Source organism: Xiphias gladius, chromosome 13 (assembly GCF_016859285.1).
Source record: "Xiphias gladius isolate SHS-SW01 ecotype Sanya breed wild chromosome 13, ASM1685928v1, whole genome shotgun sequence".
NCBI lineage: Eukaryota > Metazoa > Chordata > Actinopteri > Istiophoriformes > Xiphiidae > Xiphias > Xiphias gladius.
The window spans coordinates 14,367,828-14,439,916 of NC_053412.1; the positions used below are offsets into that span (position 1 = coordinate 14,367,828).

The 72,089-nt window shown below is 38.8% G+C and overlaps 2 protein-coding genes across 3 annotated transcripts; one reads left to right on the top strand and one right to left on the bottom strand.

Moving 5' to 3' along the window:
* Positions 1 to 4,715: 4,715 nt before the first annotated feature.
* On the top strand, positions 4,716 to 21,625 carry sts (steroid sulfatase (microsomal), isozyme S). Its single transcript, XM_040141733.1, has 11 exons — positions 4,716 to 4,761; positions 4,895 to 5,063; positions 7,043 to 7,215; positions 7,770 to 7,891; positions 8,239 to 8,361; positions 11,224 to 11,635; positions 12,068 to 12,204; positions 15,705 to 15,842; positions 17,383 to 17,530; positions 17,828 to 17,952; positions 20,310 to 21,625. Exons 3-11 carry the CDS (start codon positions 7,061 to 7,063, stop codon positions 20,651 to 20,653), a joined length of 1,704 nt encoding a protein of 567 aa, XP_039997667.1. The 5' UTR covers positions 4,716 to 4,761; positions 4,895 to 5,063; positions 7,043 to 7,060; the 3' UTR covers positions 20,654 to 21,625.
* Positions 21,626 to 26,104: 4,479 nt separating this feature from the next.
* On the bottom strand, positions 26,105 to 34,399 carry pnpla4 (patatin-like phospholipase domain containing 4). Of its 2 annotated transcripts, none has more exons than XM_040142277.1 (7): positions 34,242 to 34,399; positions 33,188 to 33,376; positions 32,118 to 32,212; positions 30,395 to 30,530; positions 29,922 to 29,987; positions 28,393 to 28,545; positions 26,105 to 26,453 (listed from the first exon to the last, which is right to left on the bottom strand). In XM_040142277.1, exons 2-7 carry the CDS (start codon positions 33,365 to 33,367, stop codon positions 26,322 to 26,324), a joined length of 762 nt encoding a protein of 253 aa, XP_039998211.1. In that variant the 5' UTR covers positions 33,368 to 33,376; positions 34,242 to 34,399; the 3' UTR covers positions 26,105 to 26,321. The 2 variants fall into 2 exon arrangements, with proteins under 2 accessions (XP_039998211.1, XP_039998210.1); XM_040142276.1 differs by having other exon boundaries at positions 34,003 to 34,399.
* Positions 34,400 to 72,089: the final 37,690 nt, after the last annotated feature.

The following is a 72,089-nucleotide window of genomic DNA, read 5'->3' on the forward strand; positions in this document are numbered from 1 at the left end:
CCCACTGAAATCCACCAGAAGACACAACCAATTAAGTAGTCAACAGAGATTTGATTTCTTAAATTAAATTAAATTAACTATGATCATTTGTGTAATGGTACATGAACTAAAAAACCCTCGTACAGTGTTATATAATAATAATAATATAGTTGAATAATTGTGTAATGGATAAATTGTAATTATACTGTGTCAGATCAGATTCTATGATGATTTTATAACCTGTTTTTTGACAGATATTTCTTTAAGTCACATTCAGTATGTTCTCCTTCCAGTGAAAGCTGGATTACATCTCTAGGAGCCAAAAGGCAAAGCTCACAATTTACCAGTTTAATTTCCATTCCGAGCCTCACCTGTGGCGGCGGGTTGGTCACGGTCACTGAGCAGAGATGAGGAGAATCAGTGGAGTTCAGTGATCCACAAGGACCTCATTGCTGAGCTGGTGCTCCTCTGCATTGACAGTATTTGCCGGGAATTGGGCACCTGTTAACAATGCCACCCCGCAGACTCCCTAGGGTGCGTCTGTTTGATGGAATACAAAGAGCAACACAGTGGGAGGAGCCCTCAGGGTGAAACTGAAACAGGGTTGTGTCTCTAACAGGAGGAGCTGAAGGATGTCTGAGCTGCTTGACCTCCTATTACAGCTGACTTTTTGTACACCTGTAAAGTACACCTGAACACAACTTTGACGTCTGAACACAGTGACCTCACTGATTTGCTTCTAGTCTCTTTGAATCCTGAAATTATGAACTCTTACAGGATGCTGAATTTTTGTAGGGGCCACATTTGTCTACAAGAAAGGAAACGGTATTTTTGTGTGTCTGAGTGCCCAGACCTCGCCTCTACACTCCTCTACACTCACGTTTCCTATCATTGCTATGCAGATGATATTCAAATATACACCTCATGGAATCCTCAAAATGTCAAACAACTGTTTACTTTGCATAACTACCATCACCATCCCGTAACAACTGGACAGCAGATAATTTCCTACATCTTGCTGAGTAAACACAAGTTCTTATTTCTGCCCCAGTCCGCTGTGTCTGTAAGATAATGGGAAGTCTTGGTCTTGGTTCTCTTCCCTTTTCCGTTAAATCTACCCTCTGAAATTTGGACTACATTAGAGAATTACAACACCCTTATACCACCAGTAGGTCTCTTAGGTCTGATCAGGATTTGCTGGTTCTTCCTCACTGCAGATGTCAAACTAAAAGAAGGCTATGCTTTTTCAAGCTGTGCCTCCTAAACTTCGGAATTTTCTCCATGAACTGTAAACACCTTTACGAAGTATGTCAAGAACCACCTGCTAAGATTTGGCTTTGTTTAATTTTCATTTACTTTGGTTATAATAATAATAATAATTATAATAGGACCTGAAAGCGTTAACTTAGGTCTTATTTTTGTACTTTCATCCATCATTTCTATCAGTTACAGTTACGGTGCACTCACCAAGTTAGTTGCTGACATCTGGGAATGACATCACTAAAGAGTCAACACAGGTATAGAGACTTGAGCAGTCAGACAGTGAGACAGGTTGGAAACGGACCTCCGGGTTAAACAAGACCTGAAAGGTGAAGAGTAAAATTATTACTGTCTGTTGTAATCATCCATCCTAGTTTACAGTTTCTGTTCCAGCTTTGACATTTCAGGTGCTTTCAGTTTGACCTCCAATTAAAATGGTTTATATAACGTGGATAAACTGTTGGTTTGTTCAAACCTGTCAGATAATCTGACTGCATGTTTTATGTTTCTTGACTAGTTGGACTTTGATGTAATGATCTCACCATGTTCCCTGAGTGCTTTTTACTGGTATCACTTTATATACTGTGTTTTCTGTCACTTTTGTTGCCTTTTGAGTCCACCAACATGCCTTGTTGCCTGTGGTGCTGTTTTAATTCAAAGTGCTTCACAACAAATGGCTTTTATTAGCATGCGTCTGATGCCTCAGTCTTCTCTCAGGCCCTTAGGTGTTCAAGCAACCCATGCTGCAGGAGGCCTATGTGCTGTGTTCTCCAGCCTTTGTGTTAGAGAAGGCTGACACTGAAGCAGTCTTTGAAGAGGCCTTGGGAGAAGAAAAAGGCATTAATGCATCAGATAGCACGGAAAAGAGAGGAGTGTTTCTAAGATCTGTGAGCAGTGGGAGCTGCAGACACCTGCAGGGATGTGACTTGATGATCATGCGGTGCCTAATGGTTGGGTTCGTAGCAGATGGATAGTGGTGTGGTCAAATGCGGACGGTCAATTATATTCGCTGCAAGCTATCAAGTGGTCAGCCTCGCTACCCTGAACTCATTTAAGGAACAGATGCATACACACATCGGCAGCAGTGCATAAGATTATCTGGATACACACACACATCATCCATGTTGTATTACAAAGACTTTTCCTTTCCCAGGAAGAACAATATGTTGAGCTTCAGCCATTGGGGCAGTGATCTCAGAGAAGCAGAGGTCAATGTCTGCAACGTAGCGACTTCAACATTGCATTAATATGTTTTTGTAGTTTCTTGTTGTTTTTGTTATATTATTAAAGGAAAACCGAAATTTCAGTTCCCCTTTTTTGTGTAACAATGATTAGCAAGGAGATGTGCATATTGCTTCTATCTCTCAGAAGAGGGTAAAACCACATCAGACATATTTTTGGAAGTAGTGTTTAAAGGCCGGGGTATGCTTAACATAAATCAGACAAACTGGTGTCAAATCATGTCACAGACGACAGTGTTTCTACCTGTTCTGAATGACCACACTCAAAGGCGAAAATCCTGTCACCATAGCACGGGGCGAGATGCAATAGTTAAAATTCCTTCCTTAATTCCTTCCTTCCTTCCATAATTTTGCGCTCAGTTGTGCACATGATTAATAACAGAAGATGTGTGAAGAATGTCAAAAAAAATTTGGTAGAAGAGTTCAAACCCCATCCTCTGTCTCATCTCCACACACCTGGCCAGTCACTGCATGTAAGATTGTAAGTTCTGGAAGATTACAAAGATTGTGAGACAGAGTCTCCAATTCCGGTGTTGGAAAGGTGTGTGTGTGTGTGTGTGGGGGGGGGGGGGGGGTTACGAGCTGTGCGACTTTGAGATTCTGCAATGTTGGAGCCAAACAACAGATGCCAGTATTTCTCCACACTTCCACTGCTTACTAAATTCACCAGAACACATCAGGTAGAGGAAAAAAGGCATCAAGGAGATTTAGACAGGGTTTTGAATAGCAAGGACACCTGGCATGTGTGTGGATTGAAAATGTATTGAGGCTGTGTATGACTTTGACAGTGAATTAGCATGTTAGTTTGAAAAGCTACAGCAGCTGAAAAGTTCTTGATGGCTCTGAAACATGATGTGCAGAAGAAAATATGTTTTAAAGAGGAAAAGATTATATGACACTTAAGGGAATACAATGAGGGAAATTAAAAAGCAAACCACAAACAGTAGGTTATATGAATACATGTAGATGATTATTTCAGGATATTCTACATGTTTAGTACATAGTATTTACTGAAGTGAAGTAATAGTGAAGAAAGGGAGGAGCAGCTATGAATACAGCATTATCAAGGTGTGCAAAACACAGCACTGACCACTCCGATCAGTTCAAATGTATATGAAAGTGGAATGTAAGATGACATAACATAGCCTTTTTCTTCATATGGATTAGGTGTGTTACTCATTTAGCAATATATTTATTTTACATATTCTTTTGCAACTACCTGAAAGTGCAACTACCTGTAACTGAAACAAGTTATACAGTGCATAAAAGACATACCACCACAAAATCTGTTGTAGTGTAATAAAATACAAGTACAATTAAAAAGCAAAGTGCAATTCAACCAATGACAAAAGAAAAAATGCAATACCATTTACAGTAAGTGAAGATAAAGAGCTAATTTGCCAGCTCTCCTTCAGCAGGTTGCGCCACTGTTGAGGGGCCCTGACTGGTCAAGTCTCCTTTGGTTTTTAGCCTGTACTTAGGCTCATATGAGGTTAGCAGGTCAGAAATATGGCGAGAAGCCAACCCCATCTGTGCCTGGTCATTAAAGTTCAGTTTTTACATAGCACTGTATGTCAAGGTATGGTCAAATTCATATTTTTGATTTCCTTGTATTATTTAAAACACATACATATAGAGGGTACAAAAACTAACAGGATCCATCTCTTTCTCTTTGCTTTGTCGCAGATTTAAAGGTCGGTAAACTTGCCATCGATTTTGTACAGCCTAAACACACTGCTCTGGTTGGTGCTTCTTGTCAGTGACCCTCAGCTGAACATAAAATGAAGAGAGTTGGTCAGTTCTCAAACTTTAGTAAAAATAACAATCTATAGATTTATAGGCTCTCTTTCATTTCCATGAGACATCGGGGTTCTTCCACTGTGGATCTGATAAGCGCTTCTCTTGAATACTTTTTTTTGAAGTTTAATTATTCCTTTTTACGATAAGGTATGTTCTATGTTTTCATCTGGTTTGATCATTCACTTCCAACTGAAATACGTTACAAAATGCATAAAAGACAGAAAACCAAGAAATGTATAGTGTAATAAAGTACAAATATGATTACTAAACTGTGTTCCTATGAAATACGAACCTCACACTCTGCCCAGGTACTGTGACTTAAGTCTGAGCACTTTCCTGCACTCACACATTTTCACTGAGCACACAGGTGACGCTTATCAAAGTCTGTGAGGGTTCAGCATTTACAGGGCAGCATGGACTTTATGGAACTGGGTCCAGCTAGTTGTGATGTTGCCAAGCGTTTACCAGGACATAGGCTAATGTATGTCACCTTTGTTTTATCTGATAACATATTTTGGTTGCTATTATGGTTCCTCTATTCAAAGAATATTCCTGATTATTTTTATTTATTAGTTATTTCTCTCTCTTTTTATCTCTGCAACTTGTTCGTCAAGTTTTGTTTTGAAACTCAAGACCGGAAGTGCTGCTGTATCGCTCAGGCTAACCGGCTAACCTAACACAGCAAGCGCGACTTCGCTTTATCGCGAGATTCGCGAGTCACGCAGGCTGTCAGCTCCGGAAAGTTTGGATGGTTTGTTGTCTGTATCATTAGATGAACTGCGGGTAAGTTTGTAACACCTGAGCGTCTTTTAGGGACTGGAATGTGAAGTTACAGAACCGTGGCATAGTCTGCTGGTCCTCATACTACCTGCTTTCATTTAATGTTACTGCAATGTTAATTACAGTAACATTAAGTCAGAGTTGTCTTTGTAGGCTACTATATGAGATCCTGCACATTACATTACATTACATTACATTAGCCTGTTCTTAGAGGAAAAATGCATTTTTTAGTGTACTTTTCCAAAGTAAAAGAATTTATAAAAACATTTATTATTATATTTATTATGCTGATGGATTACCATTATTAATACATTAAAATGTAAACAACATTTTAATTTGTAGTTGGTTGTGGTGGAGCTTATTTTAACTACCGTATATACTGTGTGGTAGTGTAATATCTAACAGTACATCATGCCTAGTGTGTTACTCATTTAGTGTTCCACATTTGCTGAGTGTGAATTTGGATTTTTTGACCAGCCAGGTTCCAGACCTCTGAATCGCTACCCATATATCTGATGGGTTTTTTTCCAGCAGTTTAAATAATAATAATTAAATGACAACAAAATGGCAATTCATTCATTTTATCAACCGTTTTATCGGTTGGCCAATTTTATTGGCCAATATTGGCCTATCAAGGATATATTATTATCGGAATATACGTTGTCAGATATGGGCCGATATGAAAACTTTTATTTACAGATTTTAATGCAGAAAGGCGCTTGGGATAATTTAGAAATGGAGTCATCACATATTTTGTCCAGTTGAGTGCGATCCGACTCCATTGTTCACAATACTCTCAGCACTGTCTGGAGCACATGTAACAGAGTACACGTCACAGCTTAGCAGACAGTGGTGCAGAATCAAGCGGTGTCTTCATGCTACATTGCTAATTAGGTTGTGAAATTGCTGGAAAGTTAATAAACAGCAACCGGATCATTTTCTCTTTTCAATATAACACGGGCAAGGGCAACAAATGAAAGGAAAAACCAACATGAAGTGTCTTAGTAAGGTGTTGCCCCACCTCGTGCTGCCAGAACAGCATTGGCATTGATTCTACAAGTCTCTGGAACTCTGATGGAGGGATGGAACCAATCAAGTCTTCCAAAAAAGTGTTTTGATGGTGGCGATGGAGAGTGCAGTCTAACACTTGGGTCCAAAATCTCATAGGTGTATCGGCATCGGCTCAAAAATCCAGTATCGGTGGAGCTCTAGTTTCTGTTAACACTGGACATGAATGTCATTGTGCACTAACTTTACATTAAAATATATTTAGAGTGAAGCACATGCAGGAAGTGATAAATAAAGGCAATACCGTAACGCATCAAAATGAACTCATTGCAGCAAATAAACAGAGCAGAACTGAAAATATTAAAATATTCAATGTGGATGGGTCATGTCTGCCAGATACCTGATCTGAATGATAAGGTCAGTATCCTGCGATTATATATGAAGCATTGTGGTGTTACGTAGATGACCTGACCTACAAATCATATTCTCTAGATGTATGGGACCCTGCTTGTTTGGTACAGACCCCAGCAAAAATCACATCATCATCATCATTTTTATATTTTTTTTCAGTGAAAATGAAATTCAAAAATTTACACTAAAATCATGACTCATATCACAATCACACTATCTGGCAAAATAATATATAATGATATATGCAATGTGATTTTTTTGCATATCATTCAGCCCTATGACTTAGTAATATAGTGTTTCCCAATCAGTTTTTGTCAAAAACTTACTCAACTGAATGCTTGAATGGCGTCTGTAACAAGTTTGTATTGTTGCTTCCCAAATAAATTTTTTGATCATCAACAACATAATCTACCAGCTCAACTGTGAACTGTGTTGACTTTAAAAACATTCACAAAGAGCTGGGAGGAAATTCCAGGATATGTAAATGCTATTGGCTTCTAAAAGAAAATCAGTGAGTGTATATATAAACTCCAAATGGATCAGTGGTGTGTTTCCTTTTCCAGTGGTTCTGCTCTGACAACATGAAGTCCACATGGCTGCCATGCTCTCTGCTGCCGCTGCTCTTAGAGGTGAGCTGTGTGTCTCCTCAGGAAAGCAGTAAGCCCAACTTTGTCCTGATGATGGTGGATGACCTGGGAATTGGAGAACTTGGCTGCTATGGCAATAAAACACTGAGGTAAAACTTTTTTGCTGTTTTCACTTGGCTATGTGGGGCTGGATGGCTTCAGTATAGTTTTACTACTGTGTGTTGATTCACATAGAAAAGTCATTCACATAATTGGAGCAAACCTGTAGTCACTGTTATGACCTATACTGCAACCCGCCACCAATAGGCAATCGAGATACTTTCGCTTCTTCTGGGGAACTTTCATATATATTCTACTTTTTGTAAAAAAATATAACCTTATAATTCCTACAAGTAAGGTATTGAAAGTAGTAATGTTTTGCTAACAATCCGGAAACCTGGGTATCCTATTGCCACTAGTATTGCAAAATTTCAAACGGACTACTCAGGGCTGACTACTGAATATTTTCTTTGTTTTTTTATAATTTGGATGAAGTAATCCATGGCCACAAGCTGTTTTCATTGGACCTTTTCCCTTGATTTTGGATGATTGTTGCTCTTTAATTTAATTCCAAACAACATTAAAAAATGACTTTTAAAAGTCCTACATTTGTCTCTCTGAATGTTGAACCTGCCTTGTGAATGTTGATTAATTGTGTTTGCAGGACTCCCAATATTGACCAGCTGGCACGGGAAGGGGTGAAGCTCACACACAACATCGCTGCAGCGAGCCTATGCACTCCCAGCAGGGCAGCATTCCTCACCGGACGATACCCGATACGATCAGGCCAGGCCAACCTGCACTGACTGACAGTGCTAAATTTTGCTCTGCAGGCGATATCCACAGACAATAAAACTATTACACACTGTCAAATTGAACAGCTCTTTACTCCACTTCCTGTGGAAAACCCATTTATTTAATGACTGAATTATTTAACACAAAGATTTTCTTGATATACACTGTGCACTGTATTCATAAGGTACAGACGGTCTGTCATTTTGAATTCAGACAGATTATTACAGATACGTTTTTTTTTTTCTCCCATTTACAGAAGACTTTTATTTTCATTTAAAATGTCAGCCTTAAAATGTTTACTGGTTTAAAAGATTTTCTTTCATTTTCCTGTTTAACAGGTATAGCTGGTTATAGCAGACCTGCTGTCTTCATTTTTAATGCAGCATCTGGAGGCCTTCCCAGCCAAGAGCTTACCTTTGCTAAGATTGCCAAACAAGAATGCTATGAGACAGCTCTTGTAGGTACGCTGCAATTGTCATTTCACAAGTTGTTAAGTGTGGTTCTTATTGCTGTTGGCAGCTTTATGGTGGTTGTTTCAGATTTTGCACATTTGTTATGTGCTAATTTTTTTTGACTGCATTTAAACATTCACTGTGGAAAAAGCTGAAACAGCAGTGTTTTTCCAGGAATTTGTTTTAAAAAATGAGTCCAGATAACAGCTGACATTATGTGCTCTATTTATTGATTTCTTTAGGTTATTACTCCATTCACAACACAGACAGTTTGAAAATCCTTCACTGATCTTAAGGAGTATGGGTGGGAAATATGAAGTTTTCTATCACAGCTACTGTATATTGTGATATAGTGAAATGCAAAACCAGTTGAGTGAGAGTATAGATAACAAGTCAGGAATGGCTGTTTTTGGCTAATCCAGACAAATATCTGACAAATTAAGGTAATTCACCACATTAATGGAACAATCAAGCCAACCACTAACAGGAGTGACAGTTGGGTTTGAGAGAAAGCTGCCTTCACACAGGCAAGCATGCATGTATGCAAAGCGTAGTCCTCTCAGTCGTCTGAACAGGGACATTCTGGGGTGCAGACGCTGAAGGCTGCAGCAAAAAATCTCAGGGTTGTTTGGCACATTCCAGGTAGAGTGCTTTGTAACATGAATGGCATACAGTAATTGTACTCTCTACCTCACGATCATCACAAGAAAACTTTGGTAACGTTCCAGAGCAGTAAAATCTTTCATCATAAAATGTTAACCTTTCTGCGTGCTTTGGTGTCTGACAAGCCTTCAGACTCACGGATCTGCTACTCAAACTGGACTTCCTGAATCATTTTTCATTGTCTCACCTGTTCCTGGAGCAATATACAACATAGCCCCTTGCATTTTTTTTAACACAGGGCAGTTTTTGGTGTGAACACCCACTAACAGTTTGCCCACGACTACTGGACAGATTGGCTTGAAAAACCTAGTCTTGAAACTGACATTCATGCTCGCCAGAGGATGAAACCTAATGATTCCCGGATCACATAAAATCATTAGGATTCATGGTTGCCACCATCAGCCCAAAAAGAAGAAATACTGTATGTGTTATAGGTGTTTTGCCATTACATTTACTGATTTGTATTAGAAATGCTAGTTGATATTTGATGGGTTTCATAAAAAATGTATTTATATCTTTGTTATAAGATCCTCAAAATGCACTTCCTTACTTATGATGATATAAACCAATTTAGCTTCAATTATGGATTCAATTATGATTTTAAGAAAAACAGATGAAAGAAAACACTGATATTTTGATATTCACCAAACTATTCACATTATTCTACCCATCCAACACTTACCCACCACTGACTAATACTGGATTGTTAGGAACCTTGGTTCAGATATGTTAGGTCTTTCCTTGACTTTTTCTTTAGCTCCACCAGCAGGTCAAAGTTTTCACTTATTCATTGAAATATCTTGTCACCTGTGAGATGGACTGACACTAAGGGCTGGTTAAAAAAAAAAAATTTTTCAACTTAATCATTAATTTTACTTGATATCGGCTATCAATTCGTAAAATCCTAAAATCGATCTTTGTATTTGTGTCTTTTCACAAAGACGCAAATAGTTATGTTATGTTACTTGTAAGTGGTTCAGTTAGGGCAGCATGATGTGTAAAATGTCTGCTTTGTTGAAATGGATCTATTACAATGTGCATTTTAAACTAAAAAGTAATGTGGATGCTAGCTGGCTATATGAGCCACCTTGAGTCACAGTAGTCCCTTAAAGGGTGACGTGAATGTTTCAGTTTATGGGACTGTTGTGACTGTCATAGTTAGTTGACTTTCGCTATCTCATAGCGAATCTAGAGATGGCATCTACGAGAGGGACAGACTGATAAATGACTCTGCACACTGATCTGGACTCGGTTTGTGTTTGTTGAAGACATTATTATCTCTGGCTTTGAGATGTGAGGCCGTGGAAGTCGAGTGAACAGTATACAGATTCTACTTTATGTAGTCTGTCCCTGCCGGGGAGCGAACACCAGCTAACAGCTGTCTGCAGGTATCAGGTTGATGTCCTGTCATCACAAACAGTTCAGATGAATTAGTGAGCAGACTTTCAGTTTCTGTCCTGTCTGTTCTCACAGTGATCATTAAAGGGGATGTGCTGCTCTTAGTTGAAGCATCTACTACTGATAGTCTATGTGGAGCTCTGTGGGACAGCATTTATTTTTTAATATGTACAAAAATGATGCTCTTGTAAGTGGTGCAGGTTTTTTATTTTTATTCTTCTTGCTCAACTGTTTTACACAGTCATTTTGCATTTGCCAAGCAAAATAAACCCTTGCTCCACAGTTTTATAACCAGGAAATATGTTAACTATTTAGCCAATAATGTGCACTTTGCACAATTTTATATTCAAGGAAACAACAGTGTTTTCCACTTGCTGAGTGTACAAGAAATCTTAAGTTTCCAGGATAGACTCTGTAAAGCGCTTTACAACATTGGTATTTATCTGATGTAACTGAATCGAATCGAATCGAAATGAATTGACTCTGGACTTTGTGAATTGAATTCGAATCGGTAGCTCAGTGCAAATATCCAGCGCTAATTTACACAAAATTTGGGAGAGACATTCACCAACAGCAAGGTTGAAGCGTTTGATTCAAATTTTAGTGCAAAATGACTGTAATATAGCCCTGGATGTAGCTAGCCTAGTAGTCATTCAGGACTTTGGCTCTTTATAGCAGATGTATACTTAAAAACCTGTTTCCACTGTTGCATGTAAAATGAAATTCTGGTACCATTCAGTTTTCATGGGTTTTTCGCCTTCAATACTTGAATTTCATATACTTTTGTTGTAAATTTGTTCTTGGTCCCAGGAAAATGGCAACTAGGACTTAACTGTGAACGCAGTGACGATCACTGCCACCACCCCAGCATTCACGGCTTCAACTATTTCTTCGGTATCCCCTTGCCCAACATGCGGGACTGCCAACCTGGACATGGCACTGTGTTCCAGATCCATAAGTACTTACCATACAGGACACTGGCTATCGTATTGGTCACTGCAGCCTTACTCCACTACAGCAGAATCACCACCCTCTCCATTGGGGTGATTGTGAGCTGGCTGTCTCTGTTGCTCGTGGTCACAGGTCTGATAGCAGGATTCATCATGATTATCCCATACTTCAACTGTGTTCTCATGAGGGACCACAGAGTTGTGGAGCAGCCGTTCACATCTGAAAACCTGACACAGAGGATGACTCATGAGGCAGTGGACTTCATAGAAAGGTAAATATCAGCTTTCCTGATCCACATGGATCAGGAAACTCTGTCAGTCTTGCTGCTCCGTATTTAAGTATCAGAATTGTACTTGTTTCTACATGTTTTATAATGCTATACTGCACATAGCACTTTAGGGAGCAGACATTATAAAGAAGGCACATTTAAAAAAAAAAGAAATAGACGTTTTTTCACATAATAGGATGTTTCAATGAATTTGTGTCACTTTAGAGAAAATTTAGTGTGAATTAAAGTGAGCTTATTGCACTATATGTACACTACCACCACAACCACAACATTAAAACTGGTAACTCATTTTAATCTTGTAGCTGATCGGTGTGTGTGTGTGTGTGTGTGTGTGTGTGTGTGTGTGTGTGTGTGTGTGTGTGTGTGTGTGTGTGTGTAATGGTGATAATTAAACTGTATTTTCTGTTTCTGTAGGAACTCAGCCAAGCCTTTCCTGCTGCATTTCTCTTTCCTCCAAGTGCACACAGCCATGTTTGCTTCTGTAGCGTTCAGAGGAACGAGCCGACACGGCATCTATGGAGATGCCGTCCATGAGGTGGACTGGAGTGTAGGTAGGTCAGCAGAGTCTACTTTATTTAAAGGATTGGTCTGGTGTTATTCTGTATTTTTGTGGTTTTCAATAAATGCCATGAAAAGACCAAAATTAACAATGTGTTATTTTGTCTCTGTCCTTGGCCCTATGGTTCCTACTGAAGATGTAAATATTAAAACAGACCTCACAAATATATCATTTCGTTTTTTGAAAAGGCTCAAAAACTTCCTAAAAAAGCTGCTAACTGTAGTTTCTTTATCAAACATACAGGAGGAAATAGTGCATTTTTTCAGGGACTATTTTTGGCGGAAGATTAACCATCATTAATTATCCACAGTTGGATGCTCTCCTATTTCTGTATGTGGGATTAAGTCAAATTAAACCACAAATAAACCACATTGTGTCTGTTCGTGGTAGTGAAGGAACCATGGCACCCAGTGCAACAGTGTTGTTATCACCAGACACCAGACACTATCCTTGAATCAGCATGATTTACTAATAGTTTCTCTATCAGTTTTCTCTTTTTTCAGTCAACAACACCTTTTAGTGTAGAAAGTGCATGTAGTGTCATTGGTTTGGTACAGGACTGGCTTGTGGTACAGGAAACTTTTTTTTTTTTCTATTTTACGTACATGCATGTATAAAGTAGCGCTTTGTTTCTGTTTGGGAGACGCATATAGCATAGTGGTATGTTTACTGTGCCGTATCATCTTTGTCAGGTAGTGGAGACAGAAAACCCTAACTCAGTCAGAATTCAGAGCCTGAGAGTGACAGCACCAAAGCTGAGTGTGATAGGCTGAGACACCTGTAAGTCCTGCAAACCTGCACTGAAACATCATTCCATTCAAGCTTCAACATCTCTTTAATTCAATAATTATACGTGAAAATTGCCACAGAGTCTCATTAGAAGAAGTTGAAAAAATAGCGAGAATTGCTGCTTCTAGGAAAAATTCATTTTGCTCAAAATACAATTTTGAAAATAGTTTTTTCTGAGATTTTGTGGAGATGAGGTCTACTTTGTTTTCGATGACATATTCTGTTTTGTTCATTGTTGACTTTGTTTTCTGGATTTACTTTTGTAAAGCTGTTGTGCCTTTAGGGATGAATTTGTGTCTACATCCAACAGTCCCATTCACGTGAACGCAATGTCTCAGGAACACCTGGAGGGAATTTCTTCAAATCTGACATAAATGTTCACTTGGACTCAAGGATGAACTGATTAGAATGTGGTGGTCAAAGGTCAGGGTGATAGGGACCTCACAAAACACTTTTTTGGCCATAACTCAAGAATTCATATGCTAGTTATGAATAAAAAATTCACACAAATGTATAATAGGATAAAATGATGAAATGATGTCATTCCATATCGGAAAGGTCAAAGGTCAAACTTCACTGTGACATCATAATGTTCTGCAAAAATACTTTTCTGGCAATTATTCAACATTATAACTCAGGAACAGAAGGGCAGATTGTGACCATATTACACATTTGGTCGGATACTGAATTGATGACACTAAACTTGGGTGCCCACCTGGAAACTGCTGATTGTGTAGATCTGTGCTGCCGGGTTGAAGATGTGTGTGAAGTATTCACGTTTTAGAATTTGTAGCTTCTTTGCAGCAACATCCGTATTTGAAGCATTGTCTACTGTCATGGCTACACCTTTGTGTTCTTTCAGAATCAGCTTTATTGGCCGAGCATGTGAACACATACAAGGAATTTGACTGTTTTTTGTTTCTCTCTAACTTACACACAAGTAGAGTAAACATATTGCAGAAAAAGAACAACAATGCTCAAAAAATTAGGTCAAATACCTTTAATTAATTTCATTCAAAGTCTTCACTACATGAGTCTGGATAAACATGGATGTAAACTTTAATTTGACTGGCTGGTGGAGGCATACAACCGTGAGGGATCAATTCTAGTTAATTGTCATGTCACAGTGAGTAGTAAGGATTTAAATATTAGCCACTCATTATACTCAACCAAGTAGTAGCAAAACCCCTAAGTGTGTGGAATAGAAAAATTCTTTACTTTTTTATTTGTATCAGATATAGGCTCGCTTCAAGTAAATCAGCTTATCCTCCATTATTATAAAGCTCTGTTGAAATAGGCCACTTTTTCTCTTCTCTAATTGCAGTTCAGTCTCAAGGACAGCCTCCACATGATAAAACACCCCACAATGGACTGAATGTGTGGGGCTGTTTTCTTAATGAACATATAATTACCCCAATTATTTTGGCTTGAGTAGTGCTGTGTCAGCACAAAGGAGGAGCGCAATAATTGCTTTGTGTTTTGCTTGCTGAATGGGAAAATAAGTGTTTCTCCCTTTTCTTCCTGGCTCTTTTTTTGCCAAGGAGTTTTCAATCTGGACCCATCATCTAGAGTGGCAAGAAAACCTAAAAGAAACATGTATGATAAAATTTCACTGAGCAGTTGCAATTGCAGTGGCGCGCTGCAATCTTGGTGCCAACAATGATTGTGTTTTGCGTGGTCCGCCACCCGCCTGCTCAGCACAAAATTGTTCCAGGGTATTTTGGTCACTTTATTCAGTAAAATCACACCCATGCAAACCTCCCTAAAATCGTGTAACCTCTTTGTTTATGTTTTGCTTATCTCTCCACTTTTATTTGATGTATTTAAACCAGCTGATGTGATCATGCAGACAAAAAAGTTATTCTTTTTGTCTGGCACACAGAAAGACGGATGAGTGATTCTTAGCAGCTCTATAATCCACAACAGTTAATAGATAGTCTGTACTGACGGCCTTAACCTTAACCGGGGTGAGTCTCTTTATTAGGAATGATTTTGCAAACTGTCAAGCCACAATTATGCATGACAGAGCCACTGGTTACATTTTGTGCAACCAGTACCAGACTGACGGCTGCACTCCATCTTTTTTTAACGAGTCTGGCCAAAGTTGGAGCTCTGCATTTTTAATTATATAATAGGGAGACATGTTGCTGTGATCACTAACATTGTGTGATAGAGACTATTAGGGTTACGTTTGTATAGTGGCATTTCCACAAACAAATCAGTGTGATTTTGAAATTCCTAATTTATTTGTGGTTCATACCAAGATCACATTTATGTTGCAATATGAGGATTAAGCAGGGAACTTTAACCAGACCCTTCAGCAGTCATATTTCCATGTTAAACATGCAAATCTAGACTGAATTTAACATTAAAATAATTTAAGAAATAAAGACATCAACATGAAAAAAACAGGCCTGTTTTTAATTCGATTTCAACCATACATATGGCAGTAAGGTGGTATTTAACTTTAGATGGGTATGAATCATTGTATTTAAAATAACACAAGGAAACATGATGATCGATGCCCAGAGTAATTCAAAAAACTAGGCTTCAGTGTAAATATGTGTGTCAGATTGAAAAAAGAAAAAAAAAAAGCATATATACATATTTTAAAAAAAGTGAATATCAGACATTTTTTAATTTCAGTTCCAGTTGCCGGAGTACATAAACAAAAACAGTGCCCAAAATTTTGTCTGTTCTTAGGTCAGATCATTCAGACTCTGGACAGACTCAAACTGAGAGAAAATACTCTAGTTTACCTGACTTCAGACCAGGGGGCTCACCTGGAGGAAATCTCTGCCAGAGGGGAGGTCCACAGAGGATGGAATGGAATATTTAAAGGTACATCATGAGAAACAAGATTTCCTTTGGACTTGTTCTGATACTTTTTTGTATATATATATATGTATATATATATGTATATATGTATATATATATGTATATATGTATATGTGTATATGTGTATATATGTATATCTATATATATGTATATATGTATATATGTTTGTATATATGTATATATGTGTGTATATATATATATATATATGTGTATGTATATCTATATATATGTATATCTATATATATGTATATGTATATATATATATATGTATATGTATATATATATCTATATGTATATGTATATATGTATATGTATATATATATGTATATATGTATATATATGTATATATGTATATGTATATATCTAAGTATATATGTGTATATATGTATGTATATGTATGTATGTATATATATGTATATATATGTATATGTATATGTATGTATGTATATATATGTATATGTATGTATATGTATGTATGTATATATATGTATATGTATGTGTATGTATATATATATATATATATATATATATATATACGTATATATGTATGTATGTATGTATGTATGTATATATGTATATGTGTGTATATATATATATGTATGTATATATGTATATATGTGTATATATATGTGTGTGTGTGTGTGTTTGTGTATATATATGTGTGTATGTATATATATATGTATATGTATATATATGTATATGTGTGTATATATGTGTATGTGTGTGTATATACATATATGATGAATGTGTATATTGTTGTTTAATTTTAATGCTTTATAAAGGTTCCTGAAAAGGATTATATAATTTGTTCCCAGTCTTAAGGAAAATGGAGACAGTGTTTAATTGGTACACTTCTAATAAATTCCAATTTAAACCCAGAGAGTCTGTTAGTTAAAGCACACCCAGTGATAAATAGGGAATACATTTTCCAATAATAAAATGAATAATGAATGAATGCTTACTTTTCTTTCAAGAACATTTCTCTGGAAATCAACAACTGCTTACACACTCAGCACAAATAACTAAACTCAAGTCACTTTCTCACAGCTTCATCATTTTCTCTGTAATTGCATAGTTCCCTGAAGGAAACTTTTCAGGAAATCATTAGGAGATGATGCACCTCTAAAACAAAAGGTTATTAAACTTTCTGTGTGATGATGCTAAAAAACCTAGATCATGTATTAAAAAATGTCATCAAAATAAGAACATTTGTTTTATTCATGTCACACTAGTGGTGAAATGGTGTGTCCTAAGAGAGTCAGTAGGAGACTATTGTCAGTGATATAAGACTGGCTGCCAGACAGATTTGATTTAATCTCTGTTTGGACCCAGAAGACCTGATTCAAAGAGTAGTGAAAGGTCTGTAAGGCAGCCACTTTCAGCGATGTTATTTTAAGTCCGCATTAAAAGTTGCCAGTCTTAATGAGCAATGTGTTCCTTTAGTTAACTACCCAGCACTATTTGTGGCCCAGACATGCCGAGTTGTGGTAGATCGATCAGAACAGCTTTCATGACTATGTGTTCTTTTCTTTCTTTTGAGCAGCAGGGAAGTCCACAAATTGGGAGGTCCCAGGAATTCTTAGCTGGCCAGGAAAAATCCCCAGTGGTGGACAGGTAGACAAGCCCACTAGCAACATGGACCTGTTTCCTACAGTGGTGCACCTGAGTGGAGCATCAGTCCCAGAGGACAGGTGAGGCAGCAGAGCATTGAGACAGCACTTCCTCCACATGTCAGTCCAAACAAGTGCAGCCTGAAATCTAGATCACATTGAAAAAAGACAGGAAGGGTAGTGCGTGATACACTGGGCTCATAGTGAATGAGATCCAGGAACTGAGCAGAGGAAACATGTTTACTAATGAAGAGGGGGTATTAAGGTAATCCAGAGGCTTTGATCAGACGCCCATTGTGATTCACAGTACTGAGCAGTTGAATGCGTGTGTCAGAGAGATGTTGTTGCCACTGTTGCTTTCCGTCCTCTGGTCTGCAGGGAGATAGATGGTCATGACCTCATGGATTTGCTTCAGAGGAGAGTTGAATGGGAGTTGAACCATGAGTTTCTGTTCCATTACTGCAATGCCTACTTGAATGCAGTCAGATGGCACCCCCAGAACAGTAAGTCCAAACAATCACCCAATCAGATGCACGGAGAGTTATCCACAACATCACGTGTCACTTCACTTGTCACTTCCCGTGCACAAACCTGCATTGTAAAGAGCTATATATATAGTTTAGTATTTTTTGGCCTAGTAACTACAAACACTATATACCATAATTCGCAAATACTGGCCTTTACATCAAGTGTAGGGAGATGCAGGTCTTTATTTGAAACAGGCTAATACAAGAGACGGGCCTTTATCACTAATATCACCTGTTTTATATTTGATCATATTTAGTAGGAAACCTCCATTTTAATGCTAACCCAGCATTTGTCCATATTTACCTGTTGTCTTGAGAAATTCATGATGTATGATGTCCATTTCCACAGCACTAATTCCACCAGCACAACAGTCATATACTCCCCACTTTGCTGAAAACATTTTCTCTTTTAACACAAATACTGTTTTCACTCAGTAGTTAAAGAGTGAATAAATACCAAATTCCCTTTTTGAGGTAGGAAATAATATGGACAGTCATTTTATTACACTATCAACTGATTCTGCTTCCAGTCTGTAGGATTTATTGCAACAGCAATTATTTGTTTCTTAAAACCAAAATTGATCAGACCCATGGATTACAAGGCAACGTCATGTTGATCTGGGCAACATCCCCCTGTGATGACGAACAGTTCTATGCAGTTTTAGGCACTTTAGATGTTTCACAATAACATTGGTCTTATATCTTTTGCATCAGTGTATCAATATGAAGTATCATATTTTAGATTTCAAAACATTTATTTTGCAAATATTTATACAGTGTTTAATATTGTATGTATAATATACAGTTAGACATTTGCATGTGGTTAAATATAGTAACAAAGTAACAGACAACTTTCCAGATTAGAAAATTTCAGGAATTTGTTGGCCTAAAGCCTAGTGCATGATTAAACAATTATACTAAACAGGTGCTAATGAACAACAAAATAATATGCAGGTTGAATCAAAAGCATTAACTTAAATAGAAAAAGCTTTGTGGGGGAATAAAACTGGGTGAGGGACAGCCAGACTAAAAAGGTGAAATTGCTGAAAACATTGCTGAAAAGTTTCATCTAAAAATCTTACACTATGGAAAGAGTGAGCATAGCAACAAGACATAAGCTGATCATCCTCCATCAGCAAGCTCTCTTGCAGGCAGAAATCTTGTGGTAAACAGGTGTTTCCAGATGTGCTGTCCAAGCTTTTCTACAGAAGCACAAAGAAACAGGCAAGGCTGAGGATTGGAAACACAGGGTCAAGACGCATCGAGCTGACTTCCCATCAAGCGCCATCAGCTCAGAACTGGCAAATAAACATCTGCAGTTTACAGCATGTTTTTCCATAAGTGCCTACAATTTTTTCCACAGCTCGTTATGAAAACATCAAAGTTATAATTTGAAAAGAGATTGAGAGTGTGTGAACGCAGTTGCACTGAGTGAAATGCGAGCCAATACTCTGCCAATGTAGACAACTGCATCAATTAAATGACTAAAGCAAAATGACTGAACATTTCCTGCAGATTTTTAATATTAAAAGATGAGAGAGTTGAGGCCATTTGAGCTGCTGGAAGGTTTTTTCTGTGAATCCTTTCTGCAGGAAGATTTTGACAAAAGCTTAAAAAAAAAGTGTTGGAAATGAACTTAATCAATCAATCAAATGAACATAATATCGTGTGAGCTTTTAGATATCAGGTAATTCCACCCCTTCGTTGTTTGTCAGTGTGCTGGACTTTATTATCGAATAGCCTAGTTTCTTCCTGCTGGCTATTATTAAAGGCTAGATCACTGTTTGAATACTTGTCTTTATTTGAGTGTGTAAAGTATTTTTCCATCAACCAAATCATGTCAAAGGTTATCATTTTTTATAGTAATAGGGCAGTATTCCAATCTTGCACCATCATTTGACAACATCTGACATCTGGTCTACTGCAAACATCGCATTGATGAGTTTTGTTGTAACAAAGCCAGAGGCACGCTTTGACATCATTGAATGGCTATTTTAAACTCGGTTGTTTTTTTTTTCCTACATCAGTGAGGTTTCTGTTCAGCAGCTCACCCTCAAATGTCAGAAGTCAGAACATCCTTAAATGCACCAGCAGTGATAGCTGTTCGATTATCTATCTACAGCAACTTTTAACTCCAAGTAAATTTTTTCAATTGTAGAAACAAAAACTGTTTCTACAATGCTTGGCATTATTCACTGTGTGCTTCTTCTAGCTGCCGCCGGAGTGACAGCTGAGATTCAGCAAAGCTCATCTACATGACAAACTGAGCAAAAATACACAGTCTGCCTCGAGGCGAGAAGTTTCATTGAGTGCTTTTATTTGAATTTCTTCAGGTAGCTCAGTGTGGAAAGCCTTTTACTTCACTCCAAACTTCTACCCAGAGAGCGAGACGGCCTGTTTCCACACACATGTCTGCTTTTGCACAGCGGACTATGTGACCTACCACAATCCTCCACTACTCTTTGATCTCTCGAGGGACCCATCAGAAACCACGCCACTGACTCCTGACACCGAGCTGGCCTTTCACTCCATCCTGGCTGTGATGAAAGAGGCTGTGGAGAGGCATCAGAGATCGGTGAAGCCTGTGGAGAGCCAGATATCTGCAGGGAATGTGATGTGGAAGCCCTGGCTGCAGCCCTGCTGCTCCACATTTGGGCAGCTCTGTCAGTGCCAGTAGGACCAATAGGACGTCATTGGGGCTACGACAGTTGATCATTTCGGTGACAGCAATGACATCAAACTAATCTCATGTGTGACCCCAGCACTATTTTAGTGACTCCATGAGACTTTCATACAGCAACCTCAACACAAATCTTAGGGGAAAAAAATTCAAAACAGTATTTATTTTACCTGTTTCTCTGTAGCAGGTTGGATCTTCAGAGGTATTTTTTCAGTCTTTTAAAGGCAGGGGAGATGATGGTCATAATAGTTAGGGACCAAACAAAAGCTTGCAAAAAAGCAAAAGTAGTTATTTGCACAAGAGACCAAGCAGAAAATGTGAAATTGGCAATTAAGCTGCTCTAAGTGGGTTCACAAATGCACGTGCCAATACACGTGGATAGAATGATACACAGTCCTGCTGTGATCTGTTCCACTGATCAACAGTTGGTGGTGGTGATGCACCAAGAAATGCAGCTTACAGGCTAGAAAACATGGCTGCAAACAAGGATGAGATCGAAGTATTCAAACATCAGCCTTGCAAATGTTTTAAGAAGGAAATACATTTGTTAAACCTCAAGGATACAAACTGCATTTTGATTCAAACCAATCAATTTAAACAACTTTAATTTACTTTTTACAGTGGTTTTACACTGTATTAGTTAGAAATGTTATGTCGATAATGTAAGGGAGTATTGTACGGTATATATAGAAATGACTAAACATAAACAGAGAAGATGATAAGCTCTCATAAATCCATGGGCTCTTTAAATATAGCTCAGCAAACACTGGTACTGTTAGAGTGTTGCAGAGTGTAAACCAGAGGCCTGCAGTTTGAACTGTATGTGTTGTCTGTGCCTCTCTGTGTGTAGTATTTTTAGTAAGTTGAACAGTTTGCTGTTAGCTGTTTACTATAGCTACTCTCTTGTTGAAAGTGTCTGACAGCTGTCAAACACTGTCACTTGTGTAAGTATGTCTATGTCTGAATGTAACTCTTTGATCTGCTCTAATTAAAAGTAGCAGGGCTACAGTGTAACCTGACTGCCCCATCATCAGGGCGATGTGTTGGTCTCTGGCTGCCACAGTTTCTACTTTCACTTTCGTGCTTGTGTGTGTTGTGTGCAGCAGGACGCTGCAGTGCAGAACACTCCTGATGTGATAAAGAGGCTGTTTCAAGTTGGAGCACTGATTCATTCTTAATGGGCAAAAACCAAATAGTGTCTGATGAGATCAGTTATTAACAAGTGCTACAGTGCAGTTCTTTTATTTATACAGCACTAGGCAGCTGCTCTCAGAGAAATAGCTGTAAAAAGCCACTGTCCACTACCTGCTCGGCAGCAAACAGAAGACAGACACAGTTAAAGACCAGCCAGCAAACATAGTGGAGCATTTAGCAGCTAAAGAGCCAAATATTTCCCTCAGGGTTTTTCTCAACTTTATACGTTAATAATATTTCAGTTTTTGTGTTTACAGCATGTTCTGCTGCCCCGAACTAGTGAAGGATGCTGTTGGTTGAATTATTGGAAATGTAGCTTTCAGAGTTTTAGAGTTTTGGAGTTTCTCTCCTACTAGAGACAAAAATCAGGATATCACGTCCTCTTCTGATTAGATTTTGAACGTCCATTTTTGAAATCTGTTTCTTGTGTGTCCCTCAAATTTATAGAAGTGCAATACTAAATCACTTTAGTAAAAATTTTGGAAATCTTTCAGTTCAAAGCAGTTTATGTCCCTGCCTGACCCCAATGTTCAGACTGTGGCTGACAGTGTACGCCACTGAGCCCCAATAATAAACCAGCTGAGGAAGAACAATAGCTGTTAGTCATAGCCCTGCCACAGTACATGTGCATTTCACAAGACAAGCTACACAGCAGTGTTTTCCTTTAATTGTGAAAATCCATTTGTCTCACACAGAAATGGGAGTAAATTCTCTTACACGTAAAATAATTTATAATACCTCCCAATTTGGTAGATGTCAAAATCTGGTAGGCTGTGGTACAGAGGTTTGTCTGCTTTTCTCTGTTTTGTATCATCGTAAAATGAATACCTTGGGGTTTTACACTGTTGGTTGCTGGTTCAAATCACAAGACATTTGGAGATAAAAGTGTGAGCATTAGGAAACTTGGATTGGCATTTTATACATTTACCTGTCAATTCTAAGTATGTGAAAATAAAGTTATCATTACTTTCAGCCCAAATGCAGTTTTAACCATACCGGCTGATAGTGTTTCAGATCTAGAGGTATTTAAAATGACTTTAAACCCCACAGAAATAATCATATTCCAATAACTGTAATGAATAACAGGCTGCTGAGCTAGTAACTTAATATGCAGTGCGTGCACAGGCTTTTCTTAGTCAGAGTTCCACAAAGTTCTGTGCTTGAGCCTTCACCCTATATATGCTTCCTTTAGGAAATATTATTAAGAAACACTCCATAAACTGCCATTTTTATGCAGATGATACCCAATTGTACTTGTCAATAAAGCCCGATGAAACCAATCAGTTAGCTTAACTTCAAGCTTGCCTTAAGGACATATGACCTTGATGATCAGCAACTTTCTGCTGTTAAACTCAGACGAAACACGTTATTGTACTTGACCCCCAACACCTCAGAAACATATTATCTAATGATATAGTTACTCTAGATGGCATTGCCCTGGCCTCCAGTACCACAGATAGGAATCTCAGAATTTTCTTTGATCAGAATATGTCCTTTAACTCCCCCACAAAAGAAACTGCAATGACTGCCTTTTTTCACCTACATAACATTACAACAATCAGGCACATCCTGTCTCAAAATTACGCTGAAAATCTAGTCCATGCTTTTGTTACTTCTAGGCTGGATTATTGTAACTCCTTATTATCAGGCTGCTCCAAAAAGTCTCTAAAGACGCAGAGTTTTTTTTTTTAATTAGACCTGCTCTGTATGAAAAGTGCCCTGAGATAACCTCTGTTATGATTTGGTGCTATATAAATAAAATTGACTTGACCTGACTTTTTTGAACTGAGCTGAACATGACAGCTTTGTGCTACCAACAGACTGAGTGTACTCCTGAACTGAAGACAGATTCAGCAGATTAGACTGGTTCTGATGAAAACTGCAGGTGGAGTCAGAACGTCTTCCTCATTGAACTTTCTCCAGGATTCATTTTCCTGGACTGTCACACAGTAGAGCTACGAGACTAATAAAGAACAAACATCTCTCCACACTGTGCATACATACTTTACATAATACTGTAGAAAATAATCATTAAGTAGCTATTATGTTACTGAGTTTTTTGCTTCAGAGTTTTTTCGCTTAATTTTGTCGCCAGGACTTCAGGAAACATAGGATTGTCTTTGCAGTATGGGAGCTTGTTGTTTATTAGCTGGCAGCTCTCCTACCTGCTGGATGGATCTCCCAGCAGCACTGTGGCTCTGCAGGAACGTCTTCTATAGTAATGGTTACAGGCCCCAATCACATTTCCCAAAATGAGTTTAGATGTGGGCAGAAGTACAACATATAAATATGTGTGACTCGCATACAGACCAGACCTGGGAGGATTTTTTTTTTTCATTCCATCTTCTGTGGACCACTGTGGAATCAGTTTATACAGCATTCATTTAAAAATTACTTAGTAAAAACTACTCAGTACAGTTTTTGACATAGTGACTGTCTCACTGCAGTGATTCTGCAGCTCAGACTTGACAATTCTCTGCTTTTCAATGGATTTGAACACATTTATCAGAGCAGTAACACATTGCAGGTGCATAGTTTTTCAGTGCTGTACAGTGAAGTCAGCAGCTGAATAATTACACTAACAAATGGGCTCCTTTAGCTGGCCTGTTTCCAGAAAGCAGGCCTCTTCAGTGTTTCATTACGTAGACTGAATTTTCCAAGTAGACAAGCCAAACATAACATAACGAATAAAAAACAAGCTGGGGAATCTTTGGCCCCGGGTGGAAACAGAAATTTAAAGGAAGCTTTAAATGATCCTCATTACGGAAACCAGCAGGTAGGCTTACATAATACCAGGGAGGAAACACTAGTGGGTACATCTGCGTGTGTGTCTATGTTCTTGATGTTGGTATTTCTTTTTATATGTTAATTATGTATTTATATGATGTTTCACAACATCAGCTGTTATGAGTCAAAGCACTGGGTATCATGTGAAATGTTCTGAGACTAGTGCTGATAATTAACCTAAGTTTCAATAACAAAACTATACGTAACCTTTTAAAAAAATACAAATATGTATTTTTTACTTTTCGTTTCAGTTTTAACTATTTAATATTTGATGTCCAAAAAGGCGACCGTACAAGAACTTGAGCTAAATATAAAACTAAAACACAAAAATCCGAACTCATGGTCCTCTTACTAGCTTGTCCAAGGTTTTCAACTGTATCAAGTGGTCTTCATCCGTGGATGGAGTTTGCTCAGATGTCATGGAGATTATCAGGAAGTAAACATGCAATCTCCATTCATAGCATGTTTAGGACTTCTCATCAGTGTTGGCTTCAAAGGTAAGCAACAAAGTTCGGAAATAGTAGTCTGACCAAAAAATTCCATCTAACCCTTAATTGAATTTAATATTCTCATATTCAAATTTAAATATTCATTTTACAACAAACATCAGTTAACTAGGCAGTTTTTGGCTCCTCCTGCAGGTTCCAGAACTTCTTAAAATGCTCTGAGCCTCCTACAGTGGGTAGCACTCACTTGTTAATCTGCAATAATTTCACTTGTCTTTAGTTAAAATGCTTTTGGGAAACACTTCTTTAGCTTAACATGGTTTGTAAGATGGATGCTACCATCATCTCAGCAATAAGAAGCTTTTGGGACACAAGGCTCTGGTCTGCATGCCATATGACCCCACAACTATCATAGGGTATTTCACAAACTGCAAAAAAGTACTGATGTCCAATGCCAGGCCCTAAAGTCATCCTGCTGTACTGATATGTTTTAGTAAATGAATCAAAGGTCTTATCTAATGTTCAAACTGGTGCCTTTTGAGCATGAATAAAGGGCTGTACAGAATATGTGACTGTGCTGAGGGAGGAGCTTCTCTCACACACCAGTACAACTGGCTGAAAAATGGAGAACCTGCTCACCTCTCCTAACGCTGGAGGAAATCGAAAAGTAACCCAGCAGCAGAGAAACCCACCAGAATCTGGCACTTCAAAGACGATGCTCCATCCTCGTGTCCTCAGGGAGCTCCGAACATCCATGACGGCAGCATGGACTTCCTGTGAAGTGCTACTTATCCAATTTTTTTTTTCTTCTCACTGCTTCAAGCTGGGGGAAATTAAATGCCTCCTTGGAAAATTGATGAAGAGTACATGTTCACATGACGACTTTTCATCATGTGAACATCTGTGATCACAGAGCAGAGGGAAAGACCCAGTATGTGTGTGTGATAACACTTATCTGATTTAACACTTATCTGATACACACACTTCCATGTTCTGCTTGATAAATATACACTTTATAAGTATGCACCGTAACCATCACAAGTGATGTTCCCAGATAGTCCACACAGAGCTTTTGGTTCAGTGTGTTTGTATTTTCTCTACAACATCACTCCATGGAAACACAAGAAAAACTAAACTCACACAGCAAATAAATACAGTAAAATCCATAAAATCCATTCTCACATTTGTTCTCATGCTTGTTCTTAAGAGTTAGTTCTTTCCCTGAGTGGATCTGACCGTCAGCTCATCCAGTCCTCTCTCTTCAAGAACCTCACGGCATCATCAAAACCTTCTTCACATAAAAACTGCATGCTGCTAGTCGATGGAGGGAACAGAGCCTGGTTCAGACGTTTGATGTTCTCCATGGAGAACTGAGGAAACCGAAGAAAACACATTTACATCAAATCTTCATGAAAGTAAGTGACAGAAAGTGACCTGAAACTGCAAGCCATTGTTTCCACTTAAAGTAACATTATAGTGTTTATTATCAAAGACAATTAATAGCAGACATGGAAATGCTACTGTGTGTAACATTGATATTCTCAAACATTTACATGAGCAATGAATCCTCATTTTATCAGGCTTTTCCTGTGTAGTTTTATGTTTTTGACTTGAAGAGCTGGTTCACCACATTGCAAAAAGACTTAATATTGACTTTCTTCCCCTTCTTCTTTCTTCTTGCCATGCATATGGTTTTGATCTTATCTGCTTATCGTTCGAGATATCTGTCTGCGATTTCTGTGTCGATCAAATACAACAGAGGTGACTAAGACTCTGGTTTGTGCTGTTCACAGCATTGAAAAATTACATTTAAACTTGTTTTCAACTTGTTTTTCCAGAAATAGTTTCTCAGTGTGTTCTGGCTTGACAGTATTTGTGGCAGCACAACAGTGGCAAAATAAATTACCGTGTGGTTCATGGTAATGAACAGTGTGGCTTATTGATGTGTTTGTAATAGTTTTTGGACAACAATAAGGCTCTGTGGAAAAGAAGGAAAAGATGTATCAGGCTTTGGAAAAACACACGGTACCTTTTAGTGGGATGCATTCATTGTTAGTTTGTCTCTGCAGATGGAATTTGTTGACAAGAGAAATACAGAATATCTCGAGATGAATCCTTCACACTATCATACACCATCTTGCTACTGGACAACTCAACTACAGTACCAAATGAGGATTAATTTACCGATGAAAAACATGCCGATGCATTGTTTTCACCAGTTTTAGCAATGTTTGATAAAAACTACAGCGACCAACAGTTTTAGAAAATTACTGAGCCTGTTTTAACAAAACTAAGTCAAAAAGTCTATATCTGAGCCCCCATGCAGTCAATTGAATGAATTGCAGGCAATCCTCAGCAGGCAATCCTCTCTATGCATCTCGCGCTCGCAGGGCAATACTGGCAACTCTCTTCTACTGAAAGTAGCTTAGCTTTGTCCAAAAAGTTGCTAAATTTGTTGAAAAAAAAGTTGCTAAAGGAGTCTGAAAAGTCTGTAAATCTAGTCAACACTGCCTGTAAACACCCCCAGTGATGTCATAGAAACTGTTCCCCAATGGGGAAACTCCAACACTCAGCTGGCCGACCCATGGTGTAACTGCATCACTCACTCAGTCATTGACATTTGTGTGTTTGCCGTGCTGTTGTGGTCCAGCCAAAAATGAAAGTATATATTTGTGAGTCACTTTTAAAGATTCATACCTTCAGTAGAAACCAAAGGGTTTGAAGCTGAGTGCCACAGACAGTGCTAAGAAGTCAGAAATTGTTGAGAGATGGACACATTGTTGGTATTGGTCTTGTGCTGTATCATAAAGTTGTGAAAATTCCATTGAGTTGTTTTGTGGGTGCTATCTGGTTTAGCTAGCTATCTGAAACTCATTGTAATGCCAAACTGGACTGGATGAGGTTTGGCATTATTGGTTTCACAATTTTAAATTCTTAGTTTACTACGATTTTGTGGCAAACACAGTGTCCGCCAGTGAGGGTTTTATTATGGACTATTAACACTTAATCAACTATTGTTCATGTGGCCAGCTATCAATGTGGCCGATTAACAGTTAGGGATTGCTTAAAATTTTTCTCCCTGATAGGATCTCCCAAAGGGAGACAAATAACACCACCATTATACATTAAAGCCTGCTTCAAAACACAGTATTCAGCCAGAGAAATGCCACTGAATGCCCCCCATGCTGTGTGGGGCTCACTTTGTCCTGTGCCGCTTCTTCAACTGGAGCCATTTTCAGGTCCACCCCTACACAATGACAATCAAAGTAGGAATCTAACTCTGATTTGATGAAATGATTCAGTACTCACCATTATGTTCATGTTGGCCAGTCTGAGCTGAGTGTTGAAGTGCCCTCTGTGGACAGGGCACACATCCTGCAGTCCAGCAAAGGGAGATACAGCGATGGTTCGTCCCACTGGTAGAATTGGCAGGCTGTCAGTGAACCCTCCATCAATCCATTTCTAGTAAAAAAAAAAAAAAAGAGAGTTTTTGAAGACTGTCAGTCAACCAGATAATATAATGTCTGGAGGTCAAGACTAAGGCAAAATGATTTGCTTCACACCAGACATTTTGACATGTCATAGTAAGAAAACACAGGTGTTACTAATAACACTAACAATGACTCTGTTCTATTCAAGTGTCCCACTGAGCCATGACAGTGTGACAGTGAGCCAGCATTCACATACCAGGACCATGAACCTGAAGCAGCTCAATGGTATTCAGCCATCTATCATATCTCCCGATATGAATGCCTCCTTGGTCAGACATACTCTACTCTGGAGCTGAAGAATCTGGATCTGCCACAACTTCTCAATACTCACATCTGGTCTCTCTCTCTCTTCTCTCTCCCCTGCCCTCCCCCTCTTTCTCCTCTCTCACCTATTTCTCTCCTCTCACCCTCTTGTTGAGGCAAATGGCTGTCCACCCTGATTCTGGTTTTGTTGGAGGTTTCTTCCTGTTAAAAGGGAGTTTTTCCTTCTCCACTAAAACCAAGTGCTTGGTCATGTTGGGAACTGTTGGGTTTCTCTCTCTATAGTATTGTAAGGTCTTGACCTTACGTATGATTTGGCAGCATATAAATTGAATTGAATTGAACTGAATTGATTTGAATTAAATTTTTTACACCTGTGCTTTTCATGCTGTCACATGTCCAAATGTCTTCGGTGAAAAAGGCTTATGAGCCTAAAACATTTAACTATCAAAAAATAATATACAATCTCAAATTTTAGAAATAAAGCATTTCAAATTTCCAAGTATGAGACTTTTACTTTGTGATTTTCTCTAGATTGATACATTGAAAATGCTTAATATTGTGTGTGTGTGTTGCCTGACTTTTCATTTTTTCCCAGTTAATCCCAGACGGCCCATTGTATTTTTAGTGCACATCAAATTTTAGAAACAAAGCAAACTCGAGTTACAAGTACTGGACTTTTACTTTGGAATCTATCCAGATGGATATAACAAATATGCTTCATTCACTATGTTCTTGCACTCTGACTACTCCCAAATACAAATTTATCACACATTGCCTGGAATAAAAGACTGTGTTTTTATAGCATGTCACGTTTCTAAAATAAAACAATTTCAATTGACAAACACAGAACATTGGAATATCTCCAAATTCATACTCAAAATGCTTAATTTTGAGTGTGCAAATAGTCTGAGGAGTAGTCACTGAAATGCAATAGTCATTGTAAGAAATAATGGACCCATGTGTTTTTGCAGAACCTCAAATTCTAGAATTGAAGCCATTTCTAAAACAAATATGAGAGTTTTCCTATGAACAGGCCACTAAGGAGTCAGTGAATCTTCTCAGCACCGTGAATGAGCCCATTACCTGTCCCCTGAACTCCACTGGTTTGAGTCCAGCATAGACTGGTACAAAGCTGCTGGCCAGTAGAGCCTGGAGAAGTTACACGGGGAGGACATTTAATCAGTAAATACTCTTCAACAACACTCACAAGAAGCAATGATTCTTCAGCAGAAGGTAGCTGGACATTGAATGTTTTGGCTTCGTCTAGATCTAACATGAGCAACAGAGCAATACTTTATGTAAATGTAACAAAAAGGAGAGACAATGCTTACATTTAAGCCCTCAAAAACTATTTGCACCATTGCTGATATATAGTATGTAGACATTCATTACATCGGTATTGACTTTGTTAGTGTCATTTTCTGGTCAGAGCAGTAAAAAGCATATACTAAGCTGCAGGATGTAGGAAAACAAGGGTGTAAAACAATTATAAACATTTATGACAGTGTTTTAAATTGAAAGGATCAGCGTTATGTCTCAAGAGTGTGGGTGCGTACCTTTATGAGCTCCTCCCTGGAGGTAAACCTGGACACAATATGGTTCTTGCCACTTTTGGAGTGTGTTATTGAGATGTGGAGGCGGTCAGTGGCCAGTCTGTGAGCCTCACTGGGCAGAATCTCCTCTATCCCCTCCCTGGAGAGTAACCACACACTGATGCTCATTTGGCAGGTTTTTACAAAATAATGTCTCCCAAGGGCATCGTAAATATGGCTTCATGTAATTAATACTCAATCTGTTGAACATATACAGAATCACCAAAGCGTATTAACACAGAATGTAACTACGAAGTCAGCTCATGATTTGATTTAATTAACAACACTGAGATTGCAGTTCAAGTCTAAGTTTGTTATTTATTTATTATGTTTCTATGTTTTTTTTTATAGATTTTGGTACAGAATTGTTCTTTCCATAAAACTAACCTGATGTATACACAGGCCTAGTTAAGATAAAGAACAAATACAGAATATGGACTTGGTTATACTAAAGGGCAACGGACACTGACTGAAACACTTACATCCATTGTTTCTATGTAAACGTGGATATTCATTGGTTACAGCTCACTTAGATGTGGTAACAGATGCTTTGTGGCTGTACCTTACTCTTGTTTTAATTACTGTCCTGCCACATGTCATCTTGCATATTAGCAGCAGGTAAACCATCTCTGTCTCCCTCCCCCTCTCTTTCTTCTTCTCTTTCTCCTTACCTCTGTCTCTCTTTTTCTCTCACTTATAACTTACAAACAAGAAAACAACTTTAGTTTTCCCTGTATACTGTATGTGTTAAGACAAAGTCAGTGGCAAATGAGACCCATGTCCGATGTCCGACGCAACGCTACTAGACACAGCCGGCGTGAGGTGCACTTTAAATTCTCTGAACACAGTAGGCTACAAACCCCAGTTTCAACAGCAACTTAATACTGCTGCTCAGTTCTTCATTTTACACTGAACGCTAAGCAATATTTAGAGACCACATGAATTCAAATAAACTCATTTGAGACTAACAAAAGCAGTTAGTTATATTGAGTGTATGGGGGAAGAGTTGTGTGGCATGTTTTCAATTTGATGGAGTCACAGTGACAATGCGGGTACGGTATGTTCACTATGTTCACCGTTTTCTTTTAGCATGTTAGCATGATAAAATATGCTGATTAACACCCAATAATATATATATATATATATATATATACTGAGCCTGAGGCTGATGGGAATTACATTAGTTTTGCAAGTATTTGTCAAAATTAAATTTCTGACCAGAGGGTTACCAAAGTTATTACAATTTATCCTGAGGCTTACATGAATGTGTGTACCCAATTTGACAGCAATACATCCAATAGCTGGTGAGACATTTCAGCTGGATTAAAGTGGTGCACAGACGGACATTACCATCCTTTGATCCCCCGCTGCTAGTGTGGCTTAAAAAAAATCCACTGCAAATTGTATCAAAATGCAGCCTGTTTCTTATGCTGGAGTAAGAAAGAACTGTGTCGGAGAGATGTTCCGCGCTGCTCCACTGATCACTAGCTGATATGCACTTCATACTGCGATGCATTTGTAAGCTTCACAGTGCATATCATCAAGTTTTTGCATTGTGCTATATCGTGCCATGATTTCGTCATGCCACCCATAATACAAATCTGATATTTAGATCCATTTATGATATGACACAGATGTTCACTCAGTTCCACATCGGTGTTTGGTTTGATATCTGCTGAGTAATTACCGTAGCGTGAGCATGAAGTTGTACCCTGGTGTGACGGCTCCAAACTGCTGTCCTCTCACACTGTCAGCAAACGTGTAGGTGAATTCTTTACAGTGCTGGAAGAGAAGCAAACAAACACTGAGATGACATCATACCTCATTCACTTACACATGGTTTATGAAGGTTTATTCAATCACTGAAGCCACATTCACATCTCACACACAGCTTCATCTCTCAGTTTTTTTGGATGACTCATAATCTGTTCCGTAAAAGTAAATGAATAACTACAGGCAGCTTATATCAGACAATATGAGAAAGAACTGTTGCCTTGAAAGTGTTGCACAAATGTTTTTGTCATGATACACAAATGAAAACAAGATTTACAAATGTAAAAAATGACAAACTAATATATAATGGTCATCACCATTCTACTTTCCTGTCCACTGAATAAAATACCACAATGGTGCATTTCACATCTTTATCCCTCAGCATGTCGTGTCTCAACGACATTGTTGTTGTTCATTCCATTTTTTGATTTTACATTTCAAGAATCTAAAGGCAGACCAGCTTGACTGAGAATCTTCACAGATACACAGATTAACTTTTCATTATATAGTTCTATGGGCATTTAAAATCCAAATTAAGTTATCCAAATATTCTCCGAAAATTATTATCTTTGGATGTTACTTTATACATTTTTGAGAGCCAGTGGGTGTTAAATATTAATAAAATAGACGGTTCTGCAGCTGGGATGTCAAATCTTTGATGCTGGGTATCTTAGAAAAGCACCTCACCCGGTCAAAGTCTTTCATTCCACACTGACAATTTGTAAAACTCTCAGCACTGCAGAGGAGGAAATAATAATGACAGCGACAGTGAAACCTATGACTACAACTGTTACTCTAAATCATTCCTAATTCAGTGTTTTTTTTCTAAATTGTGTTACAATTTCTACATCTATTTAGCTCAGGGACCTCTGGAAATCCCTACAAAACCCCTGAGGGTTCCCCCAACCCTACTCTGTTAACCACTGCTCTGCAGTACAATCTCTTCTTCTCTCCATGGAATGAATGTGGAGGTGATCACTCTACCTCCAACTTGTCGGGAGCCGTGATCATTACAGCAGCCACCAGGGCCCCAGCTGAGGCCCCTGCGCAGGCCCTGAGGGAGCCCAGGAGCTTGTCCCCATGGCGAAGAAAGGCCCCCACAGCACCCAAGTGGTAGATCCCCAAGAAACCACATGCAGCAAATGACAAATTCAGACCTGTCATCCTCAATACCTACAAAGACATGACATCAGGCAGAAATTATTCATTAAGAGTTTTTTTTTTTTTTTTTTTTTTTTACATTTTATCTTGAGCATCCAACAATGACAAGGTAAAAGTAAAGGTATCAGGTAAGCCTGAGTAATAATTCTATATTATCAATTTTACTCTCAGTGGAATCATATTATGTCGTATGGCTGAGAGATTTAACCTTGAATTTCACCATGTTTTACAGATGGGCACCCAAAACTCAAGTAATTTGTAGCTACATGTCAACAGTTGGAAATCCCGTTTATAAGCAATTCTCATAAAATTAAGAAAAGCCATGAAGACTCAAGCTGATAAAAACCATTAGGGCCCATGGTTTAACATTAGTGTTAAATCAAACCATGATTTCAAAGAGTTGAATTCATGTTGATGTCCAGTGTGTCTGTTGTCTGCATTGTGATATTAGATTATTCTGTTCCTGCCTGACTTACCGTATGTTTCCCCTTATGTTAACCTGGACCTAACAACAACCCAAAACCCAACCAGTCGTCAGTGCTTTGGTTTTGTGTTTGCAGATGAGTAGTGAACATAAAAAGACCTGGGCTTATCGGTTACACTTTTTACATGCCATGTGTAAAATCTATTCAGCATACCTCTGTACCCCAGTGCATATGTGTGCGGGCGGTACACGCTGACACATATTACATGTCCCTTAAAACCGGGAAACTTCGTTGCGTATGGCTGAGGCGGCTTCTGTGTCAACTCGGAGCCCGCGGGCTGTCGGAAAAACGCTGCCGGCTTCAGTGTGCTTTATTTCCACCTTTCGTCAGAGCAGCGTTTACAATGTCACAGCTTACAAAGCTTTGGTCAAGCTGAAGAGAAGAGGACATACCGTGTCTCAAGTCCCAATACAGGAAACCTTTGGCGTTTACTCATTTCGACGGGTTTTAGCTACAGCGGTAAAACTGTCCTTTCTGATTGAGCAAGTTAAATGGATAGTTTTCATTATTAAAAAAAAAAATCCCCGGCTACACTGGAGCAGCACTGACGGAGAACCGGAGGCAAGTAAATACTTGTTCCGCACGTGAATTTCAAAATAAAACCGTTATAAGGAATAACTGAGCTACTATGCTGTACTAAATGCACCTTAATTCAATTGACCTTATATAGTTAGCTTATTCAGCTTTACGCTGCTTTGAAACTTCATGGCGTTATTTCCGTTTCGAATTAAAAACAGATAAGAGATAAATAAGTAAAATAAAATAAAACCGATAGTGATGGAAGGGGGCTCAAGCCTCTGCCGTGATTACTTAAATGTCATACTCTTAAGTCATTGTGGTCTGGGTGGTCTAACAGCAAACGGAGCCATTGTTCAGCTGGTTTAGTTCAGTCTGGTCCACCTGGTTCGATCCGTTTTAATTAAATATTCTTTTTATTCCATGAAATACTATCCTAAGCTTTGCCTCTCCAAGCTACCCAAGAAAAGGCTAGGCATGCCAGTTTCTTGTTCCAGTTTTATGTTCTGGCCCCATGTTATGAGATAATTAAAATCTCCTTTAACTTCTGGTCTCAGCCCATCGCTTTGCACCTGTTTGCCTGCTGGTCTGCCCACCTGGTCTGTCAGTTGCCTACTCCTGCCTGCCCTATGGACTTCACCCCAGCCTGTCTCCTCTGTTGCTGCTTTGCCTTTGTGATCGTCATTTTAAAGTGAACTGCTACCTAACCTGAAAGTCTCTTAGACCTGTGTGTGAGTGAGTCCAGCCTGTTTCATGAGCTGTTACAGTTTACAACAGTTCAGTATTTTTATGGAAATTTAGTTGAACTTAAACAATTTTGAAGACAAAATGCGAGTAAATCTGGAGTAAAATATGTTTTAGTGTCTATGGTACTTTGATGCTGTTATTTATCTGCTGATTCTTCTGCTTTTGGGATGAGTGTGGTCAGATTTTACAGTCTCATTACCAACAGATCTGTGTTCGCTTGACGATACATTACAACTTGTTCAGTCCAGGAGCTCCGGCTTCCTGACAACCACACAGAAACACAGGAGCCCAATTAGGAGGAGCCCTGATGCTGTGGAAGCTTTTGTACAAGGTAAGACACAAGGTTTGTTTGAAACAAAAGACACACCTCACATTCACAGCCGCTTCTAAAACACGACAAAGGTCATCTCTGTGCGGAATTAGTTACACACTTGGCTTGTCTAATGCGGTAAAATACTCCAAAAACTTTCAGGATAAAGATCAACCTAAGTACTCGCTGCATTTGAACAAAGCAGCTATTTCTTTCAAGCCAAAAAAAAATGAAACTCCTCCCATAGGATGTCTGATAGTTGTGTCATATGATAACCCAAATAAGACAGAGTGCACATTTATTATTAGCCCTACTTTTTTTGTTTTCTCGCCTAAAGCAGTGTCCCTGGAGTGGAATTCTTCCTCTGCTACCACTTCAGTCAGCATATATTTCTCATGGACGCTCTGCCATTCTCTGCGTTTTCCTCTTGCCCTGCTTTCCTAGCACATCAGCACAAATTTCCCGCTCCTTCAGTGTTGCTTATGATTATGTATAGCCTGAAGTGGATTAGGTGAGTTACACACTGTTGAGAAAGAGCAGAGCTGAGCTCCATCAGAGGAGGAGTTAGCTGATGAAATAATGGAGGGAGGATAAAGCTTTTTGTGAGGTGAAGGACTAACAGAGATGGTTTTGATTTTTAGTTTTGAGGCAGCAGAAATGTTTTAGTGTTTGGACACATTGTGATTAGCTTCCTTAATGTTGACTTTGTATGATCATGAATCACAGATAAAGTTGGAATTCTAAATGCTTCCCAGAGTGACCTCATATCTCTTTCAAATCAGGTTAATTCACTGAGTAAGCAAAGAAGGTCTATCTTAAATGCATGTGTATATATATATATAGATAAGTATTTATTCCAAATTATATTCATTCAAATCCATTTCTCCCTATTGTTGTCCAGCTATGAAGACAGTGTGAGTTTTATATCCTTTTGTGTGGAAGTGCATTACATTCCTGCAGCTTACAGTTAATACATTCCACTCGTATGAGCTATAGATGTTATAATATACTGTTATAATGTTATAATAGATAAGTAAGTGCATCCCTTCCAATCAAGCGGTACTGGTGTGGATATATGGACTTTTGTCACCACAATACAATAGATGTGAATTAAGGTGAACAAAGCGTAAAATAATTTATATTTGAAAAGCTAAATGGCAATATGTCTTTCCAGAAGAGGCATTGAGATCTTACACAGTACTTCAGTAAGGGACCTGTAGTTATAATGTTACTTAAGTAGAAATACAGTAAAATACTTACAGTATCGACAGTAAACATACACACCAGAAAAGTGGAAGGGCCTCTGTTGTCTTGTTTGTTATATATCACTGGATAATCTTTAGTGACGCGTGAGACTGTCCTCCCATAAAAAAACGACCCCAGAGGTTGTTTGTGCAAGCAGCTTATCACGTCCCATAATTACGTTCAAGTGACAATGCCATATAGTGGTCGTAATAATTATAACAGGAGCAAAAGAGGACATTAGATGACAACGTTATATAGCCACAAAGTCCACATACGTATGGGTTCAAGGTGGAGACCGCTGTTTGAATCCAATTTCAAACAGACAGTCAATGTTGTTTCTTTTAACCATGAACACAATCGTTCTATAACCTTAACCAAATGTTTATTTTTATAAGCATGATGCCAAGCACTTATTTGAACCCAAACCATGATCTCTCCATAAGCCTAGCCAAGTTGTTTTTGTGCTGAAAACTGAAACCTTTTGCATAACATTGTCACATCACAAAGGAGTGATTTGTGACATGTGATCTTTGGCATAGCTCCTGTTGCTGTAGGGACGCTAATTCAGGACACACTCCTATGGGTCATATCAGAGGGTCGGGACAAACCACCTATGTGGTCATTTAGGTTGGTTATGATGCGTTACTGTGTAAGCACCATTTTAGCTGGTTGAGGTGAAGCTAATTTCAAATACATTTTTTATTTTTGCATAGTTTAATCTATAAAAAATATTCATATTAATAAAATGATATGTTTTGTACATTAAAATCTTCATCTGTAAAATAAAAAGGAACACTAGTTGTGGGGTAGTAAAACTACAAGTTCACATAAAAAATAAACATTCATCTAAAGTAATTTAAACTCCTAATTGAGTACAATATTTGAGTATTTAATATTTGTTACTTCCCAGCACTACTCTGGATCATCAACAGACCTCATTGTTTCAGTTCTTTTCAGTTTTCACTGAAAAGTCTCTGCAGTCATGCTAAAGTAGCTTGTTACCAACTAAGACCAACTGTGGAGTAACACGTACAATTGTTCTCTTCATTGATAATACATCAGATAATATTGAATCACTGTAGAGAGGAATGAGAAAGAACATGACTGAAATTCACTTGATGAAAAAGTTGTAATATTGTTTCTGTCTCATGTTGTTCACACTGTTGATAGAACCTCTGTTGTCTACATATAATGTTGTCTAGATTGGGGAACTTCTCTTCTGTCAGTTTGAAGGGTGTGGTCACAGAGTAAATCTTTTTGTGGAGCCTGTATTTTGCTGTGTTCTATTTCCTCCCTCCTACATAACATTGTGCAATCAACATTAACTTAAAAATGATAAAGCAAAACAACACTTCAAGTTAGAAGATATGCAAAAAGAAAGAACAATATGTAAATTTGTTATTTTATAGGCTATTTTTTTATGTAAAACTGACATTTAATTTTCGTAAATCAATTAATTTCAACATAATGTTGTTCAGTAATTTACTGTTACTGTAGTTTTATTGCTCAGCAGTAAAACATCCTGCCTCCGTACATATTGTTTAGACCTCTGTAATGCAAAAATTTGAGAGATTCTTGCCAAAACTGTTGTGTATTTGTATCATAAAATTAATTTAAAAAATAAATAACTAAAATTGTTTTTATTGTATTTTTTAAACTCTCTTTTATAAAACTCTATATCTATATCAGTATCAGCCTCAAAAATCTATTATCAGTGAGAAACGTCCCTGGTGTGATGGAGGTTCCTGACAGCACACAACTGGTCAGAGTGTTGATCATTTGAGCAGAGAAACCCTGCAGTATGGTGTGAGAGGAGATTATTTAACAGTTCATAAAACCTGCCTCACTCTGCCTCCAGGAGCTGCTGACTCACCTAAAATGGTTTCATTAGAGTTTGGGAGGAAACTTTTTTAGTGTTTCATGATGCCTTAATCATATTTCAAAGGCTTCTCCACCCTGACAAAAGAATTCTAAAAGAAACAGTGAACACTACATAATGTATACACATACACAATGTAAATCTATAAGCATAGAAATATCTACATATGTTGAGTAATCACACAAACACTAATTGGGCAGCTGCAAACGAAATTATTTGTACCCTATTGCATCATATTTCTTTAATCTGTGCATCATCTTCATCAAGAGACTTAAGCCAAATATTTAAAAAGGGGCATCATATTACATAATTAAGCATGATTTACAATATAAGTGTAACAGTGTGATTTCAGTCAGCTATTCATTCAGATTAAACAACAGAGTTTAATGCTGAACATTCAGGAAATAGTGCATTTCCTCCGAACTATTGTCAATGGGGGATTAATCCACATTTGGAGCTATAGTGAGTATTTGAGACAGCAGGATGGTGTGTGTGAGATTGAGTCACTATAAAGTATGTTCATGGTGATGAAGGAACATGTCACCCAGAGCAACAGTGTGGCTCACTGATGTGTTTTTAATAGTTTTTGGACAACAGCGGAGCTCTATGACACAGAGGAATAAGATATATTAGATACACACACAATATTTGTTAGTAGGATCATTGGCCATTGCTCTTTCAAAATAAATTGGTGCAAACAGCTTCTATTATGTCATCAGTTGGTGCGTTTACAGGCACTGTTAGCGCCTTTATGACTAGTTTTGCCAACTTTTCACACCCTTTGAGCTACTTTTCTTTTTAGGCACTTTTTTGGACAAACCTTAGCTACTTTCCATAGATGAGAGTCGTCAGTACTGACCCGCAAGCACGAAGTCAGGCTTTCCCTCTGCAGGCACACCTCTCTATGCGTCTCATTCAACTGACCACACGGCAGCTGACACAGACGTGAATTAGCTTGAAACTTTCTCTCTGTGTGATCATTTTACAGGTAAATATAGCTGAAATCACAGCACAGCCGTTGTCTTTGATTTTTGTCTGATGATTTTATCAGACCACATCACAGTTATAAAATAAGGGTTTTTAGCAGTGCAGAGCAGCAGCTTGGAAATGGCTTTGAAGTTGGCTGTAATAAATTACTGTATATGTGAGCACAGAGAGCAGGAGAGAAGCAAACAGATAAAGGGCGGTCCAGCCATATACTAGGTTTTAACCTGGTCTTGTTGAATTTAGAGTTGGAAGAAAGAATAATAGTGCCTATGGTGGAATTTCACAAATTATATGACTTGTACAGCTATTGATAACAAAATTTATTAAAATGCTATCTTCTGCTACCTTAAGCAAGTGATACCACAGAAGCACATAACATCCATCCTTCCATCCATCCATCCTGTTTTCCTTTGCAGGGTTGCAGGAGGCGAGAGGTGAGATGAAGGTTACACCTGGACAGGTCACTATAGGGCTGACACATACAGACAGACAACCATTTACACTCACAGTCACACATATGGCCAATCATTTAACCTAATCTGCATATCTTTGGACTATGGGAGGTAACCAGAGCACTGTGAAAAACCCAACACCGATACAGGGAGGACTTGCAAATTCAAAATCGACAGAACTCAGCAGGTCAGCAGGTTTGAGTCCACAATCTTACAGTATACTGTGGATCCAAAGGCAACAGTGCAAACCCCTGAACTACCATGTCACACTCTTCACATTCATTACAAAAAAAGATTTGTTTTCTCATTATTGTGATGCTACATCTCAGAATTAACAGAAAAATTTTGTTGTAGTATTGACAAAAAATAATGAGTATTACCATTACTAAGAATAATGACATCATCATTACTCAGATCTCCCAATATCTCAAAATAAGGAGAAAATGAAAAGAAATTAAAACATGATGGTCATGTCTTCTCAAATGGCAAAGACTAATGAAATCACTAACCACTAAATCGTTTCTTTACTCAATATGAGATTTCTGGTATGTACATTAGGGTGCCTTGGCCTATGAAGCCCCTGGAAAAATCTGAAAATGCATTCATAATAATAACAATATTGTTCACAAGAGCAGTTGCGGTGAGGTCAGATCAGTATGCCAAGTCATTGTTATTCTAATATCATCACAAGAAAGCCTTAATTTTTTTTTTCCTTTGGTGAATGTTCTTCTGCACTACCGTTCAGATCTCATTCCACCAAAATACCTGTACCGGCTGGCTTCTTTTAGGGAAGTTGTACCTGAACGATATATCTGCTGCGATGTGGCCTCACGTGTTGGGTCTCTTTTCAATCAGAAGTGCAAAGACAGTGACCGATGCACCAGAGCAACATTAACCCTGTTCACCTACCAGCAGAGGTCAAACTCGTGATGCCTTACCATTGAGTTGTGATTAAATTATTCCCCTCGATAAAGAAGATGATATTTATTCAGTGGAAAGCCTGTGGCGATGAAGCTTAGCTGTGAGAGAGGGCGCATGTGTGGGACATGCCCTCATCCCACAGTCCATGAAATTCATGGATAAAAGAAATGAAGAAGTCCAATTTCAGATATCAGACTCATTATCCAGAGCAAAGTTATAATCAAAAGGCGCTTTCAGAAAAATGATGGAGTGAACATTATCTGAATCAGACCCACTGTGAGGAGTGGGCTGAATGTTTCTGTGTTTGTGTGGAAAGGGGGGGGGGTAATTAAACTTTTCAGGGCTTGGGCTAGCTGATAAAGGCCTAAAGGCTTTTTTATGGGCAAATTGAGGAGAAAGCAAACCTGCTACCCCTCCTCCCTCCATAGCCCCACAGAAGTGCTGTTGGAAAGACATCGCAAGGTCACACAGATAAAGTAAATCTGTTAAAAGATCAAATAGTTCCTGTAGATCGAAAAAACGAAATGTGGAGCCAAGGCAAGAGAGGGGAGAAATCAAAGTGAAATTGAAAGTGGAGCAGAGGCTGAGGGTGCAATGGAAGGATAGCATGTGGGTGTGAGGACAGAAAAAAAAAAAAAAACCAGACTGGATGTGACAGATGAGAGGGGAGAGGTGACGGTTCGCACAAAAGCCATTAGAACAATCACATGAACACTGTGCAAACATGGACCTGTCACATCACGGAAGATCTGCATAGCAGAGTGTGAGGACAAGAGGATTACTCACCTCTCTGGAACATGATTCACCATAATGTGAGCTCAGTATAAGAGGCATTTCATTGCCCAGCCCAGATGACACTAGTTAAAGATTAGTTACTGACAGACAACAAAGAAAGTTGCTTTGCTACACTGATACACAACAAGTAGCCTTGATTGAATTACATCCAAAGCACAGATTGAGTTTAGGCTAAAGTGACAGCACAGTTTCAGCCCCATGTGAGGATGTTAACATTCTGAGGCAGCCGTCTTGCAAAAAAATCACAATTCCATCGATCACAGGAATAAGCAGTAGCCCGTCATCTCAGGCAATTTCTGAAATCTTACTGTGTCTCCTCAGGAAAATGGAGGACAAACTATTTAAGGAAGGGAAAATTGGATATCCCTCAGGAGGAGGAAGGAGTAAAAACAGTGATTGCGATTCCTGGAACGGATGTTCAGGTGGGGGAGGAAGAAAAAAAGAAAAAAAGTGTTCCATATCACATTTAGGCCCATTCGAAACTCAAGCGCTTTCTGCAATGGGACAAGTTTCCTTGAAAGAAAGGGGCTAAAAGTTTTGGGGTCTTGGTGTAATTGGACAACTTTACATCCAACTACAAGACTGTAACGGCATTCTAAATCTGAACCTCCATTTGGATGTGCCACAACAAATAACCAATACACATCTGTTTGTAAGCCTCAATGTGATCTACATTCCTTCTCATGATCACCGTATTCTCTTTCTCCTTGAAAGACTATTTGGAAATGCATAATTAGAAACCATGACCCCACCCCCACTTAGTATAACCTAGATACGTTATGTGGATAATGACATCTGATCACAAAACTTTAGATTCCACCCGCTAAAAATGGCCATTCTAATTATCTCCATTCAGCCCACAATATGATGGGATCTCAATATACAATTTAGGTAGGTGGAGGTGGCAGAGTAGTCCGCAAACATAGTTCATCTCAAGTCAAAGGAAGAGTTACAAGGTGTAAGGGTCATGTGACAAACAGAGACAGCAGAAGCATCTGTAGATAACCTTACCTTAACAAGGCTCATTTTAATAATGCTGTTAAACTCAAATTGTACTTTAAGAGTCTAGACTTGTAGCTCTCTTATAGCCAGGGACTTATATCCTGCATAACAGGCATAGAATGCACCTTCTTTTATTGATGGTCATGAATTGTGCTACTTGCCAAAGCGTAAAGCTATTTACAAGGCTGTGTCTGTGCTGTGTTTTCAGACTGATTAAATATTTATCCTTTGTTCCAAAAATAAAGCTGAAAATCCATCCCTGAATTGGGAGAAAAAGATGGCAGGGCTCTTGTATCATTATAAGCCCTGAAACACATTCTCATCTTGCTTTTGTTCCATGCCCATATGACATTACATTCCACCACAGCACAGGCTCCAGGCTCTCATTACAAATCTAATCAATAACTAAACTCAAGGTAGATACAGGCTTCAGATGAGCTGTTTTTCACTTCACACCTGGTCTTAAAGTACTACACCCACTATTCGGCATTTTGAAAAGCGTTGGTGTAACACTGGCCTAGAGAGTAAAAGGCTGAACTTGAATCCGTGTAAAATCCACTCTTGTGCCTGTATTGATCGAAAAAAAAAAAAACAATTCCAGATCTTAGTTTCTTAGAGAAAATCATTTTAAAATTTTTTTGATTAACTCAACAATATTCTATATTGCAACCTGTGCAGCTGGATCCCTGGTGTGCCCTCACCAGTTAGTAATGGGATTATCAATGTTAAAGGGATGCTCCAGCATTTTAGTTTGCCAAGTCAGTTGTATTTACATAGCCAAATATGACATATTTGCCTCAAAGGGCTTTACAATCTGTACACCCTCTGTCCTTAGACCCTCGAATCGGATAAGAAGTGTATGAAAGGCATTGTCCCTGGTAACTGCTAATTCACTGCAATTTTGGTCAATGGGCGTTTAATCTCAAAGAAGCCAAATTTTCCCACCAAGTTTGCATTTTTAAACTTCACACACTTCACTGATGAGCTCTAAACATCAGCAGTGTGTTGGGGAATTCGGCTGCGCTGTTGGGGACTATAATAAAAACCACATCAGATCAAGGACCCAACTTTGGTGCCAGTCATCTTGCTACACAGATACACAAAATACCAAACCTCCTTTAAAGAAACAGCCACACCGGTTCTAGTAGCCTGTCTCCAGATCCCCATATCACCATCCACATACCTTGGTCTAGTGTTAAACTAACTGAAGACTGCTTCCCTGGTTCAAAAAAAATGATTAGCCAATCAGAGTTTTGTAGGTGCACAGACAATCTGGTTTACTGCACTGGTTGTCTGCATGAGTACAAATGTGCACTATGAGAGAATATAATAGGAGCTTCAGTTGATTTACATAAGAAGTGAAACAAAATGCCAGTTCTATAAAGAATGCCAATATTTTTACTTTTAGGTGAACTGTTCCTTTAACCACAATCAATCTTTCAGGATCTTTTGAGACCATCATATGATCATGTTGACTATTGTTATTGTATTCAAATAATGTGTTTATATGATAGAGAAATTCCCTTACAATCCCTTCAGTGATTGAAACAAACATGTTAATCCCTGAAATCCAATAGTCATTTTAGGGAAGAGAGGTTTGTTTCACAGCCGTGTCATTTTGAAGATTGTCTCACTACATGTGAGATTTTTAACAATTGCACTGTGGCATCATTTGTTTTCTGTGAACATGTAGCTGCTGTCTTGAGCAGGCTGAATTTTATTTAAAATAAACCAGGGAAGTCAGACATGTTTTATCTCCAATCTGCTGCTGTCACATTTTTCTAGTGTCTATAATTTTCACTGGGGATCCTTTTCCCCTGCATTACACGTAATATACATAACATTTCATGCTAGTATGCTGCAGGGCAGGCAAGTCTCTAAGGAGACAGATGCCATGTCCTGTCTAATTTGAACAACATACAAACTGATTATAAACAGGAGGCCGTGAGGCATTGTTTTCAATTTCAATGCCCGATCACAGCATGAGAGCATGTAGCGAGAGCCCTCAGAGCACAGTGTGTAAAGAATGATCAATACCAAGAGAGACATCCACAGACTGACATTAGCCATTTCAGTGTTTTGTTTAAGCCCCTGGTCAAAGTGGGATGTTCTCCTGATAATTCCATTGATCACAGTCGGCTTGGAAATGCTGAGCAGGGAAGCCTGCATAATTAGCTACAAGAGTCATTAGATGTGGCCTTAAACACAAAGAGCATATTACAGACCTTAGAGCTTTGAGGGTTTATTGAAATGCATACGCTGAGCAGTTCACAGATCATTTCCTCAAAATTTCACTGCAATATTCAGACTGAGATTAGACATACTGTATGCCTGTTTTCTGTAATGTCTCTAATCTGCTCATTTGATTTATTCTATAGTATGGCTAAATGACACATTTTAGGATGAGCTTGAACACATCATCAGACATGTCTCCTGAGGTCGTTGGGTATTTCAGGTCTTTCAACATCATACACCCTTGCTCAGGAGACCCAGACAGGGCTGATCAGACCCCGACTCGTGTTGCAGCAGCATCGGCCCACGGATCACACCTCATGATCCAAAGCCATCTGGAGGCCGTGTCTTCACCTTCCGTGGTGGACTTGATGGCCTTCCTCTTTGCAGCTCCAGTGATGCTAAGTAGGATGAAGATCTTGCACAATGAGCGGCCAGCAAAGCCTCTACATCCTATTTCGATGGGCTCAGAGCGAGCCATCCAGCCTCTCAACCGGCACTACTCCACCCGCTCCTGGTACTTGCACCGCTTCCGCTTATTTGCCTCTTCTATGTGGTCCTCCCAAGGACCTGTCAGCTCAACCAGGAGCACCTGCCGTGTGGAGGCCTCAATGAAGTATTTTAATGTGGTCTGGAAACTTCAGCTGTCTCTCCAAGTCCACTCACAGCTCCCAGTCCGATGTAGAGGTGAGCAGACCGGCTGCTGAACTGGGCTGTGCCCTAGGCTGCTCTCCAGCCCTGACAAAGGCGATGTCCTCTGGCTGCATAAGTGCTTGATGTTAGCCACTGATTTGGAGATGGCCTCTGCAACCAGCCTCAGCACCTGGTCATGTTGCCAGGAGCAGCTTATGTCTTGTCCTGCCCTCCTAAAATTGGGCTTAAAAGTTGGGCTTGACAGTTAAGTGTGGACATCAAAACAGTAGTTGACAAAACAATCTCAACTCAATGTATACTTACTCACCTTTTTAGGAGCTCTTGACCACATCACACAGTCTTCATTGTCAGATACTTGAAAAAAAAACCCAAAAAACAAAATCAATCACATCAGTGGATAAACATATTTTCCTCTCATGCAACCTCAATAATAATCAGGCCAGCACTCCCTCCCTGTGCTTTTAATTATGAATATCTAACATCACACACAGCATGTGAGCAAATAAGAACTAAATGAGAGTCTCAAATTTACACCAAAATGGAGCATTTACGTAACGGACAACTATATCTGACAAAAAACATTACATAAACAGAAAGGTGAAGCCAGCAATGTTACAGATTCCATGTTCTAAAAGGGCTATTAAGGAATGAACCTGTTCTGCAGTTCTTTGTAACAGCACCCTTTACAATAAGAAATGATTAAATTCAGTGTGAACTCTCTCTTTTTAAACTACACTAATAAAGCAGCTGCAACTAAACTGATGCTGTAGCTGTGATACTGTATATGAAGGCTCCTGGCAGCCTCCCCAGGCACTGCTGGCTTTCAAACACTTCACCAGTCTGTCTGTTATAATTTAGTAACTTACAAAAGTTCATATTGAGTTACTCCGATTTACAACTTGTATTTATTTCATTTAAACTGCAGAATAAGCTTAAGCGTGAGCGGGGGCGGGGGATGGGATTCTCTCAGCAGTTTAAGAGGTGTCATTTTGAAAACCTTCATTAAAAAGCTGCCTAAAAGATTGTAAATATGCCTGTTTACAGTAAAGAGTCTAAATGAAACTCTGAATACTTGTGGTCTTGAAACATTTCTTGACATAAAAGTGGCAAGTCAAAAAATCTCAGTATTCAGCCAAACCTGTTACTAATGGAAATCCTCAGTGTACATGATGATGTTAAATTAAAACACTTGAAATATAAATGTCAGCCTTGTTCTGTCAGGCTCTCTATCAACCCACGTTATCAAAGGTGTTACTTTTGTTCTTTTAAACATTTGCTGGTAGCTGGTTAAATGTACTGCTACACAGGAAGTCTATGTGGTTCTGTTATATTTGTAATAAACAGGAGAACTGGGTCGTAAGCCAGGATCAATGTTAGCCACCATGGCTGAACAGACAATGAGCAGCAACTACAAAAAATTAATTAACTTCATTAACAGAAGATCCAAGGACATCATTGTTTCACACAGTTTCACTAATAGGTTGCTTCTAGGGAGTACATTGGAAAAAATCATACTGAAACAGTGAATAGATACCAAAAATGTCTAGATAAAAAAAACGGAGAAGATATAATGAAAGACCAGCTTAGCGTTCCCCAGAGGCTGTAATGTTCATCCATCCACCCATTTAGCTGTAACCTATCCCAGCTCACACTTGGCCAGAAGTAGGGTACACCTGGACAACTCACCAGTCTATCAGAAATCCATTCACGCTCGCATTCACAGGTAATTTAGAGTCTCTGGATCACCAAACCTGTATGTCTTTGAAACGTAGGGGGACAACCCCACAGACACAGGGAGAATAAGCAAACTCCCCATAGAATGAACCCAGCCGTCAGCAGTGCTCACCACTGCAGTGCTGTGTCATCTGTCATGTTCATTACACCCCAAAAAATGAATTTAGAGCCCAAAATATAAATTATTGGGCTGAAAAATGAAACTGATGATTTTGCTATTCACACAGCCTTCCCACATCCCACTGTGTGCATGACTACACTCAGTAAACTACCATTGGTACATTAGATTCTGAAATATCCCGGATGCAACACTGACATTTTGGCCTGAGGGTGACACTAAAGTGAAGCACGCTAAGTGTGTAGAGGAAAGGTCATGAGGCCACCAACACTCTTCACATTCATCCTCATCGGGCTATGAATGGAAGCAAGTTCTACAGAATTCTGCTCATTAGTTTTCAATACATTGTGCAAAAATGTGATATTTATGCATAAAGGTGGTGCTAGAGGAAAGCACACTGAATGTCCAAAATGGAAAAAAAGTTGGTCTTCAGGGGAGCATAAATGTCTTCAGTATTTTCTGTTGCAATCAGCCCATTAAGCCCCTTTCAGACATGGATTACATAACATTTCTGACTTCATTTATCTGTTAAAGTGATGCTTTTTACCATTCAGTCAGAGGTGTCTTTTGTATTAATGTTCCTCACAGTTTCATTCAGACAAGGCAGCACATTAACAGAAAGAACTGTGCGCACACACACTTTCTGGTCTCTGGTAGAGAAAGAGAGAACAGCAATGAGTTAAAATGTTATGATATGAGGGAAGAAGACTGTTTTCTGTTTACTCACAGGCGGAATCACTGATGGACTTTAAAAGTTGTTTTGCCATTGAAGCTTTAATTAATGAGCATCATGAGCACAAGGGACACTTGACCCCCTAAGTGAACCCACTAACGCCTTTTTACATCTACCACAACTACACTTGAATTTAAATTTGCACTCGTTGAAAATTGGGGCACCACCTTCAATTGAAGGAAAAAAGACAAACCAAATTATTCAGTTTTATAATCAGAAGCAGTGAACTCTCGATCCGGGTTTGAGAAGGGAGGTTCCATGTCTGGCCAGTGTTGATTCTGACGTGTCCAAGGCTGACATGACAAGTCCATTTGGTGATCCTGAGAGTTAAGGAAGAAGTCTATTCGAACCCATTGTGTTATCTCTTAGTGGAAGTCAACCGGAGGAGGGGTGCCCTCACTACACATCAATGTCATCATTTAACATTAATTAACATTAACATTGAATTCTGCTGCTTGCCTACCTGTCTCTCATTTAATTCTTATTTGCTCCCATGCTATTTATAACTTTTTGCTTATCCATCCGTGCAGTTGAAATAAAAATTGAAAATACTACTAGAGTTTTACGGTGTTTTTATTTTTTAATTTTTTTTTTTATCTCCTCTGTCTGGTCACACCATGAGGGGAAAATAGTTTTTTAGACTGATCTTATATAAGAATCTCCTCGACCACTTACAATTGGCTCTTTCACAGTGTTTATTGGTTTATTAAATGGGTTTTATTTTCTTTGTGTGTAACAGACAAATATTGAGACAATAAATGTATTATAGTGACCTTGTTTGTTTCATCTTGTGCTATTGCAGTCTTTATGTTAATCTGGCATTATTCAGTTCATATTTGTGTTCTGTGATACAGAAGTGATACAGAAAACAAGCTTGTAAGACTGCTGTGGTGAAATTTACGTAAAGCAGACTACTGTAAATGTAAGGCAGTAAATCTGACAATTATTCCCACTTCAATCCAATAAGTCCTCCAACTTAAACAAACGACCAAACAAAAAGGTTACTTGTCCATACCCTTGGATAAGACCCTTAGGAGACCGACCTTCATCGTCATGGTAACCATAATAAACACATGGGTAAATGGGAAATGGTAAATAGACTGCACTTATGCAGCTTTTTCTTTTCTTCGACCACTCAAAGCGCTTTACAATGTATGTCTCATTCACCCATTCACACACTGATGGCACAGCTTCAGGAGCAGTTAGGGGTTCAGTGTCTTGCTCAAGGACACTTCGACATGCTCTCTGGAGGAACCAGAGATTGAACTAGGAGGTAGAGTGGTAATTGGGGAACAGTCAGGCTTTGCTTAGGTTTAGGCACAAAACTGCTTGGGTAGGTTTATGGAATGATTGTGATTTGGGTTAAAATAAATACTTCCTTAAGGTTCGAGGACCTTTGTCATCACGGTTACAATAATAGATACGTGCTTATGGTTGAGGATAAAACAAACAACACTGACTGTCAATTTCAGCCAGTAAACAAACAGCGGCCTCCCTAGTTAAAATCCTGTGTTTTTTTGCTCCCATCATAATTACTACGGCCGCTAGAGGTCCCCTAACCTTAAAACGTGACTATTGGTCATAATAAGCTGCTCGCAGGCACCATATGGGCTGGTTTTCAAACATTTCTCTCAAACTAGTGTGCACCATTATCCCCATTTAAACGATTATTGTGTTGCACCCCTCTCTTTTTTTTTTTTTTGGTCACAGCTATAGACACTTTGCCTTTAGGCATGTTCAGACAACACTTTGTATGAGCCAGTTTGTTTCAAGCATATCCCAGCCATTAAGGTAAATTTAAACACTTTGGAAAGGTTAGGGATACAGTTAAACAAAGGAACATTAACTGTAGGAGATCTCCGGTCTCACACTCCCTTCCACCGATCTCCACGCTGTACTTTCCACTTCACTACATAAATGACTCGCTACTTCTTTGTAGTTAAGTAGCGCATTGTCACTAAATTTTGGCAGTGGACATGCTGAATCATCCATTATGAAAACAGTTACCGGGGTACTGGGCTGGAATTTTCATATCCAACTAGCAGTTACTCAGCTACAGTATGTTCTTGTGGTACAAAGTGCTGCACAGATTGACTGTTCCTGCTGTCCTTGTTCTGCGCGACAAGCCGGAAAAAAATGGAACACTGGAAATATGCCACTTACTATATATATAAATGTATGGCCTCAGACACACTGGTTAACCATTCCTTATGATTGTAATCTTCTTTTTTTTAACATACAACTTGCATGATGCTGAAGCACTCTCACTGTGCGACAATGTGACAAAATGCTTGTACCAGAAGTCAAATATTATTGTAGAGGTCTCTTGTTTTCATTCCCCAGCCAAAAGCTTATCTAATGAGAATATTTTCAGATGAAATTCAAGAGTCATCACTGAATTCTGACATTGCTGTGTAACAGCAGAACAGCCTCTCTCTGGCACACTGAGCAGTATGCAGATGCCCTTTCTCTCACTTACTGCTATTCCCCTGTGAATCCAACCTGAAAAGGTTAGGTCACCGTTCTGCAAAAGTCAAGCCTCCGCTCAGCATTGTCGTATTCTTTAAAAACTGACATTTGGCTTGACATGATTTTGTTTTACTCTGGCAGTTGATATATTACCATTTCTACACAGCAGATACAATGTGTGTGCGCGTTCGTGTCAGTGAGGTTGATGAGAATGTAAAGCTGAGTTTTTCCTCCACTCTGACCGGAAAACCTTGTTAACAGCGGAACAATTTAGGATGTGTTGCGTGTTTGCAGAGGGCAATTTGCTCTCTAATTAGCTGTCACATCATTGTGTTTAAACTTTGCAATAAAAATGTCAACACAGTCTTACTTAGTTTTTCAGCTCAGAAAAGCGTCAGTGTGGAAAACTCTGCGGTGTCATAACAATTGTATGGCTCGAGAGAGCTCAAAAGAGGTCAAAATTAGGGACAACTTATTTCACAATTCAGTTTACTAAGGATATTCCAACAAAAGCTACATTCTGCTGCATTCACACCACAGATAACTGGAGTACTTTATTTAGCGTTAACATTTTATTTTTATCAGGATCCTAGACAGGACTTTAGAGTCCACTGGGACAATGTCTTAGGTATAAAGTGCTTGAAAATGAAAACTGCTCACAACTGGTCTGTAGATCTGAGTAACATTTCATTAACATAACATTAAAAAAATCAGTTTTCGCCATGTTTTTAGGAATAAAATGTTATATCAATCAGGCTATGAAGGATATATGAACAATCCTCAGCAAAAAACCTTCAGAAGTAGATAGGAATAAAAATAGAAAGTTTGGTGTATGTACGTGTTACTAAAGTGGAGATTTCTGGCTCAGAGTATGAGAAGAAACTCATTTTGAGAAAATGGCTTTTAAAGATATGTATTGTGAAATTCCATATATTGTTACTGGAAACTGCTGTTTACAGACACAATATCTGATACAAAGGAAATGACCATGCTTGGATCTGATAACATTGTGCAGGAGAGAGGGAGTTTTACAACCATACCTGTGATGACATGGTGCAGACAATGATGGTGGTACAACATGTTGCAGTAGAAAGCTACCTTTTGATAAATTTAGGAGACATCTACAGACACAAATAGACAAAGTGTTGTAAAATAATCACCTAAATGTGTATTTTGGTCATTTTCTTTCCAATTTTCTGAAAGAAGACGTGTTATGCATGTGTTGCATTCACTGAACTCACTGTCATGTTCATGAAACCACTTGGAGACAACTTTGCTTTGTGACCAGGTGCATTATCCTGCTGGAAGTAGCCATTAGAAGATGGTAAACTGTGGCCATAAAGGGAAGCACATGGTCAGCAACGATACCCAGATAGGCTGTGGGATTCAAACCATAATTGATTGGTATTAAGGAGCCCAAAGTGTGGCAAGAAAACATTCCCCACAACATCATACAACCACCCACCAGCCTGGACTGGTGGCAGGTTGGGTCCATGGATTCATGCTATTGATACCAAATTCTGAGCCTACCACCTGCTGCCTCAGCAGAAATCCAGCTTCATTAGACCAGGCTATATTTTTCCAGTCTTTCAGCCGTCCAATTTTGGTCAGACTGTGCCCACTACAGCCTCAGATTTCTGTTCTTAGCTGACAGGAGTGGAACCTGAGGGGGTTTTCTGCTGCCTCAAGGTTTGACGTGTTGCACATTCTGCTCACCACAGTTGTACTGCCTCTCAATGGGTGTTTTTTTTCTAGAGACCTTTGTGTGTGAAAATCCCAGGAGATCCGCAGCTTCAGAAATACTCAAACCAGTCTTGCTTCTTTATAAACTTTTCTTACATTGTATCAACAATAACAGGCATTCAAAAATTGCTTTTTTTTTTTTTGCCATTTATGCTTTTTTTACAACTATTTGTAGATGTCAGAAAAAAAAATCACTCAACTATTTCTCAGTGTACCCTGTTATATTTCATGTTTATACTGTCTTGTCTTACACACAGCCTGATGTACCTTCTCATAGACTGGAACCTACCAAACACAAGTTAGTCAGCACAATAATCACTAATCACACTCACTTGCAACTGTAACACTGCAACAGATGGACAAATGTGGCCACTCCAGTGTTTTTGTTGGAGTTCCTAAGCTGAAGAGGTTCTGTTTCTGGAAAAACTAAAGATTTATAAAGCATCCATCAGCTTTTGGAAGTTGGTCCACCTCTTTCGTTTTCTCTTGCCACGGTCAAAGTTTTCCAGGAGAGTATGAGATGAGTTAACCCCATCAGTTCTAATGTCTATTGGGACCACTAATTGGACATATCTTGACTTTTGTCCCATTCAAAGCAAATATCAACCAAACTAACCCATTTCCATCCAGCATACTGTGAAAAAAAACATTCTACATCTTTTTTAGAGAAAAACATTAGACAAACAGTGATTTTTGACATTTAGACGCGCAAACAGTGTTAAAGACAAACAGTTCTTCAGAATATCAGGCAGTTGAGTGTGTTAGTGAATGAAATGAATGAATTAGACAGGTTTTAATACCAGTTTCCTAAAGACCTGAGTTATGAATTTAAGGGTTAAAAGAAAACCTACAGTTTATTACAATGTGGGTTTGACCTCTGACCATCAGTGTCATCAGTTATAATAATACTGTACTCAGCAAAGTCAGTGCTGAGATCTGGGATAGCCAAAGCTTTTAAAATACAGTGGCCAACATCTCCAGTGTACATTGGCTGTGTAGGAGAAAACAACACGGACTGCAAAACATGCTAGCAGTCGACTTCAAGCAAAGAATACAAGACCAAAATTTGCTTCAGTCTGAACTCTGATCAAGTCTTTCTGGCCCACATTCAGATCAGAGTAGGGCCTGCTGTGACCAAGTCTAATCCGATACTTTTATTTACCTGAATGTTGATTAATCACATATTTGACACATTGAAACCACAGCGGTAGATACTAAATGTGATACCACTTATTTTTCATGAATCGATGTAAATACTAAAGGTCTTGATCAAAACAATTAAGCTTAAATTATTGACAACATATGAATGGAAGTTTATCTGGAAGCATATGACTCCTGAAATTGATGTGATCAGAGTGGAGCTTCTTCCCTATGTAATGAGCTTTGGTCTAGTGCAGATACTGTGTTGGAGAGAGCATGTTTGTTTTGACCGGTTGTATTGACATCCAGCAAACAGGTAACTTTCGGGGAACATTCACTAAAGGGTCCCTGAAGGTGGTATTTTTTTGTAACCTTTAAAGAGCATCCTAGAAATGTTCTCTAAAGGTTATTTTTGTAAAACCTTTCGAGAACCTTCAGGGAACGTTCCCTGTAGGTTCTCTAAAGGTTATAATTCTAAAACTGTTGGAGGTAGAATTTGTGAAGGTAGAATTTATTTATATAACTTACCTCTTCAGCCCACTTTCTGTGGTGCACTGACAGGTAAATTTTCCCATTTAGCGATTATAGACTATGTGATTTGTTTTCGTCTCAGTTTTCATAGTTTCAGTTTGCAAACTTAATGCTCTTAATTTGGGGACTGAAATTTCACACAGTATGCAAGATGAAAATAACTGTATCAAATGAAAAATTGCATCTTGCATTTCCTTTATCACAGCAGCATTTTACCTTTAACATAATCATTACAATAGCTTAAAAATATTTATCATTTTACACTGATCAGCCACAGCATTAAAACCAGTAACTGGTTTTAATTTGTGGCTGATCGGTGTATACCTTAAAACAGAAAACAGCACTAATTTGTGACTCGAAAGTGAGCGCAGCAAGCTGTCAAAGCTGTCAATGGCTGTCAAATCGACACAGAACTCCTTCCGGTCCATAGAAAACCCACTATCTGGTATGGACATACGATAAGTTAAAGTAGCTTTTGGCATAACCGCATACGGTTAGTAGAGTCACAAAGGCAGTTACAGAGGTAACTAAACAGATATAACTAACTAAACAAGTTAGCTCTCCTGTAATATGTTAGCTGCACAGACCAAGACACTACATGTGCATGACCAGTCATATTATCAGCTATACAGTTGAGAGACTGTCTGTAAAATATTAAGAGGTAGATGTCTACTTTTCTGAAAAAACATTCACTGTATGTGATAACTGGGAAGTTTTCAGTGACTGGCAAAAACACGACACTGCACATTAACCCCAAAGAACACTACTGATACTTCTAAAATTCTTACCCTAATTAAATGTGGTGAAATACTTGCCACCTTTTATCACATAGCATCTCACGTTGGATTTACACGTTGTGTATATGTGTGAAGAATGAAAAAAATTATTCAAGATCTTAAAAATATTTTTGGCCTGATTAAGATTCAGTATGAAATAAAACTAATTCAAATAGAAGTGATGATTAGAGCTGGCATTAGAGAAATTTACAGTTGAAACTGTCTTTCATTGTGATGGATGTAATGCATACGTAAAAATTGTTCTTATTTTCATATCACTCACCCTGCAACAAATGACTTGCATGTGTAGTCATGATGTTGAAGTCCTAATACTGTCATTATATATACAGAGCTCTGTGACGATTCTCACTCTGTCTGCCTCTACGCGGAATGCAATAACTCTTGCCTTTGACAAAGGTCGTCGGGCAGATTACAAACTGTAAGCCCTGGCACAGAACAGCCTAAGGCCCTTGTCAAGAGTCCTGGTGACTGAAACAGCACACAGTGGCAGGAGTAAATATCAGAGGGTCAGTCAGACTAACTTTTGACAGCCATTCATTTTACTTGCGTCTTGGGAAAAGTTTAGAGGAATTAGAAAAAAAAAACGAAACATCTGATTCTTTGTTGCGTCACAGAGAATATGAAGAAGCCACATGAGAGCAAAGATGCAGGAGAGTGAGCTGGATCCCACTGCATGAAAGAAATTACCTGTGAGGGACAACACATCTTCTACAGGTAGACACCTACGCACACTGTAACATATACAGTAGCAGTAACACACACCGATCAGCCACAACATTAAAACTGGTAACTGGTTTTAATGCTTAGGCTGATCAGTGTTTATCAGTGTTTCTGCTTCTTTCGTTCATTCATTAGCCTCATTAATTTGATGTGCTTAATATTACATCATGTGCCATTATTTTTCATCAGTAATTCTGTCACTCAAATAGCATTGTGACGGCAGCACCACACTGGTACATAGCACATTTGCCTTAAAATGAAGGTGTTGTAACTTAAGGAAGGTTTGTAGGCCTTCACTGTGAAATGGGAACTGTTGAAATTCCAGTGGGGGGTTCCTAATGTTACTAAAACTTATACTGCTTGTTCTGTGGACACATGGGACAGCTGAGGAAAACAGAAGACTTCACTCTGTTTCATTTCATGTCTTTGCATCTCTACATCTAACCACTTCGCTTGTGCTCCTTTTGCTTCTCTTTCCTCACAAACCAACCTGATACACTACATTGGGCTGCATAGTTTTACAGCAGTTTATAAATGTTTGTCAGTGATGATATATTGACCTAACTATGGATACCTCAAAGGGCCACATTGGGAATTTTTTTTTCTGAAATAACTCTGCAATCACTGCCAATAAGTTTTGTATTACCTCAAATTAATTTTTTGTGTTCCCTCTGATACATAGTGGCTGAGCTATATTATGAAATAGCATTATGTAGTAGGCCGCCACTGGTTGCGGCCACAGCAACAGCTGTGAGTGCTCCAACTCAAAGCTGTGGCTGTTCTTGCATAATCTGTATCATTGAAAGTAGACATATAACTAAGGCTTATGGAGCTAGTTAACTGGCTCTCTACCCATATGACTATATGGGATGATGCTGTCACTGTGATTGCGGCTGGAGACATGGCCCTGCTCTGGCTGTTATGATTCCCATTATTCATTATTGTTATGATGCTGGCTGAACCGCGCGTTGAAGCTACTGTATTCCTAAACTCCTGTGGTGGATCTTTAATACATCTTGTCAGACCCGATATTAGCACTGCGGATTTAAATCCTGCGTGGCTTAACATGCACACCTAATGCTTCCTTGGCTGATGTCAATAGGAGCAGTGAAGAGTAATTACAGGACAGCTACTGCAGCCGTTTCCATAGCATTATACTGTGGATTCAACCACAAATTCAACCATCACAGCCAGGCAGAGCAGCTGCAGCTGTGCAATACTTTTTGGAAAGGAATGCAAAAGTTGTTCCAAAAAAATGTTCACACTGTGACCCTTTGGGGTTCTGTACTTAACTTCAACATGCTGTAATTAGTCTTTTACTTAGGTCTTTTAAGTTTGTAATTATAGATTAATGTACCTTGGGGAAACATCTAAAAAGAGAAGAGAATAGGGCCAAGCACAGATCCTTGTGGCACAACATAACTGATCTTAGCGTGGTCTGATGAACATTTATTGTTCGGAACAAAGCGAGATCTGTCAGGTAAAAATGATCTAAACCCGGAGAGAGCAATATCAGCGAGATCATAATGTGATGATCAGTTGTGTCAAATGCTTCACTGAAGTCTAGGAAAAGAGCTAGGATGTCTGCGCACTTGGACTGGCTTGACTTCCAGTCCACGTTTTCCTGAGTTTTCCTAACTTACCGGTTACCTAACGGAACCGGTAATAACTTTTTTCAGGCTTCTGATTGGCCAACAAGGCTTTGTGGTTATATTGTTGGCTGTTGGTTTGGCATGCCTTTTACGGCACTTGACAGCATGTTTTTACGTTTTCATGTGGACAGAGATTTTTTTTTTTAAAAACAGTGCTTGTGTGGACGGCATTTTTTTCAAGAATGAAGGTCGCACATCAAAATGTCTGGTGGTAGCAGATTTTTCAGAGACATGTAATGTCAAAACCTGACAAATAAAACCACAACTATCTGACTGGATAAATACCACTTGAGGGATGTAAGAGTGTTTCTTTGCGATTTTTGGGTGAATTGACTCTTTAAGGCTTGATTAAGGTCTTTTAAGGATTAAATTCATTTGTTTTACTACTTACAGTTTTTTGTTCCATGCACATTTTTTCCTTCAGAATTTCTTAATGTTACAGGAATTAAGGCATTAAGTTGAGGCATGTTGATCATTAATGGTGCAGAAAAATGATTCTTTAAATCCTCTCGTCACTGGCGGATTCTAAGAATATCAAATTGTAGGACACAATGAAAGACAACCTGATTTCTTTATGCTGAGCTTTTCTTAGTGTACCAGTAATATGGCTGTTGTCTCAACATTCATTTTGCCTTGAAAGGTTTTTGAACACAGCTGCAGGCCATTGTATCAACATGTATTCACCCAGCTGCAGTTTGCTGAGAATGACTGTGACTTCATCCTTCAAGGAGGTTCAGACAATAGTCATTAAAAATCAGAAAACAGGGAGAGGAAGGGCTGTTTTTGTTTATCATGCTGTCTTTTTAACTACTGTTGTGGACATGACTAACGTGCATAGATTTGTCTGTGTGGGGGAGTGTTTGAGTGTGTGCAGGTTCGATGTTTCTGTGGGGGCATGCGGTGCAGCGTGTATGTGAGCATGCTGAATTACATCTGATGCGTAGGTGTGTCCTCTGAGACAGCGAGCGGTTCTTCAGGGGGAGCTCGGAGGCTGGAGACATGTAGTACCACCTGTTGTCATGTGGGGGAGCAGTTGTTCTGCAGCTGCTGTATCTGCTGCTCCTGGACCTGCTTGCTATTCAGCTCTCTAACACAATCCAAAGAACCTTGCTCTGAAATAGATGTGGTTTAGTCCTGTCGGCCACTGTAATACAATCATTTACCTATGAGATGTTACGGATATCCATCTAGGCAATAGATAGGGGGCAGATTTTGCAGCTGAAGTAAAATATCCTGTAGTCGCTGTTGCTATAGCAATCCTCCGCATCTCTAGCTTGACCCTTGCATGTTGGCGGAGCACACTTTGTGAAGGTGGATGGATTTGCAAACAACAAAATGAAAGTTGTGTGTGTAAAAGGGCAGTTATATCTGGTGGACGGAAGGTTGGGGTTTATTTGGGACAAAGGCTGCTGCTGCATCATGTTTATGATCCTGCAAAAGAGGTCTTCTTTCTTTTTCGTTTCCCGTTAGTATTTTCAAGCTTTTCTTCCATGCTGATCGGGGTAGCTATCACCCAGGGATTATACAGCAACTTGATCCATTATTCATGACTCAGCAAAAGTAATAAGATGTCCTCCTGGGGCAAAGCAACCAGTTCCTCTTTTTAGGGTGTTTATATTCCACAAGGTCTCCATTATAAAGTATAAACCATAATGTACTGTAAAGTGTAAAGGTGAGAAGCTCTGCATGGATAGCGATAAAGTGTGAATTCCAGCTGTTTGCCACTGGGCTTTAGTGGTGAGTGTTCTGGTGAGCAATCAGTTCAGGCGCACAACTCAACAGTGCCAGACTGCCTATTTGTTGTGCACTGTGGTGTGAAACAAGCTTTTACACTTTCAGGAGTGATGCCCTTTTCAATTTTGAATGTCCTCCTTGAATTTCATTGGAGATATATGGAATCTCAGTACGAGGAAGAGGGAAAGTTTGACCCTCAATAGATGTTTCTCATCAGATTACACTGATTTATCAGGGTGTTGCAGTGTGTCTGGATATTGGATAAATATTATCAGTAGACTACAACTTAAGAAGCCTTTCGGATGAGAGGTGAAACTTTTTTTAGAAAAAAAAGTAGACAGTTCGTGTTAGAATTTAGAATGCTGGGTTTTAACAATCAATTCTCCTTTAAAGACCAGATTAAACTTGTTGGGGGCAAACATTTGCTGTTGGGTCTCTGTGGCCCCCAGGCTTCCATCCAGTACAAGCGCACACAGCACATTTTGATGACAGCTTCATCATCTTAAGCCCAGAGACCCTGAAACCAATAAGTACTGTGTATCTTGCTCCGAACCTATCCCAATGTTTTCTGCATGTCAATAGTTTGTGTTAATTTGACGAAACTACTTTAGCAGCATTTAGCAAAATGCAGCATGGGAGCAAAATATAAAAATAATGAAGGATTTTGACCTACAATTTGACACAGGAACCAATCACAAGACAGGTCCACAAGATTATATAACAAAACGCAGGACCCAGTTGATGTTGTATGTGCAAATTACCAAACAAATTTGCAAGTAATCAAATTACCAACAACCCGACAGGGATCCTGGAGCTTTTGGGATCCCTGAAGATGTGAGACATGGGGCAGCAGCTCACTTTACTCAGTTAGTAATCCATCCTTGTGGAGGCTTTTCAACTCTGAGAGGAATTCGAGGATTAACTGAACACTTTTACTTAGTTAAGGTCAGGGGACCTTCATCGCCATGGTTACAGTAATGATTAAGGTTAGGGCATGACCATGGTCTTGGTTAAAGAACTCAACATTGACTGTCGGTAGGAAACAGGAAATACCAGTCTTCATTGTTAAAATCTGATGTTTTGTTGCTCAATAATAATGTCGACTGACCTCCTTCTTTGCTTCCAACATACTTAATATGGCCAACAGAGGGCGCTATCACTTTAACCTAAACTTATGTTGTTTTAAGGAATCTGCTGAAATGACGCTGTTGTTTTTCAGGGGAGAATTCTGATTTTGGTGTGCTTTTGGTGTACATTATGTCAGTATTTCTAAAATCCTGTTTATGCGTTGATCATTGATGACTTTCTTCAACTTTTATGTATATTTTTAAACCTCTGTTATGTGTTTTGCAACTTTATCTTGGCCAGACTGCACAGCTGAGTGACACTTCGGAGAACGATAGAGAGCAAACCCCTGGGTTTCAGGTAAGGCCTGCATCTTCTCTTCCTGAATGGCAACCAACCCAATTTAGGCATTCAGGTTATGGCCTGTTAGGACCTGGTATGTCCATAAAGATTAGTAACTAAATCCTCTAGACCTAAGACAAATACTTTTACTTGTATTACCTGTGCCATAACAATATAAATATATAACCCCGTCAACAACAAAGTAATCAACAATTATTTTGATAATTGATAATGCTTTTAAAGGGGGAACTTTACACCAATTTTGCGAATCACAGTGTGCTTCCAGGTGTTGAGGAGTGCTATTGCATATGTGAAAAAAGTTTTACAAAGTCTTTAGTGTCTCCAGAGGAGCTGCGTAAAATCTGATAAATGTCCTCAGGTGAGTCTGGGGCTGAGGACTACAATAAAAAAATAAAAAAAAACCTGGGGGGTATATAGTTAGAAAGAAATGAACTAACCAGACCTCTGTAGTCCACTCCTCATCTCTAGAGGCTATCCTCTACTAGCATAGCACATCCAAATCTGCAAACTGAACTGTCGGTGGTTGAGTTGCATTGTGGGTAATGTAGGTGGGTGGTGTTGACAAGGAAGAAGAATGTGTGGAATATACATTATGTTGCAGTGATTTTGATCCTTTTTTCTTACTGCTTAGTCCAGCAATGTAATAGGAGTCTGATGATAAATCAGTGGAGTACTTTTTATGTTTAACGCCGATCATTCGCTGGTTACAGCCTCTTAAATGTAACAAATTGCTGCTTTTCTCTGTTTAATATTATTGTAATCTGATTTTGGACTGTTGGTTGGACAAAATAAGACATTCAAAGATGTCATCTTGGACAAAATTGTGATGTGCATTTTTCCAATACTCTGAAATTGTATAGACAAAACAATTAGTGGATTAATCGGAAAAGTTAATAATAGAGAAAATATTGTCTGTTGAAGCCCCTCTTTAACCTAAATGAAGTAAATGGTATACTACACAGTGCAGTGCTCTTTTTCTCTGCTTTGTTAACCTCTGCATTTTTTCTTTTGCAGGTCAACCAGAGAAGCAATTAGAAATATCTGAGATGCTGTGCATCCCAGCAGCAGCTGGAGAATGATTGGAGAAGGCGATGAGAAACACAGTTGCTTCCATCAGCAGCATCCATCCTCAAGCTTTGGAGTGATGCAATTAAAGGCAGCTCTCAGCTGCTGAAGCGAAGGAGTGCCCAAGAGCAGTAAAAAGCTGGAAAACAAGCAGTCGAGCCGACCGAGCCAGCTCTCGCTGGATAAACACAGCTCCGAAAACACACACCTCTGCTGACGTTCTCCAAATGAGGAAGTGGAAATGCGCCTTGCAGGCAGGGGAGGATCTGAAGGTGTCCTCCATTTTTCTATCCCCAGCTAAAAGCCAGTCTGGGGGAGTAATGAGCCACATTAACAGCGGCTGCAGATAAAACAGACGACTGAGGGGGCGTTTAGATTCCTATCTCTTTGAGGAGGTCCAGGAGGAGTGTTGAGCTGCTGATCTCAGATGTAAGATAAAGCTCCAGGCTTTCTGATTGGGAGCTGGGAAGTGTGTGTGTTTTGATTGTGGTGAGGGCAGTCTCCTCTAATCTCTGATTTAGTTAGATCATCTCTGCAGATGGTGCTGACCATGAGAGCCTTGGCACAGCAACTCATATTAATAGTGAAGTAAAGATGGCCTTTTTCCCTCAATATTGGGCAAGGGTGCAAAATATCCCCTTTTTTAGTAAATGCTGGAAATGTTTATTTACTGTTCCCCTGTGATATCTTTGACCATTAGAAGTGCGACAGAGATATGTCTTTACACAAGGTTGCACACACTCACGGATGTTGAGATACACATTCCCACCAATGGTTTCACCATATTAAAACTATTCATTTAGGATTTGGTTCTAATTTTGTGGCTGATCAGTGTGCAGTTCAACTCTGCGCTCCATAATAACACATGGTCATAACGTAGGCTATAAATATATACAACTACAGGTAAGTATGGACTGGGCCTCTGAACAGATCTGGAGTGCTCTCATTAGCAGAGAGAGCTTCACACCCACACATGATCTGTATGCACATAGTCACATTATCGAGTTGCAGAAAAGGTGACACCAGCATGCTAATTAGTGAGGGGAATGTGCTCTTTAAACTATTATTGATGTTTTAGTAATCGTTGCTGTGCTTTGATTTTAGGCCTTGTCAAAAAACGCTGCTGAGGAAGTTTTTCCCTCCCTCCCATTGAACAGATACAAGTCCTGGTGAGCGATGAATCGAAGTGCTAATTTATGCAAACTACGTGAATGACCTCCCTTAATTACAGCAGTTTCAGTAGTCAACGAACTTCTATTTGCCATGTTATCATTTTTTGCGCATAGCTACACTAACACATCTACGTACAGAGAGCAAGGGAGTGTGATATTCAAGCAGCAGAAGACAAGTGCGACACTCGTGTTTTCCCCTTCAGGGCTTGCATCCCCAGTGTATCATGCAAATAGCAGACATAAAGAAAAACTGACAGTGAGGAATCGCAGGGCGGTTTGAATAGAAAGCCTGCAGGGCTTCTACATATCAATAATGAGGGATGAGCTGCAGCTCTCACATGTTTGGGGTCCATCTCGGGGGGATTCATTCAGAGGGTGGATGCTGGTGCCCTCAGCAGGCATTGCACAAAGCCTCAGGTTTCATGTGGGATACCAGGGCTTAGAATCCACTATGTTTCTCTCTCTTCTTGGCATTTCACAAAAACTGACGTGCTGTACAGACTAATAAAATGAAAAAATGTATAGGCCAAGGATTTTCATGGTATGTTCAGGATTATAGAATTTACCTTTTTTCTGCCTTTTTTGGAAGTTAGATTTTTTTTCCAGTTTGTATGACTCTATCTCTTCATGAATTTCTATAGTTTCATATTGACAGTATTATTCCGACAGTATATAATGAGATATACTGTGCCTAAAGTGTACAATATTTATCTGAGCATTGCCATTTGAGGTGTTTTGTGTGATGCACAAACAACTAATCTATATCTGACTCACATAATAAATGAATGATTCATCATGCGTGATCACACTTATAAACCATCAGCTACAAGTTGTGAACAGATTTTATCAGAAAAACATGGATCTGAATCAGTTACCTTTTTATTAAGGGCTTTCAGGACACTTAAAAAGTAACAGGACTAACAGCCACACTAGCAGCTCTGTGCCACTTTTTTCAGTTTTTTTGTCCATTTTTTCATCTAACCACAACTTCTGGAATGTTGAAATGTTGAAAGTCTGTCTTAAAACAATAACCATATGGCATATGTCCGCTGAAAGAGTTTTTGGTCACTGTAATCACTCCTTCTGTCCATACTGGCTTTGCACTTTGCATCCTAATGCGACTCCACTATAAGAGTTAGAGGACAAGATCCGCAGGCCCCTAATTCTAAAGGTCTTTTGAAACAAAATGAAGTTTCAGCAGTCTGAATTTCACAAATCTTTCAAACGTAGAGACTTTCACAAAATTCTATTTCTTTGTGTTCTAACATTATTTCATTACAGTTCACTGTGTAGTAGAACAAGGTTGCAACACATGAGGCTAATGTTGCATATTATAGACCTGTATGCTAACTTAATGTCATAATGTTAACTTTACTGCATTGATGGTTTCTGTTTTTGGTGCAGAATGAAGTGAAGCCCACTGCTGGGTGGTGAAAAAACTACATGCTCGTTTAAGAGATAAAGTTGAATCCTTGACACCTAGAATGTCCTCATTGACCACCTGTATTACTTTCCTCTGCATATGGCCAAGCTCACCTTTATTGTCCATGGCCTACACAAAAGGGAATGTTTTTGATGTAACTATTTCAGTGTAATTGTTTTATGGATTTTTGCACAGAAGGACAGTGCACTAAAGGGATCCCTCCACAGCTGGTATGGAGTTAAGAGATGATTACAGCATGAGATGATTACAGCGTATAAATATATTAAGTCTGACGAAAAAAAAAAATCTGAACCTATCCTTTAAGACTCAGGTTTGTATTGTGTCATAATTGTACTTAATGGGGCACAAGTTACTAAAATCATGAAGTAATACTGAGTTCATTTGTTATGCAGTAATTTTTATACTCACAATTAAGATTTTCAATAATTAACCGTAACTGTAATACCATCATGAAGTAAAGGTGAATTTGTTTTGGTGGATAGTTGCTCATTTTATCATTACATAATATTGCTATTTCATAACCATTGTTTTTTTGTCCGATCTCAATTGGTTTAAAGCTTACTTTGTCACACAGGTTGAATGATGTAATAATACATTACTGCATGTAAAAAAAATAATCTACATATTAATACATAATGCAGATTTTAATTAGGGTTACTATGAGTCAAAACATTCATGTTATGAGTTCATGATGTGCATGGATTATTGTATTACTTTATGCTAATTTTTAATATATTATCAACTAATAAGTCAGGATCACAGTCACTTTGATCCTGGTTTCATTGGTATCTGCACAGGGAACAAACAAGATGGAGTTGAGAGATTTGTGAGACCGGAGGGGGAGCTGATGTTGGGGTCAAGGCTTAGAGGCCAGTCCTGACTCTGTGGCTCTGAGAGCAGCTTGTAGCCCAGCGGTGGTCTGTTAGTTGGGGAAACCAGCATTACAGAGAACACTACACTGAGGGAAACTTTATCACTTTATTAGGAACACCATACTAATACCATGTTTAAATGACTGCATCACATAATCATGTGATTTTTGCAGATTTGTCAGCTGTATAATTCATGCTGCCAATCTCCCGTTCTACCACATCCCACAGGTTTTCTACTGGATTCAGATCTGGTGACTGGGGAGGCCACTGAAGTCCAGTGAACTCATTGTCATGTTCATGAAACCAGCTTGAGACGACTTTTGCTTTGTGACATGGTGCATTATCATGCTGGAAGTGGCCATTACAAGATGGTAAATTGTGGCCATAAGGGGATGCAAATGGTCAGCAACAGTACTCAGACAGGCTGTCTTCTGCTGTCCAGTTTTGGTGAGCAAGTGTCCACTCCAGTCATAGATTTATGTTCTTGCTTGACAGGAATGAAACCTGATGTGGTTGTCTGCGGTTTTGACCCATCCACCTCAAGGTTCAACGTGGTGTTCATTCTCATATGCTTTTCTTCTCACCACAGTTGTAAAGACTGGTTATCTGAGTTACCGTAGCCTTTCTGTCAGCTCCAACCAGTCTGACTATTCTCCTCTGACATCTCTCATCAACAAGATTTTTTCTGTCACAGAATTGTTGCTCACTAGATGTTTTTTTTTGTGGCAACATTCTGAGTAAACTCTAGAGACTGTTGTGCGTGAAAATTCCAGGAAATCAGCAGTTTCAGAAATACTCAAACCAGCCCATCTGGCTCCAACAATCATGCCACAGTCAGATCACAGAGATCACATTTTACCCCCATTCTGATGTTTGATGTTAACATTAACTGAAAATCCTGACCTGTATCTTCAGAATTTGATGCATTGTGCTGCTGTCACATGATTGGCTGATTGGATACCTGCATGAATAAGCAGGTTTACAGCTGTTCCCAATAAAGTGCTTGTTGAGTGTATGTGTCACATGGAGAAAGAGTCAGAAATAAGTTGCTTTTATCAGGAAGTGTAAACAAAGCTGAATCATTTTTGATTTTGTGACTTTGATTATTCCCTTAAGAATATTCAAGAGATTTTAGGTGTGACAGAGGGATGGATAGATGGACTGAAGCAGATCCGTGGTTAACCCCCTGTTCCTTTTGTGAAATCAAAGGTCTTTTACGTTTCACAGAGATACTTACACAAATCATAGCCATCATCTTTTATGCACAGCATGGCTCTGGATTGGACTTATTTGTCCAACCTAGAACACTTCACGCTTTCTCACCCTCGATGGGAAATTCTGTTACCACTGGCACTTTTTTCCTCCATGTCACTCTGTTGACACTAAAAGGCAGACCTGACATGTGACATGCTGTGCTGAAATAGAAAAACAGGGATTTTTTGTGTAAATATGATGGCATCCGTCTCTGGGCTTGGGCAAACAGAATGTTTTCTGCAGTAAACAAGGTAAAACAGAGCAGGCAGAGTGAACTTGTTACAGCGATCAGATGCCACTGGGCTGGCAGCAAAATGGTTCACAGATATGGGGCCCATTTTGTTCAACACACTCCTGACACACTTCTTTCTCAGCACAGCATTTGGTTTATCCAACTTATCTGTATCTGTACTTATGTGGATCTGATCAGAAAGGGACAAGAGTAATAATAATAGTAAGTAATTAATAATAGTGGTGTCTTTTTCTTTATGCAAGACTTTGTCCATTAAACCACCTATTCCTATTCCTGAAGCTACACTATAACCACCAAAGGGACCTCTAGAGACTCTTAAATGGCCATCAGGATTTCCAAAAGACCTAACTTGAGAGTCTCTAAATAATAGTAGTACAGATGTGTGCCAAATTAAAGTAAAAGCCAACATGTGTCATTATGGTTTTGTTCCACCAAGAGCCAACTTCAGGACTCTTTGTCATACATTCTCCAAGTGTGTGGAGTAGTGAGCACCTTCTAAAAGGACACCCTCATTTGGTGTTTTGATGATGGTGGTGTAGAATGCTGTCTAACATGTTGCTTAAAATGCTCCTATAAATGTTCAGCCACTTGAAGGACCCCTAAGGACCCCACAGATTTCTTTCAGGCCCAATAAAACGTCCTAAAGGTCCAATACCACCACATACAGGACATCTAGAATCTCACAAAAAAAAAAAAATCTTTAGAACCTCCTAACTGACTGTCAGAACCATCCATAGAACCTGTAGAAAATCCTAACTGACCACTAGAACATCCAAAATGACCACCACAACCACTTAAAAGAAGCCTAGAACCTCGTCACCAACGACTTGGACCTTCTTAAGGACCTCTAGAGTCTCCTAAAGCTCCACTAGAACAACCTCAGTGACTGCAAGAACCAACTAAAGGCATCTAGAACCTCTTTAAGAACCACAATCTCCTTAACAACCAGTAGGACACAGGAGCACTTCAGAACCAGAAACCAGTGTGACCACAAGGACTACCTAAAGAACATCTAAAACCTTTTTTCAATAACTGCTACGACCTCTTAAAAGGTGCCTTCAAAGAGTAGTTGTTTAACTAACTTAATCTGTATACTCAATACATATTCACACATGAACTGAGCACGTCTAGTTCATGTGACCCAAACTACAACCTAGGTTACCGTAATACTCAGAAGATCATCATATTGTCATCTTTATAGCATCCCTACTATCTGCGCCCAGCCACAGGACCAGCATACTATTGGGCCTTTGAAATATGAAAAGGAAAAAAATATGTTTATATGCTAGAAATGTAGCACTGTCTGGTTTAGGTTCTTAATAACATAATGATGACATGTGTTTTTCAACGACATACCATCAAAGTAGCAAAATGTTCATGCTGAATGTATCTGCAAAATTATCCCACAACAAATTGACAACACATTCAAAACAAGGTCTATCCATACCAGTATTTCTGTGTGGCAACTCCTGGTTGCCTGGTAACGTCTCCCCTGAAAACTACTAACTGTTGTTTTCACATTTTTGTGCAGATTATGTGCAAATTAGACAAGTGAGATATAACATGTTAATTGATGAGCTTTAGAGGTGTTGATAGGTGTTTTTTCAAAAGAGCCAGGGCCTGGATAGCTTTTTATGCCTGGATGACAAATACGCCATTTATGTCGCCAATATCAGTAAATGCCACTTTAGCAATGTTAAAGATATTGTATGTTCGAGGCCATTTTGAAACAGTGTCTGCATTACCTAGTTTGTCCACCAGAGAGCACTGACAACTTGATTTTTACGCATACTGTATCTTGGTCTCTTTAATAACCAAATTTTAGAAACCCTCATCAAACAGGTTTGTGTTACGTGTTATTGTTAAAAACAATTATAGCAGATGTATCTTTATCTGATTTTTTTAAACCACCAAATATCGGACTGTATCAGCGTCAAAAGTCCGGGGATTGTTAACGCATGAATACAAACAAAAGAAAATCTAAAAAATAAAAATTATGGTTTGTTTATTAATTGAGTACAAAGAGCCAGTAATGCACAGCTCCCTGTTTTGCTCTTTTTGGCTTTTTTCAGTGTTATACACATGCAAGTGATAAAGTTTGATAAGAGAGAAAAAAGATTATACTAGTTAGCAAAACTTGGTATATTAATTGTGTCATTATAGTAACCATTTCCTCTATTTTAAGCTACAACCCATTCAATTTAGTTGCATGATGAGATTATTCAGCTGCCAGGATCAGAGGTAGCCGGGAGTTGTGCTCGACTGAAACCGATTCAAGAACGGATGTCACACACAGATGTCACACACAGCGGCAACTGCTTGCTGTCTAGAAGCCTCACATGAACGTCATGACTTTAGTCACATACAGTATATTCTGATTATTTTCATTATGTCTATGTGACAAAAGAGATCAATGAATTCAGTGAAAAACAAGGTGAACTTCAGATAACAGCAGTGAAGACCAGTGATGTGACTCTCTGTTAATAGATAGTGTCTTTGATGATGACTGTCTACTTCCTCATGAGACAGACGGGCAGCACAGAGTTAGATGTTGAAAGTGTAAAATGAGGGCAGAATCTCCTTCTTTCTGTTACTCTGAAAACTCTTATCACGCTAAATATTTCTACAGGCTCTTCCAGAGAACTCTGTCGCTCGGCTGTTCTCTCCGTCTATCGCTGTGTGTTTTATCAGCAATCCACTTTCTTTTATGTAATATATGTAAATTGTAAGCCATGAGGCAGAAATTCATTTAACTGCTGAATTCAAGTAATAAATGTCATATCTGCTTGGACCTTTAGTAAAATGTCTGGCATAAGAGCAAGTTTTTGTTTCAAAACAACATCACGGAAGTTGTCAAATTCAATTAGAAATGTTATATTAAAGAAGCTAGATTTTACTGTAAGCCGTTGTGTTTCCTAATTCATTAATAAATAGTTTTCCTGTGTTTTTGGCAGAGCTTAATGTGGAATATTTTTCCGGCTCTCTGTATCTAAACTCTCCATGGAAATGAGAATTCCGGAGATATGGAAACCATAATTCAGCTCTAGCTAATAATTACAATGTGTGTAATGACTTCCTCCAGCCTCTTTCACTTCAGCTGTGCCATTTCCAGAGGTACAGTGTCCAAGGAGGCTTTGTCCTAGATTCTCCAAAAATCAAACTCAACGGCTACAGCAGTGTAATGACACTGAGAACACTGTGGGAAAGGCCTCATAACCATTAGTAGTAATACATTTCTGTACAGCAGTAATGACTATATAACGGCAGCTGAATTATGACAACCCACACCACAAATAGAATCTTCAGAGAAAGGTTTATTACAAATGTTTCATAACTGTATGTAATAAAACCACAACACATTCTTAAAGTGTATACATCATATCAAATATAGAAAAAATAACTTGGGCAATACTACTGATTTTACACAGCAGGTTATGTTTCCAGATGTTTGGTAGGACTACTGCATATGTGAAAAAAGTAGTATCAAGCCTTTAGTGTCTCCAGAGGGAGGGAACTGTGTGAAGTCTGATAAATGATCAAATTATGTCACTTAATTGAGTCAGCGGTGGCTGGGGTGAAAAAATCTGGGGTTGTGGGGTTAGAAAGAAGTGAGCTCACCAGACCTCTGTAGCCCGCTCCTCATCTCTGCAGCTGCAGGCTACATTATCTGCTAAAAGCATAACACAACAGAATCTCTGACTGAACTCTGTGGCCAAGTTGCATTGTGGGTAATGTAGCCGCCAGGTTTTGACAAGGAAGAAGACTTTGTGGAATGAAAAAGTTGATATCTCTGGTTCTGCTACATTATTGTTGGATGGTTCATTATGAGTCTGACAGTTTCATAGGAGTGCAGTGCTAAGTCCCCGGCGTACCCTTTAATTTCTTTTAGAAACCAATTTCATTAAAATGAAAATACAAAGAAGACGAATAACTATAATTCAATAATCTTAGTGTAAATTTAATAATGTCAAATATAATCCCCAGGGTAAAATATAGAAATGTTACAGTAAAACCATTTGGCTAAGATAGTATATTCCTACTAAACCCTGTTTCAAACAAATAATGTCCATATGCAACAATTTTGCCTTAGTGATGAATCTTCAGTGACAACAATGGAGGTAGCAGTAAGGTTAGTATCGTTTGGTACTACTGCTTGTAGCATCTGCACGTCCTCACGACATAGGAAGTGATGTGATATACCGTGTAAAGCATTTGATGCTACTGAAAATATCAACTAACAACCAAAAATAATTTTTATGATTTTTCTCACAAAAGTCCAGTTGCCAGGATGGTATAGCTTTTCAATTAGGTGCAGATTAAAGCAATTACAGCTGTGGAAACATCAAAGCTCATGTTGTAGGATGCAATGGCAACACACAAACATGGCACACAAAGGCAGCAGTGGAATCTCACAGCCATAACAGTATATTTAGACGAGAATTAGCCTCCAACAACTAGAGCTGAGAAAAAACACAGAGCAGCTTCACCAAGTTCAACCCAACAAGAAACCAAATGAAAAGTGTGTTTGTGCTGAATGCTGATGGAGCATCAATAACAAGCTCCAGATTGCACTCTGTGTGCACCGGTCCAGCAGAGTGAGAGAGAGCGAGAGAGAGAGAGAGATAGAAAGAGAGAGACAGGAATCATGCAACAAGGTATTAAACGTTGCATGTGCGCCTCAACAGCTATGACAATAAAATACGTTGGTAACAAATATATGTATCACTGCCATTGCACTATAAATTAGAAAAAAAATCACCCATTGCTGAGCTCCAATAAATTCCAACAGCAGATCCACGGTACCACATCCTGAATTACCAGCTTAGTTATTCTGTTTCCAGTTCTGCTGAAATTCAAACTGCACACAAATATCCCTTTTCTTATTCACTTTGAATTAGCCCTGTGAATTATTTATGGGGAAATATCAATCAAACTGTCCTGCACTCTACAACACTGGTCAATGGAGGAAATCAACGCGTGGAAGTTCACTAAAATCAAACTGTATGTGTAAAATTTACATAGATTTTCAGTATTTCACCTCTCTGAGCATTCTGCTCATTGCAGGAATTTCACTGAATTGCATAAGCCACATTTTTTTTTTCCTTTTTAAAGGCTGGTGTGAACATCATCAGCATCAGTTTCCTGTGTTCATTTACTGTCTCATACTGGTAATCAGCATTTTATTTTTTATTTAAGCGTGACCACCACCCAGGGGTGGAAGTAACAAGTTACATTTGCTCTCATTACTGTAACACAGTCATTTTTGTGTACTTGTACTATTTTCTCTTACTTAAGTATTTTGTATCTGAAGTATAGTTCTTCTCAATATTTGAAATTGCAATCGTTACAGAGTAAAGTGACAAAAAGCTGCAGCTGTCCATCTTGACTGCAGCTGCAGTCTGACGGACACTTTCCAGCAGGCTTCACATTATCAACAAGAAGTCACAGAAAGACTCGAATCCCGTTGGAGCTAACCCTGATTTAATAAAATGTTATCAGACCAATCTATTCAGCTTGTACTCAGTCTCTAGTTTTTCTTAATTATGGTCTTCTGTGGGACAGTGTAGACAATTAAAATGCTATATAGGCCATCTTTGATCTCTGTTTATGGTTTAACCTCCATATTCCGTGAAGTGTCATG

Bases quoted from the DNA above. Each gene is read 5' to 3' on its own strand.
- sts (XM_040141733.1), top strand. From the start codon at position 7,061: ATGAAGTCCACATGGCTGCCATGCTCTCTGCTGCCGCTGCTCTTAGAG. The intron at 7,216-7,769 runs GTAAAACTTTTT...TTGTGTTTGCAG, and splicing joins TATGGCAATAAAACACTGAG to GACTCCCAATATTGACCAGC. The intron at 11,636-12,067 runs GTAAATATCAGC...CTGTTTCTGTAG, and splicing joins GCAGTGGACTTCATAGAAAG to GAACTCAGCCAAGCCTTTCC.
- pnpla4 (XM_040142276.1), bottom strand. The intron at 30,531-32,117 runs GTAATTACTCAG...GTTACTCTCCAG, and splicing joins AACTTCATGCTCACGCTACG to GGAGGGGATAGAGGAGATTC. The intron at 28,546-29,921 runs GTAATGGGCTCA...TTTTTTTACTAG, and splicing joins CAGTGGAGTTCAGGGGACAG to AAATGGATTGATGGAGGGTT.